Genomic DNA, 72089 nt, shown 5'->3' with positions numbered 1-72089 from the left:
CGGGTTTTCTCTACCTTTGCTCATTGTTGTAATTGAATTCTTATGTATTTTGATAATAAACATGATTAGCTAGATTGATTAAATCCATTGGGATTTCTTTACTATGTTGGTTTAGTATTATATTGTTGGATTGTCTGGATTTGTTTTGTATTCTTCTTGCTTTCAGTATTAATAAGATAATCATTATTCATGAGATGTTGTGAATTGTGTGTTTAGATTGCTTTGTGTGATTGAGAAGTCCATTTGGCATTTGGAATTTTGAATAGCAAGAACTGGTTAATAATCGCTTAGAGATAAGGATAATTAACTAGCCGGATTAAGAATTAACAAAGCTTAATAGAGGCGGATTAAAGCTTAATGCTAATTTAAGAATCAATCGTTAGGCAGAGATTCCAACTTTAGGTTATTAGATTTAGGAATTCGGTTATCTCGAGAGAGAAACCGGATTCGGTTAAGAATTCGTCCACGGGTAGCATAATTAGATTCAACAATCCTTTATCTTTTATTTGATTGCCAACTAGTTTAGGTTCCCTTTGGGTTTGCTCTCTTGCCTTAGTTATTTTAGTTATCAATTACTCTTGCATCTCCCTTAGAATTTAGATTGTAGCTATTAGTTAGTTTAGAAAGTATTCATCACTCATTTTAGGTTAATATAACAAAGAACAAAGGAGTAACTCTGGGCTTTCACTTTCCCGAGGAATACGACCTTCATACTCGCCATTAGTGCTAGACTGCATCGATAGGTACACTGCCTTAGATTGTAGCTAACACGAGTAGCACACATCAAGTTTTTGGCGCCGTTGCCAGGGAATTGTTTGGAAACTAGAGTGAAATTTGCTATTTGTTAATTTAGCCATTTTTTTCTTTCTTATTATTTTATGATTTTTATTTTTATTTGTTTATTTATTTTATTTTATTTGTACATATTTATTTAGTTTAAGTTTATGATTAAGATAGTGAATGATAAGGAGGTTCAATGCTAAATTCAAACTCTTTGTATGACGCATTGGAAAATGGGATTAGGATCCAAGAGAGTGCTAAAAATTAGGATACCCGTGCATCTTTAGAAGCTCGAGTGGAATCGTTTTGCAGGGCTACCGATCAACTCTCCACTCCTATCCTTTCATCTCAAGTTTTTTGTGAATTTTGTTGTGGTTTACATTTGAGTAATGATTGTCCGTTGTGCAGTGATTTTACTCCTTATTCTTATAACTGTGAACAAGTGAATTATACGGGCAATTGGCTAAATGACTCGTATGGAAGCACCTATAATCAAGAGTGGAGCACTCATTCACCCTATGGATGGAGCTTAGATGGCCCAGAACCACCAGAATCTCGGCAACCATATCAGTAGCCTAATCTTGCACCTTCAACTCAAGATGAAGAGTTAGTGTCGGAGGAGCTAATGATGAGGTTCATTACAAGTCTTGATGATAGATTCCAACAAACATAGAGGATACTTGAAGATCAACAAGCCTCGATTAACAACATAGAGCATCAAGTAGGCTTAATCTTCAAGTTACTAGCTGAAGAGCAATTGGGAACTCCATCAAACGCTACTGAATCTGATGAGCATTTGAGCACCATCACTTTGCGTTCAGGTGAGAATTTTTCTGGTTTATCTACTATATTTGACGATGATGCTTCTGTGCAGGACGATTTCTTGAACATGGAGATAGAACCAGAAAAGGAAGAGGCAAACATGATTCCTCTAAAAGACTATCAACACGAATGTACACTTGACGATGTTGAGTTGCAGTTAGAGGAATTGTTGGTAGATTTTCCACAAGTCCCTTCGATGATGGAAGATGAGCATGAGTTATCCAATGAAGAAGTCTTGGAGGAGCTCGAGTTTCTTCTAGCAAGTGAACCAAGCCAGGGACTGAAGAAAACCATCGACACTCCTGAAGAAATTGCCCAACCATTGATCCTTCCAATTTTTGAAACTCCAGCTTTCAAATTGGAAGAGCCCCTAGAGCATTATGACTATGTTCAATTATATGAGGAGTGAGTTTTGCCCATCATACTAGCAGCTTGCTTGACAGTCGGGAAGAGGAAGTCGACGATTATCCCTTTAAGCGGATACTTGACGCCATTTGCTTGGAAGAAAGATGAATGGCCATCAATCCCCACCGTTTGCTTTTCACCATGAGTCCAGCTAAGAAGACTCATCACATCAAAAAGAAGCGCTTTTGGGAGTCACCCCAAACTTTATCTTTAATCTCTAATATTTTAACCTTTTGTTTTGAAACATTTTATTAGTTTTAATTTTCATATTTTATTTAATTTTTGTTTCAATTTCGATTTTAATTCCTTATTTTATTATTTGCAGCCACTTCTCTACCATAGACTAGCCAGCGCCCTCATATCCCTAATGATGCACCACTTTTCACTCCGGAGCCATAATCAGGGCAGTATTAGTTTTTTTATTTCCTTTTTCATTTCATATATTTTGTACACTGAGGACAGTGTGTCCTTCAAGTGTGGGGTGGTGATATTAATATACACTTGCTTTCATGTTTTATTATTTTGTATATGAAATTCAGATCCTTTTCTAGTGTATATATCGCATTTCAATTATCCCATCTCAATTCTTTGTGCAATTTCTTGTAAAAGATTTGAAAATTTTTCACTTTGTTTCGATGCTTTTACTGTTGACTTGCTTTTGGAAATCCTGTTTATGTCCATGTGATCAGGTAAAACCGATAGTGTTTAGTCTTGCGGAAGAATGTAAGATAATTAGTTTGAGTTTTGTACTAAGTTGCTTTGGTTTATCTAATTCTGTTTTGATGATTTTTGTTCGGAACCCACTCAAAAGCACACTTGTGAGAAATTGAGCCTAAATTGTAAGCATACACTTTATATGCTTGTATTTATTTCTTGCTAAGAGTATCAATTATTGTCTTTACTTTTAGAACTTGCTCGGTAATGCTTATGAGGGCCACAAGGAGAGTTTAACACTTTGGTATGATAGAGACACTTAGGTTTTTCATTCTAGCCAAATAGCCTTCATTCGTTTATTGATTCTGTAGATAACCCTTTCTTTCACCATTTTTTATCATATTCCATTACCACTTAGTTTTATTCTGCTTTGGGTTATGATTTTGCACATGAGTTGTTTTTATTGGGAATTTTTGTCTTGGGAATAGCTTTGGAATCTTGTAGTAGCTTACTTCAATCCAAAAAGAAATTCACTCTATTATGTGAATGTTCTTCCCTTATGAAAAAAGAAAAAAAAAAGAAAGAAGAAAAAGAAGCTTTTAGGGAGCACGGCCATAGAGAGTAACACGGCCAGGAACACCAGACCGTGTTGGGTACATGGCCAGGAACACGGCCGTGTTGGCGGCGACAGGGGGAGTTAGTTAAAAGAAAAAAGAGAGGAAAAAAAGAGAGGAGGCTAGGGTTAGAACGTCCCAAACCCTAATATTTCTCTCTCTAAGGGTTTTCTGAGCTGAAACCAAGAGAAAAGGAGACTTGGATCAAGGTTTCAATCGAATTTCCTTCGAAGATTGAAGATTGGGCAAGGTTCGTCGATTGATTTTCAAATCGAGTAAGAGGAACAAAGATCGATTCAAGATTGAGCAAGAGGAATTAGGGCTGTTTACTCTCATCCAAGGGTGTAATCGGGTTTTCTCTACCTTTGCTCATTGTTGTAATTGAATTCTTGTGTATTTTGATAATAAACATGATTAGCTAGATTGATTAAATCCATTGGGATTTCTTTACTATGTTGGTTTAGTATTATATTGTTGGATTGTTTGGATTTGTTTTGTATTCTTCTTGCTTTTAGTATTAATAAGATAAGCATTATTCATGAGACGTTGTGAATTGTGTGTTTAGATTGCTTTGTGTGATGGAGAAGTCCATTTGGCATTTGGAATTTGGAATAGCAAGAACTGGTTAATAATCGCTTAGAGATAAGGATAATTAACTAACCGGATTAAGAATTAACAAAGCTTAATAGAGGCGGATTAAAGCTTAATGCTAATTTAAGAATCAATCGTTAGGAAAAGATTCCAACTTTAGGTTATTAGATTTAGGAATTCGGTTATCGAGAGAGAGAAACCGGATTCGGTTAAGAATTCGTCCACGGGTAGCATAATTAGATTCAACAATCCTTTATCTTTTGTTTGATTGCCAACTAGTTTAGGTTCCCTTTGGGTTTGCTCTCTTGCCTTAGTTATTTTAGTTATCAATTACTCTTGCATCTCCCTTAGAATTTAGATTGTAGCTATTAGTTAGTTTAGAAAGTATCCATCACTCATTTTAGGTTAATATAACAAAGAACAAAGGAGTAACTCTGGGCTTTCACTTTCCCGAGGAATACGACCTTGATACTCGCCATTAGTGCTAGACTGCATCGATAGGTACACTGCCTTAGATTGTAGCTAACACGAGTAGCACACATCAGTACGATCGATGATGAGCTTCACTGACTTACCCACTTCCTTGCGGGGATATGCCCTCCATACGACATTATACCTTTTGAACAGAGTCCCTTCCAAGTCTGTTCCTAAAACTCCATATGAGATATGGATTAGCAAGGAACCCAGTCTTAAACATGTTAAGATTTGGGACTATCTAGCTTTTGTTAAAAAGCTAAGAACAAAAAAACTGAAATCTCAATTTGTTAAAAGGAGATTTATTGGATATCCTAAAGAAACAAAAGGATATTATTTCTATCTTCCTATTGATATGACCATTATAATTACTAGAGATGCTATCTTTCTTGAAAAACAGTTTATTCAAGATAATGGGAGCAAAAGGAAGATAGAATTTGATAAAGTGTCATCTGAACAACGAATCAATTAAGAACCAATTAATGAACCATCGCCTATCAACCTTATCATTACATTACCTCGAAGATCTAGTAGAACTTCTCATCCACCAGAGAGATATGGCATGCTCCATAGGAATGTAAAAGAGTTATTCATTTATGGGGATGCAGATTATATAGATGATCCTACTAGTTACAAAGAAGCAATATCAGATATTGATTCTAGTAAATGGCATGAAACAATGAGATTAGAAATGGATTCTATGTATAAGGACGAAGTCTGGGATCTTGTAGACCCTCATGAAGCTATTGTACCTATAGAGAACAAATGGGTTTATAAGAGAAAGATTGGTTCTGATAGGAAGGTTGAAACCTTCAAAGCTATGCTAGTGGTAAAAGGGTATCGCCAAAGGCAAGGGATTCACTGTGAGGAAACTTTCTCGCCTATAGCCATGTTTAAATCCATTAGGATTTTATTAGCCATTACTGCACACTATGATTATGAGATTTGGAAGATGGATCTCAAAATAGCCTTCCTTAATGGATACATTGAGGACATCTACAAGGACCAACCTAAGGGCTTTGAATTCAAGGGCACTCATAATCAAGTATGCAAAATTAAGAGATCCATTTATGGTCTTAAGCAAGCTTTGAGGAGTTGGATCATCCATTTTGACGATGCAATCAAATCATTTAGTTTCATAAAAAATATGGATGAACCATGTATGTACAAGAAGGTTAATGGGAGTGCTATCACTTTTCTTGTACTTTATGTAGATGACATATTGTTGTTCGGAAATGATATAGGCATATTGACTTCCATAAAGTTATGGTTTGTTAGATTTTCTCTATAAAAGACTTAGGTGAAGCAACTTATATTTTAGGAATTTGTATCTGTAGAGATAGATTGAAAAGGAGTATAGGGCTTTCCCAAGGTCTTTACTTAGACAAGATTTGAATAAATTCAACATGCTTGATTCTAAGAGAGGATTGTTACCTTTTAGGCATGGTACTCATCTTTCAAGGAAAATGTCTTCAAAGACATCTAGTGAAAGAGAACAGATGGCTAGGATTCCATATGCTTCAGCAATTAGAAGTTTAATGTATGCTATATTGTGTACTAGGCCAGACATTGCCTATACTGTTAGTGTGACTAGCAGGTTTCAATCTAACCTAGGTGAGGAGCACTGGGTAGCGGTCAAGAATATCTTTAAGTACTTGCAAAAGACTAAAGATATATTCTTGACATTTGGTGGAGGAAAATTGAATTTACATGGTTATACAGATTCTGATTTTCAATCAGATGTGGATGATAGAAAGTCTCTCAAGGTTTGTATTTATATGCAATGAAGGAGCAGTAAGTTAGAAAAGTTCCAAACAGGATACTACTGTAGACTCCACTATAGAGGCCAAGTATGTTGCTGCATCTAATGCAGCAAAGGAAGTAGTTTGGATTAAAAATTTCATGACAGAACTTAGAGTGGTTCCAATTATCGAGTCAGCAGTACCTCTCTTCTATGACAACAATAGGGCTATTAGACAAGCCAAGGGACCTAGGTCTCTTCAGAAATCCAAACATATCGAAAGACGCTTCCATATCATATGTGAAATCATTAGTAGAGGTGATATAGCAATGCATAGAATAGAATCATAACATAATGTTGTGGATCCCTTTACCGAAGCTATGACGCAGATACAATTATATCAACATCTTGAGAAGATGGGTTTCAGATACTATCATGATTGGTTTGGTACAAGTGGGAGATTATTATATGTATGTCCTAAAAGCCAATTTGACTTTTTGCTTTTTGGTTCATACATTGTGATATTATTATGTAATGAATATCTTTTTATTTATGGCAGTTGTCTTTTATTCATTTTTGTAGTAATATAATTATTGAATGAGTCCAATAATATTTGTTAAAGACTCCATTCTTAAGAGTTGAGAATATGAGTGATGGATGCTCTTTAGAATAAATATTATTTAATAGTTCTTGGTAGTAGAATTTAATATTTGACATCTTTAATCCGGAAGACAAACATAATATGTTTAACCCTATGATTAGTATGAGATACTAATATATATAGGATGGTGAGTCTCATGCTATTTAGTATAAGTTACTAAGTTAATCATTATGGGTCACTTATGAGACAAGTTGACTGAACATGACTTGGAGGAATAATAAATCACAAGGATAATTTACTTAAGTCTTTGATTTATTATTAAGTTGTGATAGTATGACTAATCCTTAGACCTGAGATGACAAAGTCGTCTAATGAATATGTAATTGGAATTTGCTTCTGCTATAGGTATCTATTTATGAAAATTATTTAATTGTTCTCTTAATTGATTAAATTGGTTTAATTAATATTAAAGAATTTAATATTAAATTTCCATTACTAATTAATAATGAACCTAGAAAGTCACACACGTTAAGATTGACTCGAACAAAGCAAAGGACTTGACTTATACCTCAGGTAGGAATACTAGCATCTTGCGAAGTTAAAGTCTGTATTAATAATGTTAAATATATATTGCGGGTCTTTTATACACATCATCACAAAAGGTTTGCGATGACAAATATAAGTGGATAAATATGTTAATGATAAATTGTCATAAACATCAAGGACCAAAATGCAATTTTACATTATCAATATATCATATTCAAAATGGTTTTGGCATGTACTGGTAAACTAATTTTACATTATCAATATATCATATTCAAAATGGTTTTAGCATGTACTGGTAAACTAATTTTGCAATAGAAAAAAGGATACAGAGAAGAAGAAGAAGAAGCGGTCTTTTTTTTTCCTTCAAGGAATTCAAGCTTTGCCAAAGAGTCGATTGTGTGAGATAATCTAGAGGGTTTGCATTTGTAAATATCTATTTAGTTCTTTATTCGAATCAATACAAAAGTCAACAGAAGAAATATTTTCTTTAAGGTTTTAAGTTCTTCATTCTTAATCAAAAGGAAAAATTGTTTTTCTAACCTAAACCTCAATTTTAACTTGTAAACCTAATTTTCTAGTTATTATGAATCAATTTCTTGCTTCCCTGCCATATATATGTGATGTATAACAAGTGTTGCATGGATTTGCATCTGTGCCTAAATTAAATAAATCAATTTGTATGGAATTGATGTCAAACATGCACATGTCATGATTATCAAAATGCACACCACCATTAGGAAAAACATTGCACAAGTAAGCAAAATCGTTCATATCATTGATCTTAGAAATGAAAGAAACACCATCCTCATAAATGTCGGACATTATTACATCATCATAAAAGACATGAACAATATTATCTTCTATAAGAGTTCCTAAATCTTCTTGACTTATCTTTCCGGCAAGGCGGTGAACTCTTCCAGCTTCAGCTCCTCTATCTTGGTGTGACCTTCTCTTGGACTTCCTTAATACTCAGCTCGATCATCCTATTGATGATCAGGTTTTTGAAGATCTCAAACCTCGGTATCTTAGTCCTAGCTACAATGATAGGTTCAAGCTCCCTAGAGTAGAGCTTGTACTCCTAGACAAATACGTCTTTTAGAGTCTTACCCTTTGGTTTGCTATGGCCTTCCTCTTCATAATAACCCAATCCATGCCAAGTCTTCTAACTTTTGAACTCCGGCAGCTGCGCAATACCTTGCTGATTCTTTTCTAGCCCCATTCTAGGCATGAACTTCATCTCCTTGAACATTGATATGCTATTTGTGTAGCTAAAATCTAAGGCAGTGAACCTATCAATGCAGACTAGCACAGATGGTGAGTATCAAGGTTATATTCTCGGGAAAGGATGATCCTAGACCTACTGTAGCGTCTTATGTTATCTAACCTAAACAAAATCGATGAAGTATTATACTATGATTAAATATGAACAAACAATTAATTAAGTATCAAATAATCTAAAAGGATTTAGGAAAAACTCTGGAAGGAAAAAAGCAAACCCTAAGGGACCTAAGCTAGTTGGATTTTAGTGAAGATAGAGACTAAATTGATTATCAATTGCAATTACCCGCGGACGAATTCTTAACTGAATTCGGTTTCCCTCTCGAGATAACCGAATTCCTAAACTTAATAACCTAAAGTTGGAATCTCTTCCTAATGGTCGATTATTCGATTAGCATTAAGGTTTAACCTGCCTCTATTAACCTTGTTAATTCTTAATTCGGCTAGTCAATTATCCTTATCTCTAAGTGATTATTAACCAGCCCTTGCTATTCAAATTTCCAATTACTAAATGAATTTGTCAATTACATGAAGCAATCTAAGTACCACAACTCACAACGTCTCATGAATAAAGTGATTTTTCATTAATAATGAAAGCAAGAAGAAACAAGCATTGATAATCAAAATCTCATAAGCATTAAAATCAATCCAACAACATAGGAACCCCAAATGGGTTTGACAATTTAGTTACTCATACTAATAAGCAACACAAAATAAAGAATAGATTCAGAAAAGTAAATTGAAAGCATGTACACCCTTCTTCTTTAAGTTGGATGAGAAACCCTAAATTCCCAGTTCATAATAGTAAACCCTAATTTGCCTCTTAAATGCTCCCAAATGTTGTCTTGATCTTCAATTTGATGTTAAAACAGTTGTAATCCATCCTTCAATAGATGAAATGATCTTCTAAGGTCGAGTAGTGAAGTTTGGAAGAAGATGGTCTAAGCTTGTATAATGGAAATTAAGTCAGAAAATTGAACCCTAATTCAGCAAATCGTTTTTGCCTATATAATCCCTTCAGCACGGTCGTGGTCAAGCCGGTGCTGATCAGCACGGGTGGAGTCCAAGCCGTGCTGGACCTCCACATTCCGCAACTCGTAATTTCTTCCAGGCTGTGCCCTTGCTGGTGCTGAGCCACCACGGGCCGTGGTGGAGGCCGTGGTGGCTTCAGAAACCGTGCCAAAATGGCACTCTTGGAGGGCAACTAATTGATGGTTCAGCACGGCCGGAGTCTAGGCCGTGCTCAACCTTGGAATGCTAGTCCTTGCTCAATTTGATGGATTCTGGTCCGTAATTGCACATACTTCCCTCGATTATTGATAATGATCTGAAACGTGAAAGGAACTAAAAGACAGGTGATTCTAGCATAAAATGAGATAACTATGCATAAAAATATAAATAATTAGGCATGTAAATATGTATAATATGATGCATATCAAACATGCTGGCTAATTAGGATCCATGTAGTCCTCATAGAGAACAACGACTTGGAATCTAGTAGGGCCATCTAGCTCCTTAATAGCTTTTTGGATGGCTGGGACAATCTTACCACCTTCAACGTTGATAGTGATGATCTCGCCATCATGAGGGAACTTTACCTTTTGATGCATAGTGGAAGGAACTCCTCCTAGGGCATGAAACCATGGCCTTTCCATTAACAGTACAGAAGTTACTAAGATGTCCAGGATAATGAACTCCACCCAAGATTCGATAGGACCCGTCTTCACTAGTGCTAAAAATATTCCTTCCACATCTCTCTTTGTTTCATCGTGGGCTCTTTTAACTATATCTGATGGTTTCAGGTCTTTTGCAGTCATCCGTAGCTTATTGAGTATACGAGAAGGACACACGTGGATGGCTGACCCATCATCCACCATCACACATGAAGTTCTCTTCCTTTTGTCTTATACTGCTATGTAGAGAGCTTTGTTGTGGTCTCTTTTGTCAAGTGGTAGGTCTTCATCCGAGAAAGTGATCATCCTAGTGGTCTTGTCAATTACTGTTTTGATCATTTTCTCAAAGGTAGCTACTATGCTAATGCTTATACCATACAGGGCCTAGATTAGAGCCTTTTTATGATCCGATGAGTGCATCAATAGCTCCTAGACATCGGTTGTCTTCTTCTCTTTCTTCCATTGCTCTAATAACTTGGTATCCCTAAATTCAGTTGTTTGCTTATCTTTCTTCAGCTTTTGTACTCCGGCTTCCTTACCCTTACCTGCTGGCTTGGTTTCCTTATCAAAGTCGTTGTCTGCCCAGATGTCCTTGGCCTCAGTGTCTCAGACTTCACACTCATCCCTAGAGCTATACCAAATGTTAATAACCATGACCAACTTCTTTTCCCTTTCTTTCCAGACCTCCAAAAGACAAGGCTCACAAGCTGCTTGATCATCGTCTGACCCCAACAACTAAACACAATATCCTAAAATTCGAATGTCGGTAGAAAGAGGCTTTAAATATCGGACCTTGAATTCGAATTCCCCCGAAGGCTGCCCTAGCAGGTCTTCACACTCATATTGAGGAAGTTGCTCAACTTGCCATTTCCTACAGTCAATCAAGTCTTGAATCTCGTGCTTAAGACGATTGCACTGGTCTGTCACATGCCGAAAGCTTGGTTATACTCACAATATTGGCCATTATGAGGCTTAGGGCTATTTTTTGGCAATTGGGACTTGAGTTTTCTGCTCCATTTTAGATGTTGGAACACCACGAATAGTGGCGCTCCTAGCTCGGTGTTCTTTATATGTGGTTTGCTTCTGGTTCTGGCTCGGGTTGGGGTATATCTTTAAAAGAGTTCATGACCTCCTCTTTGCTGAAGTCATAATTAATGATGAACACCTGGTTTGTGGGTGGTGTGTTATTGTAGTTCGACAAGGAATTTCTTCTAGTGTTAGGTTGGTTAGGATCGGTTAGTTTTCTGGCATCAATAAGGTCTTGACTTTCATGTTTAAACTGGATATAGTTGTTAGTATGGTGGTCGGGTGCTTGTTGGAATTTTCAATAGGATTTATAACTGGGTGCGTTAGGGTTAGGTGGGTTCTTAAGGGTAGTAGGTTGGAGCATGCCATTTTGTATTAACCTTTCAAAGATTTTAGAGAGAGGTTACTTGAAGTTTGAGAACTTCCTATGTTATTGCATAATATTACATCTAGGTTCCTGCTCCCTCTAGCTTGGTAATTCAGCCTTCCACCAATTCTCACAGTCTTTCTTTTGTTATTTTCGATCTCTTCGACCTGTAGCCCATCCTCGTACAAATCCATGAAGGTCTTTGGGTTCATCATCTGCAACCTTTCAACCCATCCTAGAAAACATTCCAGACCATTATATGAACTTGGTCCTTTTAAGAGGACTTGTTCTTTATTAATCCAGTCTTATTCCTGCACCTGGTCAAGAAATCGGAGAAGGACTCATTTGGATTTTGCTTGGTGGACTCGAGATCCCTAATTGACACTTCTAAATCAGTATTATAATCGTATTTCTTGACAAAAGAATTATATAAATCATGCCATTCAGCTTTGGAGGATTTTTCCAGACCATGGTATCATTTTACAGCGCGTCATTCAAGGAACAGCATAAATAGCTTGACAATTTGGGTCATACTTAGTTGAGTAGTTCCATGATTGTTACTTACTGTTTCAAATGAACTTTCGGATCATCAGCCCCATTAAACTTATTCATCTCGAGCATTCTAGACTTCGTAGGCAGCTTGTCTTGGCCTATCAAAATCAGCTCTTCAAAATCATAGGTAAGGTCCAAACCTTTGATTTCTAACATGCCTTGTATCTTGTCAAGCCTAGTGCTCAAGCCACTTACAACTTCATGATATGCTTTTTATGTAGCTACAATCTAAGGCAGTGAATCTATCGATGTAGTCTAGCACTAATGGCGAGTATCAAGGTCGTATTCTCGGGAAAGTGAAAACCCATAGTTACTACTTCGTTCTTTGTTATCTAACCTAAAATATATGATATATCAATTCTAAATTTGCTAATAAGTAGAAATCGAGTTCTAAATGAGATGCAAGAATGAATAAATGAATAAAACAATCAAGACAAGAAATGCAAACCCAAAGGGAACCTAAACTAATTGGCAATCAAACAAAAGATAACAGATTGATGAATCCAATTATGCTACCCGTGGATTAATTCTTAACTGAATTCGGTCTCCCCCTCGAGATAACCGAATTCCTAAACTTAAGAACCTAAAGTTGGAATCTCTTCCTAACGATTGATTATTAAGTTAGCATTAAGCTTTAATCCGCCTCTATTAAGCTTTGTTAATTCTTAATCCGGCTAGCCAATTACCCTTATCTCTAAGTGGTCATTAACCAGTTCTTGCTATTCAAAATTCTAATTACTTAATGAATTTCTCAATTACATAAAGCAATCTAAGGAACACAATTCACAACGTGATATTTTATTAATACTGAAAGCAAGAAGAATACAAAAAGGAACTCAAACAATCCAACAATTTAGTACTAAGCTAACATAGTAAGGAAATCCTAATAGGCTTAATCGATCTAGCTACACATGTTCATGTCTAAAACAATTAGGAGTTCAATAACAATGAAAGAATAAAGAAAATGAAATAGATACACCCTTTTCCTTCGAATTGGATGAACAGCTCAAAATCTCCAAATTTGATTGATGAACCCTAAATTGCCTCTTGAATGCCTCCAAATCTCCTCTTGATCTTCAATTAGATGTTAAAACCAATGTAATCCTTCCGTCAATAGATGAAATAGTCTCCTAAAGTCGAGTATTGAAGTTTAGAAAAAGATGGCTTATTCATGTATATGTGAAATCAAGTTAGAAAATTGAACCACCCCCAAAAGAACTCAATTTTGCCTTATATAAATGTTTCAGCAAGGCTATGCTCAAGCACCTGGTCAAGACGGTGCCTAAGCTCGCGGCCGGTCAAGACTTTAGTGCTCAAGGGTGCTCAAGGTATCTTGATCCTCCGAGTCCCGAAAAAATCAGCCTCTTCTCCCTGACCGTGCCCTTGCCGATGCTGAGCCACCACGGGCCGTGCTGGAGGCCGTGATAGCCTCAGAAACCATGCCAAAACACCACATTTGAGGATCAAAGGCTAATGGGTTAAGCACGAGATCAGCATGGCCTTGACCTAGGCCGTGCTCAATGTTTGAAATGCGAGCCCTTATCCAATTTTGATTAATTCACGTCCGTTTTCACATGTATTAATCTAAAATTGCTCAAACACTGATGATGGACCTATAAATTCTCTTGAAATGCAAAAGAATACAAAACACGGGTGATCTTGGAATAAAAGCACAATAATTTATAAGAAAATACACAATAATATGCAAGCAAATATGTGTAAAACTATGCATATCACTTTACCAGTGGCAAGGGCGGTCTCTCATGTGCATAGTTTTACACATATTTGCTTGCATATTATTGTGTATTTTCTTAGCAATTATTATGCTTTTATTCCAAGATCACCCATGTTTTGTGTTCTTTTGCATTTCAGGAGAATTTATAGGTCCATTATTAGTGTTTGAGCAATTTTAGATCAATACATGCGAAAACGGACAGGAATTCATCAAAAATTGGACAAGGGATCGCATTTCAAACATTAAGCACGGCCTAGGTCAAGGCCGTCCTGATCAATCCAATCTCCCTAAGTAAGATTCGAACCTATAACCAGTCAGTATCCCCTTTCTTTTGGTGTCATTGACCTAAGAGATGTCGTTTCTAGTCCCTCTTGCGCTTAGTCTGGTGAAGCGATTGAATGTGGATTCCGTCTATCGCTCTCTTGAGTGTTCGAGTTTATTTATGGCATGAAACAACCCGAGGCATGGGTCTAGCTTATTGATACTTTTCAAAAAAATCCACTGGAATGCATTTGTTTTTTTATTTACCGATAAATTAGACTCTAGCTGCGGTCAACCATAAGCCTTTGATCCTCAATTATGGCATTTTGGCATGATTTTCGAGGTTATCACGGCCTCCAACACGGCCCGTGGTGGCTCAGCACCGGCGAGGGCACGGCCAAGAAGAAGACCTAATTTGTGAGATCTGAAGGTTCAGCATGGCTTGGACTCCAGCCGTGCTGGGACAATTATATAGGGAAAATGATTTCTTATGCTATCGAGGGGGCGAGGAGAAGAGAGAGTTTTGGCGGCTAGTTCGGTTTTTGCAGAGTACTGAGTTCGAGAGAGAGTGCAGAGAGGGAGAATCCCGGAATCACAAGTTTCAGAGTGCAAAATAGTAGTGGAGCAAATCGAGAGCCAATTAAGGAGATCAATTGTAGTGCTGATTCAGATTTGGAGCTGTTCATCCAATTCGAGAGAAAATGGTGTATATGTTTCATTTTTGTTATTCTTTCATTGTAATTTATTTTCTAGTTGTTTTAAACATGAACATGTTTAGCTAGATCGATTAAATCCATTGGGATTTCTTCACTATGTTGGCTTAGTATTAAATTGTTGGATTGTTTGAGCTTAGTTTTATATTCTTCTTGCTTTCAGTATTAATAAGATAATGCATTATTCATGAGACGTTATGAATTGTGGTGTTTAGATTGCTTTATGTGATTGAGAAGTTCATTTGGCAGTTGGAAATTTGAATAGCAAGAACTGGTTAATAATCACTTAGAGATAAGGATAATTAACTAGCCGGATTAAGAATTAACAAAGCTTAATAGAGGCGGATTAAAGCTTAATGCTAATTTAAGGATCAATCGTTAGGAAGAGATTCCAACTTTAGGTTTTTGAGTTTAGGAATTCAGTTATATCGAGGGGGAGACCGAATTCAGTTAAGAATCATCCATGGGTAGCATAATTAGACTCATCAATCTGTTATCTTTTGTTTGATTGCCAACTAGTTTAGGTTCCCTTTGGGTTTGCTTTCTTGTCTTGGTTGTTTCAATTATCCATTCATTCATGCATCTCACTTATAACTCAGCTTGTAATTATTAGTAAATTTAGAAATTATTCATCATTTATTTTAGGCTAATATAACAGAGAACAAAGTAGTAACTCTAGGCTTTCACTTTTCCGAGGGATACGATCTTGATACTCGCCATTAGTGCTAGACTGCATCGATAGGTTTATTGCCTTAGATTGTAGCTGCATAAATAGCATTTCAAGTTTTTGGTGCCATTGCCGAGGAGTGTTTGAAAACTAGCATTAATTCATCAAAGTCGCAAAATTTTGGAGCACTCCCCTCCTAGTTGGATCCCCAGCATTAACATTAGCAGTTGTAGTAGTTGCAGTAGTTACAGCAGCAACTACAACAGCAATAGGGAGATTAGCTGGTGCAATGGGATAGCCAATGGGGCTTGATTTGCAACCATCGCAGCCAAAAGTTGTTGGAGCTCTTCCCAAATCACACCCTTCAAATTGTCAATGACAGCATTCTTGAGGATCTCAACATCCTACTCATTAGCTCTTTCGATAGCCATTTCAAATGTAACTTTAGTAGCTTGGCGCCTTAGTCTTTCAAGATGTTCTAACACGACCCGGATTCTCAATGAAATGGGTACTCTTTCCAGCCTCCCACTATCTTGACTCTTCCAACCCACAAGATAATCTATATGGCTAAAAAACAAGGGTTAGTATGATGCATATGATATGTGAGATGCATGATGCATGTGATATCCATAAAGAAAGAAAAAGAAAAGGGTTAGCTTACACATTAATAAAAAATCCATCCTTCATTACAAAAAGTTTGTGATGACATATATAAGTGGATAAATATGTTAATGATAATTTTTCATTTGCATCAAGGACCAAAATGTAATATTACATTATCAATATGTTATATTCAAAGTGGTTTTGAATTTACTAGTAACCTAATTTTTGAAATAGATAAAGGTATACAGAGAAGAAGAAGAAGAAGCATTCTTTGTTCTTCTTCAAGGAATTCAAGCCTTCTAAAGAGACGATTGTGTGAGAAATTTAGAGGATTTGTATTTCTAAATCTCTATTTGATTCTCTAGCCGAATCAACATCAAAAATTAAGAAAAGAAATATGTTCTTCAAGGTTTTATGTTCTTCATTTCTTCATTAAAAGAAAATTATGGTTCGTGGTGAGTCTTTCTTCCTAGAATTTTAAGTTTGGCACTTTTGATCAATAGGGGATAGTAGGCCCGACGCTTAAACCATCAGCTTTTAAAACAAACAAGGCAAAGTTTCCCTTTTGGCCAACACATACTCGTCAAAATCCTATAAATTTCGAGGCACTCCCCTTCTAGTAGGGTCTTCGGCATCGGCATTAGCAGCAGCAGTAGTGGCGGCAGCGATTGCAGCCATAGTTTAAGTTACGATTACCACAGGGTCAATAGCAATGATGTGCGTAAAATACACACATCTAAATGGGGTTTTTAAGATTGATTTTATGGACATTTGGATGTAAATTAGTCCCAACACTCACCCTATGCGTCTGTTTGTGTGCATTATGTCCAAAAGAAGTCAAAGGATGATAAAGGGAAGAATTGGAGCATAATTGGACGCCGAAGCTGTCGAAACAAGCTAACTACGAGCAAGAGGAAGCTAAACATGGCTGTGTTGGTTTCAACACTGGCCGTGTTCTCAACACGTTCACCAACACAGCCGTGTTGGTGCATCAAACATCAAAGAAACATAAGTTTTAGGGAGCACGACCACAAAGAGTAACATGGGCATCAACACCAGCCCATGTTTGGAACACGGCCACCAACACGGTCGTGTTGGTGGCGACAGGGGGAATTAGTTAAAAGAAAGAAGAGAAGGAAAAAAAAAGGAGAGCGGAGGGAGAACGTCCCAAACCCTAATTTTTCTTTCTCAAAGGGTTTTCAGAGCCGAAACCAAGGGAAAAGGAGACTTGGATCAAGGTTTCAATCGGATTCTCTTCGAGGAATGAAGATTAGGCGAGGTTCGTTGATTGGTTTTCAAATCGAGCAAGAGGAACAAGAATCGATTCAATTCGAGCAAGAGGAATTGGGGCTGTTTACTCTCATCCAAGGGTATAATCGGGTTTCTATACCTTTTTACTCATTGTTGTAATTGAATTCTTATGGATTTTGATAATGAACATGATTAGCTAGATTGATTTAATCCATTGGGATTTCTTTACTATATTGGCTTGATATTATATTATTGGATTGTTTGGGTTAATTTTGTATTCTTCTTGTTTTCAGTATTAATAAGTTAATCATTATTCATGAGACGTTGTGAATTGTGTGTTTAGATTGCTTTGTATGATTGAGAAGTCCATTTGGTATTTGGAATTTTGAATAGCAAGAACTGGTTAATAATCGCTTAGAGATAAGGATAATTAACTAGCCGGATTAAGAATTAACAAAGCTTAATAAAGGCGGATTAAAGCTTAATGCTAATTTAAGAATCAATAATTAGGAAGAGATTCCAACTTTAGGTTATTAGATTTAGGAATTCGGTTATCGAGAGAGAGAAACCGAATTCGGTTAAGAATTCATCCACGGGTACCATAATTAGACTCACCAATCCTTTATCTTTTGTTTGATTGCCAACTAGTTTAGGTTCCTTTTGGGTTTGCTTTCTTGTCTTGGTTATTTTAGTTATCAATTACTCCTGCATCTCCCTTAGAACTTAGATTGTAGCTATTAGTTAGTTTAGAAAGTATTCATCACTCATTTCAGGTTAATATAACAAAGAACAAAGGAGTAACTCTAGGCTTTCACTTTCCTGAGGAATACGACCTTGATACTCGCCATTAGTGCTAGACTGCATCGATAGGTAGACTGCCTTAGATTATAGCTAACACGATTTAGCAACCATCAAGTTTTTGGCACCGTTGCCGGGGAATGTTTGAAAACTAGAATGAACTTTGCTATTTGTTAATTTAGCCATTTTTTATTTTTATTTATATTTATTTCTATTTTGTTTGTACATGTGTATTTAATTTAAGTTTATGATTCAGATAGTGAATGATAAGGAGGTTCAATGCTAAACTCTTTGTATGACACGTTGGAAAATGGGATTAGGAACCAAGAGAGTGCTAAAAATTGGGATACCTGTGCATCTTTAGAAGCTTGAGTGGAATCGTTTTGCAGGGCTACCGATCAACTCTCCACTCCTATCCTTTCATCTCAAGTTTTTTATGAATTTTATTGTAGTTTACATTTGAGTAATGATTGTCCATTATATAGTGATGTTGCTCATTGTTCTTATAATTATGAACAGGTGAATTATACGGGAAGTTAGCCAAATGACTCGTATGGAAGCACCTACAATCAAGAATGGAGCACTCATTCACCCTTTGGATGGAGCTTAGATGGCCAAGAACCACCAGAATTTCAGCAACCTAATCTTGGACCATTAACTCAAGGTGAAGAGTTAGTGTCAGAGGAGCTGATGATGAGGTTTATTGCAAGTCTTGAGGATAGATTCCAACAAACAGAGAGGATACTTGAAGAACAACAAGCCTTGATTAAGAACATAGAGCATCAAGTAGGCTTAATCTTCAAGTTACTAGCTGAAGAGCAGTTGGGAACTCCATCAAATGCTACGGAATCCGAGGAACACTTGAGCGACGTCACTTTGCATTCAGTTGAGAATTTTTCTGGTTTATCTACTATGTTTGACGATGATGCTTCTGTGCAGGACGATTTCTTGAACATGGAGATGGAACTAGAAAAGGAAGAGGCGAACATGATTCCTTTGAAAGACTATCAACAAGAACGTACAGTTGATGATACTGAGTTGCAGTTAAAGGAATTTTTGGTGGATTTTCCACAAGTCCCTTCGATGATGGAAGATGAGCATGAGTTATCCAATGAAGAAGTCTTGGAGGAGCTCGAGTTTCTTCTAGCAAGTGAACCAAGCTAAGGACTAGAGAAAACCATCAACGTTCCTGAAGAAATTGCCCAACCGTCGATCCTTCCAATTGGTGAAACTTCAGCTTTCAAATTGGAAGAGCCCCTAGAGCATCATGACTATGTGTAATTATACGAGGAGCGAGTCTTGCCCATCATACTGGCAACTTGCTTGATAGTCGGGAAGAGGACATTGACGATTATCCCTCTAAGCGGATACTTGAAGCCATTTTCTTGGAAGAAGGATGGATGGTCGTCGATTACACCTGTTTGCTTTTCACCATGAGTCCAGCTAAGAAGACTCATCACATCAAAAAGAAGCGCTTTTGGGAGGCACCCCAATTTTTATCTTTAATCTCTAATTTTTTAACCTTTTGTTTTGAAACATTTTATTAGTTTTAGTTTTCATATTTTATTTAATTATTATTTCAGTTTCAATTTTAATTCTTTATTTTATTATTTGCAGCCACTCCTCTACCACAGACTAGCCAGCATACGATATACTGGCGATGCACCTCTTTTCACTCCGGGAAGCTATAGTCGGGGGAGATAGTTCTTTTCCTTTTCATTTCTTATATTTTGTATACTGAGGACAGTGTGTCCTTCAAGTGTGGGGTGGGTGATATTTATCCCATCTTAATTATTTGTTTATTCTTTCTGCAATTTTTTGTAAAATTTTGAAAATTTTTCACTTTGTTTCGATGCTTTTACTGTTGACTTGCTTTTGGAAATTCTGTTTATGTCCATGTGATCGGGTAAAATAGATAGTGTTGAGTCTTGCGGAAGAATGTAAGATAATTAGTTTGAGTTTTGCACTAAGTTGCTTTGGTTTATTTAATTCTGTTTTGATGATTTTTGTTTGGAACCTACTCAAAAGCACACTTGTGAGAAATTGAGCCTAAATTGTAAGCATACACTTTATATGCTTGTATTTATTTCTTGTTGAGAGTGCCAATTACTGTCTTTACTTTTAGAACTTGCTCGGGAATGCTTATGAGCGCCACAAGGAGAGTTTAACACTTTGGTATGATAGAGGCACTTAGGTTTTTTATTCTAGCCAAATAGCCTTCATTCATTTATTGATTCTGTAGATAACCCCCTCTTTCACCATTTTCTATCATATTTCATTACCACTTAGTTTTATTCTGCTTTGGGTTATGATTTTGCATATGAGTTTTTTTTATTGGGAATTTTTGTCTTGGGAATAGTGTGGAATCTTATAACAGCTTTCTTCAATCCAAAAAAAATTCACTCTATTATGTGAATGTTCTTCCCTTATGAAAAAAAGAAAAAAAAAAGAAGAAAAATATATAAAAAGAAGAATAAGAGGGAAAGGGTGATGAAAAGAAAGGAAGTAAGTGAGCTAATTGTTTAATTGCTTTTCGGAGTTTACAGTTTGACTTGATTCCTATTTCCTACCTTAGACTACTATCCATTGTTTACCCCTTGTGATTATTATGACTTGTGTGCAGGTCATGTATTTCATTGCAGAACACCATAGGTTCAACTCTGACCAAATTTACCTACCCTTACCTAATCCCCATTACAACCCTTATAAAGACCTCTTGACATGGCTGTTGACTCTCCATAAGTGGTAGGAGTAGGATTTAAAAGCAAGCATATAGTAAGTAAGGCAGTAGTTGATGCATTAAGCGATTAAACACTACCCTTTAAACACTTTGAGTGACTTAGAGTGAATCTGGTGAGGAGTTGGTTCTGAATAATTTTGTTGAGATAGTATTTTGCAAATTATTGGCATCTTGGTTGTGAAACTTGAATTGATTGCTTCGTTTCTTTTTGTTTGACTTACGCTTGTTAAGGATATGTGCAGGAGCTCTCTAGCTTGTCGGTCAGTTTAAGTATTGTTCCTTAGTGGTTTATTTTCCTTATTTTACTTTTGATTGCTTGAGGACAAGCAATGAGCTAAGTGTGGGGTTATTTGATGTGCGTAAAATACACACATCTAAATGGGGTTTTTAAGATTGATTTTATGGACATTTGGATGTAAATTGGTCCCAACACTCACCCTATGCGTCTGTTTGTGTGCATTAGGTCCAAAAGAAGTCAAAGGATGATAAAGGGAAGAATTAGAGCATAATTGGACGCCGAAGCTGCCGAAACAAGCTAAGTACGAGCAAGAGGAAGCTAAACATGGCCGTGTTGGTTTCAACACTGGCCGTGTTCTCAACACGTTCACCGACACGGCCGCGTTGGTGCATCAAACATCAAAGAAACATAAGTTTTAGGGAGCACGGCCACAGAGAGTAACACGGGCATCAACACCAGCCGGTGTTTGGAACACGGCCGTGTTGGTGGCGACAGGGGGAATTAGTTAAAAGAAAGAAGAGAAGGAAAAAAAAGGAGAGCGGAGGGAGAACGTCCCAAACCCTAATTTTTCTTTCTCAAAGGGTTTTTAGAGCCGAAACCAAGGGAAAAGGAGACTTGGATCAAGGTTTCAATCGGATTCTCTTCGAGGATTGAAGATTAGGCGAGGTTCGTTGATTGGTTTTCAAATCGAGCAAGAGGAACAAGAATCGATTCAATTCGAGCAAGAGGAATTGGGGCTGTTTACTCTCATCCAAGGGTATAATCGGGTTTCTATACCTTTTTACTCATTGTTGTAATTGAATTCTTGTGGATTTTAATAATGAACATGATTAGCTAGATTGATTTAATCCATTGGGATTTCTTTACTATATTGGCTTGATATTATATTGTTGGATTGTTTGGGTTAATTTTGTATTCTTCTTATTTTCAGTATTAATAAGATAATCATAATTCATGAGACGTTGTGAATTGTGTGTTTAGATTGCTTTGTGTGATTGAGAAGTCCATTTAGCATTTGGAATTTTGAATAGCAAGAACTGGTTAATAATCGCTTAGAGATAAGGATAATTAACTAGCCGGATTAAGAATTAACAAAGCTTAATAAAGGCGGATTAAAGCTTAATGCTAATTTAAGAATCAATCGTTAGGAAGAGATTCCAACTTTAGTTATTAGATTTAGAAATTCGGTTATTTTGAGAGAGAAACAGAATTCGGTTAGGAATTCATCCACGGGTACCATAATTAGACTCACCAATCCTTTATCTTTTGTTTGATTGCCAACTAGTTTAGGTTCCCTTTGGGTTTGCTTTCTTGTCTTGGTTATTTTAGTTATCAATTACTCCTGCATCTCCCTTAGAACTTAGATTGTAGCTATTAGTTAGTTTAGAAAGCATTCATCACTCATTTTAGGTTAATATAACAAAGAACAAAGGAGTAACTCTAGGCTTTCACTTTCCTGAGGAATACGACCTTGATACTCACCATTAGTGCTAGACTGCATCGATCGATAGACTGCCTTAGATTGTAGCTAACACGATTTAGCAACCATCAAGTTTTTAGCGCCGTTGCCAGGGAATGTTTGAAAACTAGAATGAAATTTGCTATTTGTTAATTTAGCCATTTTTTTATTTTTATTTATATTTATTTCTATTTTGTTTGTACATGTGTATTTAATTTAAGTTTATGATTCAGATAGTGAATGATAAGGAGGTTCAATGCTAAACTCTTTGTATGACACGTTGGAAAATGGGATTAGGAACCAAGAGAGTGCTAAAAATTGAGATACTCGTGCATCTTTAGAAGCTCGAGTGGAATCGTTTTGCAGGGCTACCGATCAACTCTCCACTCCTATCCTTTATTCTCAAGTTTTTTATGAATTTTGTTATGGTTTACATTTGAGTAATGATTGTCCATTGTATAGTGATGTTGCTCATTGTTCTTATAACTATGAACAGGTGAATTATACGGGAAGTTGGCCAAATGACTCGTATGGAAGAACCTACAATCAAGAGTGGAGCACTCATTCACCCTATGGATGGAGCTTAGATGGCCCAAAACCACTAGAAATTATGCACTGTCGATCGGCTCAATTCAAAGCCGAATGGGCTCTAAGAGGTTTTGGATGGCTTTATACAGTTTTCTTTGACTCCCCGCGCCTAGGACCGATTTTCACATGCACAAAGGGTAAAAAGTCAGTTAGAATATGTAAAATCAATAAAATAATGGAAATCTAGTTTCATTATATCTACTATTAACTAATCAAATTTAAAACCGATCAAATCAGGTTCAAAATCCTAAGTGTTCTTATTATGAGATTCAAAATCCAATAAAATCATGTTCAATAGAAAGAAATTCTAGTCTAATAATGTGAATTATGAGGAACTAACATTAACAAATATTCCTAATATTTTTCTATAAAATATATATATATAAGAAGCAATTGGAGAAGAGATGTTCATGATGTAGATGTAGATGTAGGGGAACCCTCAGATTGTCACTGTTGGTTGTCGTTCTGCGAGTCTCAGGAGATGAGGAAGCTGCTGAATCAAAGAGTGGTTGGAAATCCAGTTCTACTTTTGGGACTTTAGAAAAGCTTATATCGTTCTTCAATGGGTTTTCTAATTTGGGGGCTCTTTCTTAGTGGCTTGCTAAGGGTTAACTCTTTGTATATGTCGATGTAGCTAGAAAATCTTAGGAATTCTTACTCTAGTAATTCACCAGTGTAGCTAGCCCTAAACCTAGGCCATATTATTCTATTTATAGGAGTAGGGTTAAGAAACCCTAGGAGATACTCATAATTATTCAATCATTAAAAAACTATAATTCTCCCTCCCTTTTATCAAATTAATATCAAATAAAAGGGATTAAATCCTTCATTTTCAAATAATTATCATAAATAATACTTTAAATCCCAATAATTATCGTAAATACCTTCTAGAAACTTATTTTTATCAATTTTTTGGCATTTTAGGTTGAAAATATACATAAAACGGCATTAGATTCGGAAAACAGCCAATCAACACTATGTAGAGCCAATCGTGTCTGCACAGAGTCGATTTGCCTCTATGCTAAGCCAAGCGGCTCTATATAGAGCCGATTCGGCTATATGCATTGAAATTGTAGTAATTTTTACTGACATAGCAGTCAGAAGTTTATCTAAGCATGACACTAATTAACAATAGGTATTATTAATTCAAATATAAATAATAAATATGGTACTAAAAAGAGACAAAATGAAGAATTGGTACTATTTAGATATAAGTGAAAAAGATTTGATACCCAACAAGGCAATTTACCCAAAGTCAAGTATGACGTGGACGATGAGTAGAATGCTGATGTGGAGCTCCGCCCTCCATGTCATCAAAAATTGAACGAATTCCCAATCGGTACCGTTGTGTGTAATAAAAATTAAGATTTTGGTACTAAAAAGAAAAAATATTAAAATATTGGTATCAATTGGAAACACATGCCATAATTTTGGTACCAACGGAGCTATTTATCTAAAATATTTGCAATTTAGTCCCTAAACATGTGAAAATTGCCACCTTACCCCTTAAATTTTATTTTTTCTGTCAATTGGGTACAAATTGATTCTAAATTAGTAATTTTAAGTCCAATTATTCCTATCCTTCTCATATTCCCCCCTTCTCAATCTCTGAGACTCGAGAAAGGCAGTAACTTTCACCCTCGAGTTTTCCGTAATTCCCTCAATTTCTAGATCTGAAAAATGGATGTTGACAAATATGCTTTAGGGTCTCACACACACATTTTGAGCTCAATTGAAATGCTATACTTGAATTGGATAATTGTTTCCACTTTTCTTGCTCAATTATTAGTTAGCAATTAGGAGATTGTTATTATCGAAATTTAATTAGAAAAAGATTTTTGAGTAATGTTGAAGTCAATTTTAGTTTCCTTTTGCTTGAGGACAAGCAAATACTCAAGTGTGGGGGTAGTTGTAAATAATTGTTTATTTTAAGTCTTTTTGTTGGTTTTTATGTCTAATTTATGTTTTAGGTGAGCGAGGTAAAAGAGTATCATGAAGGTGACACAAGTACTTAAAGAGCTCAAAATTGGCATTTTAGAACTTCATTAGGAGGTCTAACCAGTGCTCCAACCGGTGGTTTAAATTAGGGAAATAACGGGTTAGAAGGCCAATTAGAAATGCATAATTAACAAAGTAACAGTCCCTAACCGGTAGTTTCCACAAAAAGGAAAAAAGGTCGGTTAGAAGGACCGATTAGACATCGGGTAACCACATTGGACTCCAACTTAAATCCTATGAGTTTTAGGGTTTTAGGGGCTATAAAACATATAAGTTTAGAAGTTGTAAATGGTTTCTAGAGATTAAAAAGTGGCTAGAGGCAAGATTTGGAGGAGACACTCAAGATCAAGATTGAAAAAATTTCATCAAGATTCAAGAGTTCTTTTTCCCTTCTTGTTGTTTAATTTAATGAATTCAATTACTTTGGCTATTTTTACTCATATTATGAGTAGCTAAATTTATTTTCTAGGATTGGGTGGAAACCTATTAACTTAATTTATGATTTGATTTGATATTATTCCTTTGATCTTTCTTTCAATTATCTTGACTTATTACTTTTGTGCTTCATATTATTGTGAGTATTAGGATCCAATATTGGCAATATATCTAGGTATGAAGCGAATTAATATAAGTTGAAGTTTAATATTAGTTCAAAAAATATTAAGCAAGGGCTATTAAAACTTACACATAAAGTTTAGGTTCTTGAGATTTGATTTCAATTTGCCATAGCACTTAATGAATTTAGATTAAGACTTTTGATCACGAAAGTAAGCAAGGAATTAATCTGAATATGGTGGATATGACTTGAAAGAGTATATTTGCTAGAATAGGATTATTTTCAAGATTAATTGAGCTAGATTAAAGGAATAGTTTATTGAATTATAGAAAAGTTAGTGTGGTGGAAAATTAATTCTAGAGTCTTTATTAATTTGATTTCTTTATTACAATTATCTAGTTTTGGTTTTAATTATTTTCAAACTCATATTCAGTCGTTGTAATTTAGTTAGTATAAAGCTATAATATATTTTAGTGTTAAGTACTACAAATCCTTATAGGACGATAATCTGGATTCATTCTTATATTACTACTGTGGCAACTATACACTTGCAGGAATTATCATAATAGTATATGAATGTGGTCATTGCTTAACTACACCTCAACACAGTTTGGTTGATACTTTCTTTCAACTAGTTATGTAAAAATGCTAAAGTAAATCTTAGTTCGTACTTCTTCATTAGCTTTTATCTTACTACTCGGGCTTGTGAGCATTACTTTCTGTATCTCTAGGCCCGAGTAGGTTATAAAATTTTTAACGGGCTTATTTCCTCTGTTCATAGCATGACCGTTTTATTTTGGTCACCTATCCTAATGAGTTTTCTAATCTCTCAAGGAGGTGGCATGGTTCCCTTTTAGGAAACCTTCTAAACTTACTCTGAGGATAGACATATTAGATAGAGAAACTATATTAAAATCTCATAAGAGCTAGCCTACTCTAGTCTTTCCTTTATTAAATCAACATTTAGGCAAGCTGGACACTTCCGAACAAGAAACTGAGATAAGGGTCAGCTCGATAGGTAAACCTACTCGGCCTCTCTTGTTTAGTGTGTTCTTGTTATTTTCTTTTATTGTGTATTTCTAAGTGTTGTTCTCTTTTCTTATTGTAGTTATTGATTTGGAGCAGCTGAACCAAACTAAAGCCAATAAAGGCAAAAAAGTTGCACATGCTCTAACTCGTACTACCCTGAGCTTACTTTACAAGGAATGAAGTACTCTAAGCACTTGGACAATTAAGAATGGATGTATTGCCTTATTTCACTTAATTACTCTTTTCTCATTGGATATCATTCTCATGTATCAATCTTTCAATTGCAAAGTGACTAAATTGAAACACAAATAAAGTTAAATGTTTGAAAGGAAACAAATCAAAATTTCTAACCAAAATGAAATTGAATGCAAAGTTAAGTAACTAAGTTAACTTAAACTTCACTATAAATCTCGAGGGTCAAATTGAATATTATTTCAAATATGCGACTATATAAGCATTTTATCTCTTATAGACTAAAGGTGTAGTAAATCTTAGAGCAGCTTTGAACTTCATTATGATAAAGCTATTGTAATTCAGAGCTAACAAAACTCATTAATTTCCTTTCAGTTACCGTTTCATTATTAAAAGAAAAAACAAAACAAATGAATTGTGAATTATTTTATTTTCAAATATTAAATTCAAAGAATCATGTTGTAGAGAATTTCATTCCAAGTATCAGGAACGCCAGTAAGACACCAATGGCTGCAATCCATTCTAGTTGGCCTGCCCAGCCCATATATTGAAGGATGTCCATCTTTACGAAGCAGGGATAGGAGTGTTATGTCAAGAAATTTGACAGGCTTTGTGATATTTCTCAATATGCTCTTGAGAACATCTACAGCTAGAGGTATTCCTCCTGGAAATATTGAGCCCGACACTGGCTGTTGTTGCCTCACACAGCTTTTTGCTCTTGGCTCATTCCATTGCGTGCCACTGATCGATCACCAATTAAATCATAAGTATATATGATGCTCAATCTGAAGAATATAAATAAAACTACTATATATATATATATATATATATATTAAATCAAAAAGTCCAAGTCTTTGGGGAAGTTTGCTATTTTAGGGGTAAAAAGCATAAATGATACCATAACTATGTCACTTATATCTATTTGGTACCTCAACTCAATAATCATAAAAAATGGTACTCTAAGTCAGTATTAATAAATCAGGCAAGAGTAATTGATGTGGCAACTAGATTCTTTCTCTAGCTTCCATGTTACCACTCATATGTACATGATTAATCCTAGTAAGCCTAAGAACCTTAATCTCCTAAACACAACTGCAAGGTATGAGTTCAAATTAGAGGAGTTGAAAGAATGTTTAACATCTAACTAGGATTAGTTGTGTCCAAATAAAAATTGATGTGGTAGTTAGTCAAAAAATTTGGTTGCCACATCATTTCATAATGACTGAAAAGTGTAAACTGATTTATTATTGGTCAGTTGGGGTATTATTTTTTATGATTATTGAGTTAAGGTATCAAATGGATATAGTAGCTATAGTTATAGAACCATTTATGTATTTTACCCATATTTTGGCGAATTCTTAAAAAAAATTAATTTAGCCATGATTTAGCCAATTGAGTACTATTTTGGCCAAATTGAATTGCTAGTAAAAATTATACAACGTGTATAGCAATGTGGACGCCATTTAGAAAATGAAAGGTGGCGCTAGGACCCATTAATTTGGATTTTCGAGTTCCTAATTGACATCCATATCACTGCTCATATTGCTTAATTTTAACAAACAACCCAATTGGGCCAAAACTACACTCAATTAACTAAATCATGGCTAAATTTACAATATTTAAAGAATTGGCCAATATTTAACAATATTGAAAATAATAACAAATATCAAATTTATAAATACTTTATTGAATAATCCAAAGTAAGTCCCAGTCTAACTGTGAATCTGTTGGTTTAGCTATAGATTGTAAGAAAATTTTATTTCAAATCAAAAAGCTTTTAAAAACATAAATATTATATTTTGTAGGATCACTTTATTTTCAAACTTGTTTATTACGTGATCCGAATCTAAAAGGATAATCAATAGAAAAGAATTATTATTGAGATATTTAATAAATCAATTGATAATTGAGGAATTTTAAATTTAATAACTTATTTAATATTTCATTTTATTTTTTTATTTTTTATCATAAAAATTTAAAATTCATTTATTTTATATTTTTTCTGACTATTCTTCTTCTGAAAAATTGAAATTACTATTTTAATTTAATTATTATTCTATCACTACTAAAAGTATTATATTATAAAATTCAAAATTTGAAGAAAAAGTATTAAACTAAAACATTGAGCTTTTTCTATAGTTCTTTATTTATCGAGATGTTGATTTTATTTCAATATTTTTTATTAAATATAATTATCTTAAGAAAATATATAAATATAATTACTGACATAAAATAAAATATTTCACATATTTTATATAATCTTAATAAATATATAATTAGATACCATAAACATATAAAACTTAAAATTGGCAAATAGTCATTAAATCAAGTCCAAAAGCAATTTTTAGTATTTAATTTTAAAGTGCATTTAGATTTGTTTGAGGTTAAATTATTGATCAGGCTTGTAAATTATATGATAACATATGAGCTCCTACTAAACAATTAAGAAAATATTTATAAAATAGTTAAATGTGTTTCATAAATATTTTATTATATACTAACTTATCGAATACTTTTATTCATTGCTTTTATAATAATTATTTACTCACGTAATGTATGTGACAAGTATAACCTATATATATATTCTCTAGTATTAAAGCATGGGAGGGATAGGTTATACAGATATTTGATTTAAATTTATATAGTGATTATTTCTAGGATTATAAGGCAAATGATTTGAGTTAGTGTGGTCTCCGTCGTAAGTCTTAAGATAAATAGTAATTCATATAATATCACTTTCATAACTTGCATTTTTAATCATAGAAATAATCACTGTTTAATCTGAAGAACGGTTATTTTGGAAACTCTTTTCATTAATTTGATTACTCCCTTTAAAGTAACTACAGATGGTATCATTTTAAAAGCTAAAAATTTAAAAACTTTTTTTTCTCTTTTTTAAAATCTAAGAAAAGAAATCTCAATCTTATAAAGGCTCACTCGATTTATGATTTTGAGATAAATGCTTAATTAAAGGAAAGCAAACCCAGCTACTCTATTTGAAGCAAGATATGAGTTTACAAAAAATTCAAAACCAATTACAAACTAATTTTATTCAAAAAAAGATTTCTAATTTTTAAAGAAAAATTGAAAAAGAAGTTTGTTCAGATCTTCCAAATGCTTTCTAGAAAAGAAGACAACATATGGTAGATTTACTATATGAAAAAAAATTGAGTTAAGACAAATCCCTACTAAAGCGAGGCCCATTCAAATGAACGAGGCCTTAGAAAACCATTATAGGATAGAAATCCAAGACTTACAGAAAAAAGTTTAATTATCAAATCATGATCCCCCTAGTCTTGTGCAGCTTTCTATGTCAATAAAATAGTGAAATAGGAAGAGGTACCCCTAGGTTAGTAATTAACTATAAGCCTTTAAACAAAGCTCTTAAGTGGATTAGATATCCTATACCAAACAAAGAAGATCTTCTTCAAAAGCTTCATTCTGCTTTCGTTTTTTCAAAGTTTGATAATGAAGTTAGGATTTTGGTAAATCCATATTCATCCCAGAGACCATTACAAAACTGCATTTACAGTTCCATTTGGCCAGTATGAATGGAATGTAATGCCATTTGGTTTAAAAAATGCCCCTTCTAAATTTTAAAGAATTATGAATGACATTTGTAATCCCTATTCAAAGTTCTGCATTGTGTACATTGATGATGTACTGATTTTTTTCAATTTCTCTTGAACAACATCTTAAACATTTAGAGACGTTTTTCTATGTTGTCAAGAAAAATGGCTTAGTTTTTTCAAAATTCAAAATCTCTTTGATGAAGATGATTCTATGCAAATTTATTGATTGTTTATCAGTTGTTTATTCGTGTATTTAAGTCATATTTATTCTTGTTTGATCGCACTTTGGTATGTTTATGAGTTTTTCAGGATTTCAGACTCATTGATGGGAAATTGATTGATTTTCGGGCAGAAACCAAGCAATATGGATGATTTACGCATATTAGATGTTTGTTGGAGTCAATTCCTTGATAAGCGCGCAATTCGAGGCCTTTGCACGGGCAATTACATGGCCATGCACATTTGCATGGCCTCCCTTGCCCGTCGCACGGGCCATTGTACGAGCCGTGCATATTAACACGGGCCATGGCACGGGCTAGGGCACTTCTGCCTGTAAGTAGGCGCACGTAAAATGAGACAGGGTTCCACTTTTGATTTCTAGACTTCTCTACGCACGCGACCCCTCACTTCCGCACCTCTGTTCTTGACATTTTGGGAGACCAACGTCAGTTCAAAGGATTGATTTGGAGGATTCAAGCAAAGATTGAAGTTTCTAGACGATTGGCCGAGACATCCGAGATCCATACTTGAGGCTGGTTTCAGAATTGGCACTTGCGACATTCCCACTCCGATTCAATAGAAGAGCGGTTATATGTTCCATTTTCTTTTCTGTTATTTATTTTCTTTTGTATTTGTTTCTTTCATTATGAGTAGCTAGGACTGCCGAACCCATTGGGGTTCACCTTTGTTTATGGATTGTGTTTAATTATTGGATTTTTATCTGCCATTTTTGTAATCTTCTTACTGTTTAGTAATAAAATTTGATTCAATTAATTTGAGACGTTAAATTAATTGTCTTTTGGGTTGTTTCTTGACATTGAGAAATACTTTTTACAACTGGAAATTAAATGGTAAGAACTGGTAGTTAACACTTAGAGATAAGGTTAATTCACTCACTGGATTAAGAATTAACAACTCTTAATAGTTCTAAATCATGCTTAATGCTAATCTGTAATAATCTGATAGGAAGAGATTCCATTAGGTTAGTACAGATTTAGGAACTCAGTGAGCTTGAGAGAGGAGCGGAGTTCGATTTAGGATTTAGGCACGGGTAGCAAGATTGGCAGTTTATAAAATCAACCTTAGAATTCCATCACTTAGGTCCCCTTTGGGTTTGCTTCTTTGTTACGGTTGTCTTTCAATTGTCAGTTGCTGTTGTTCCTTTATTTGCATTCATAAGCCTTAGTTAATTAATTTAGACTTCTCACACCTTATTTCAGACTAAATAACATAACGAACAGTAGTAACTTTAGGTTTACCCAATCTCCAGGGATACGACCTTTATACTCACTAGTGCTAGACCACATCGATAGGTTCACTGCCTTAGGTGTAGGTTGCATAAGTAGCCCATCAAGTTTTTGGCGCCGTTACCGAGGAATTTAACGGTGAACTAGAGTGAATTATTTTTATGTTAATTTAGTCATTATTTATTTATTCTTTATTTTTTATTTTATTATTTTTTGTTGATTGGTGGTTGTTTGGTTGGGAGTTTCAGGTAGTTTATGACCAGGAGCTCTAACCCTGATCCCATAGCACCCTTATCTGACCCGGAGTGCTCTCTCAGATTATTGAGATGATGTTTGTAGGTAGTTGAGGAGGACGGAGTTACAGTTCAGGTTCAAGGAGCAGACGCGATGGAGAACCTCAACCCCCAGGCCGATGACGATCAGAGGACGATGTACGAGTTTGCTCGACCATCTTTGGATGGAACGAAAACTAGTATAGTCAGACCTGCTGTAGCGGCCAACAATTTTGAAATAAAAGCCAACGTTATCCAGATGATCCAGTAGAGCGTGCAGTTTGGAGGATTGCTCAACGAGGATCCCAATACACATATCTCTAATTTTTTGGAGATTTGTGACACATTCAAGATAAATGGAACAACCGACAACGCGATTCGACTGAGATTGTTTCCATTTTCCTTGAGGGACAGAGCTAAGAGATGGTTGCAATCCCATCCACAGCAAATGATTACTACTTGGAAGGCGTTGGCTAAAAGATTTTTATATAAGTATTTTCCTCCCGCTAAAACTGCTAAACTTAGAAATGACATATCTTCTTTTATGCAGTTTGATGATGAAAGCATGTACGATGCATGGGAGAGGTTTAAAGACTTTTGAGATGCTGCCCACATCATGGATTGCCAGTATGGATGCAGGTTCAAACCTTCTATAGCGGGTTGAACCTTACGACGAGGTAGATGGTGGATGTTGCAGCAGGTAGGGTGCTAAACAGTAAGATGCCCGAGCAGGCTCAGAATTTGATATAGGAAATGGCCATGAACAATTATCAGTGGTAATCCTCTAGGAGCCGATCAAGAAGACAAGGAATGGTTAACCAAATAGATTCTACAGCAGCCTTGGCAGCTCAGGTGGAGCTTCTGACCAAGAAGATTAACCAACTCCAGATGACGATTCATGCAGCGAACATTGGCTGCGAGTTTTGTGGTGGCCCGCACTACAGCGTGAACTGTATTGCGGGAGGTATGTTTGCTTCATCTTCATCTACTTTTCCATCTGTTTCTACTGTGTCTTCTGATGTTGAGCAGGTTGACTATATGGGGAATGCCCCAAGGCAGCAGAACGATCCTTACAACAATACATACAACCCTGGGTGGCGCAATCATCCTAACTTCAGTTGGAGGAACAATAATGCTTAGGGTCCATTTAGTTTTCAGAGACTTCATCAACAGCCATAGCAACAGCCAACTAGGCCTGCACAAGCTCCTCCTCCACCAAAAAAGAAATCAAATTTAGAGGAGCTTATGATGAAGTTTGTAACATCTAGGAGATAAGGTTCCAGCAAACTGATAGTGCACTTAGGAACCAGCAGGCCTTGATTCAGAACTTGGAGACCCAGATTGGTCAAATCTCTAAGATGTTGTCTGAGAGGCAGCAAGGAGTGCTCCCTAGCACCACTGAGTCTAACCCAATGGAGCACGTGAACGCCATCATTTTGCGTTTAGGTAAGTTAGTTTCAGCTCCTTCTAAGCCTATTTTTTACGACTCCACTATTGATGTGCAGTAAGGTTAGGAACCTGAGGGACAAAAGGTGAAATCAATTCCAGTCAGGGAATATCAACCTAAGATTCCTTATCCTGCTAGAATCAAACAAGCAGAGGCAAAAGAGCAGTTCAGTAAGTTTTTAGATATTTTTAGACAATTGCATATTAACTTGCCTTTTATTGATGCATTGGAGCAGATGCCGAAGTATGCCAAGTTCTTAAAGGACATACTTAGCAAAAGAAGGAAGTTGGAGGAGGTAGCCTATGTTCAGCTTAACGAGGAGTGCTCAGCGGTGTTTCAGAGCATGTTGCCAGAGAAACGTCATGATCCAAGGAGTTTCACTATTCCTTGCACTTTAGGTAATTTGTGTGTTGATGGTGCATTAGCTGATTTGGGGGCTAGCATAAATGTCATGCCTACTAGTTTGTTTAATAAGCTAGGTTTGGGGAGGCAAAATCCACTAGGATGTGCATTCAATTAGCTGACCGTTCTGTTAAGCTTCCTAGGGGAATTGTGGAGAATGTGCTAGTCAAGGTAGATAAGTTCATATTTCCTGTGGACTTTATGGTTATGGATATGGATAATGAGCATGGTGTACCATTGATTTTGGGGAGACATTTCCTTGCCACAGCTAGAGCTAAAATAGACGTATTTGAGGGGAAGTTAGAACTTAATATAGGGGATGACTGTGTTACTTTTAGTTTACTCCCATTTGACAGTTCTTCCACCGACCATGTTCATGCCATTTGTAGTATTGATGAAATTGGTCCTGCATGTAATAAACAACCACAGGATGTACAAATGGATGATGCTATACATGTTTCTTTCCCTGTTAATATGTGTTATTCATCTGAAGAAAACAACTCGTATCCATTTGAGACTTTGTGCTATGATAGACCAAAGAAGGGTAGTTGGAAGTTTGTTTTTTACAAGTCACTTAGCCGGAATTCGAAGTGGATGAATGGACATCCCAAATCGGTACAGAGAACACCTCCTTGGTCATCTACCGTACACATCGGACCTTCTCATTGCGCTTATATGCCTCGAGCCCCAACTTACTTTGAGCCCACCTTCTCAATTTGCTCGCGATGCAGGAATGCTGCTGCAGAGTCCAGCTAGACGACTCGAACAAAAAGAAGCTCCTTCGGGAGGCATTCCTGAATCTATTTATGCTTTTTGAATTTTTGGACATCTTTTTATTTATATAGTTATTTATTTTTAGTTAGATACTTCAGTCTGTTTTTAGTGTGTTTTATTTTGAGGAGACTCTATTTTATTGAACCTTTTACTAGATGTTGCTTGGGATGTGTTTATTCTTGAGTTCTACAGGAGTTAGCCTACTCGATGCTCGTACGTAATTTTAAGGACTAACATATTTTGGAGTGTTAAAGCACACATCAAGGGCAGTATCCAGTAGACTTTCTAGTTTTTATCTCTTTCTGTTGTCTTGTTTTCCTTTTAGTTTTTCAGTTTCTTTTGTGGACTCCCATAATTTGCTTCTTTGTGCGTATTTTATTTCTTTTTGGAGTGCCTACCTTGTTCACACTGAGGATAGTGTTTTTCTCAAGTGTGGGGTAAGTACCTTATTTTTGTGCAGGTACCAATTTTGTTTCTGCTGTTTTTATCCTGCTTTCATTTCCCTTATTGATTGAGTCCATTCATTCTTACTGTCTTTATCTTGAGTTTTATTTTAATCCAGTAGTTGATAATTTTTTCTCTTTTGAATGGATACCCGTATAGTTTTTTATTGAATCTTGTTGAAAGAAGGCAATGAACGAATCTCTTAGTTTCAATCTAGCCAGGTAAAACTGGTGTTTTTTCTTAATTTTTTCATTTTACTTTATCTTGGATATAGAACACTGTTAATATTGATGCTTATTAGATTGTTTGATTGTTTAAACTTTGATTTGAGAATTCATGCAATTTTATCCCACTCAAATGGTGAGGCTTTTATGCTCCTTCTGTTTTTGATTAGTGAGCATGGTGCAGAATTTTTGCTTCTAGAACTTCCTTTGTGATGACTTTTGAGATTACATGAATTTTTTTTTAACCATGAGATGATTTGGGCACTTAGGAATTACACAATTTGGCCAAAAGCCTAACCCTGTTTTTCCTTTAGTGAAACCATTTTGAGCCTTAACCTTTTTCTTTCATTGTAATTCACCTCTGACACTCATTTTATCATTTCTATCCATTCTACCATTCTTTCTACCATTATTGCTGGAAATTATGTACATTTATGCTGCATTTCATTTTGGATCAATTTGCATATATTCACTAAGTTACTAAATTTTTGGTAGATGCTCCCTTCAATCCAAATGGTAAATATCATTTTACTACTCTGATTAAGCATTGTATTACTTCATCTTGCGTTATCTATTGTTGCAGGAGTTTAAAAAAAATAAAAAATAAAAATAAAAATAGAAAAATAAAAAATAATTAAATAATTAAATAATTAAAAATAATTAAAATTTATTTTCGAGCATCATCTTATTATTAGAGCAACTTAGTGTTCAATTTTGGTACAGCATCTGATCCTTGGCTATATTCTTGCATTACCTGCATAATTTTCGAGCAACTTTCACTTTTCATATTTCTCCGTACCCTACCTTAACCCCATTACAACTTGGCTCAAGATCCTTTGATCATGTTTATTGATTATTTCATAGTAGTGGAGATCGGATCTATAAGCAAGCTTATGGTAAGCACCTTTTTCTGTACTTTTGCATTGAGGGCTGGGCGATATTCTTTTCACCTATATACACTTGTGTGTTTTGAGTGACATCTTGTAAGGCATGCTTCTCGAAATCTCAGTTTGGATGGTTTATCATTTTAATTGTAGCATCTTTATTAACTTTGTTCTCCGTCTTAAGGATTTAGTGATTTAGGGATTTTAAGGAAATTCGTCACGGAGTTTTGAGACTTGTTTTGAGCTAACCTCCTGCAAAGTATTTGATTGAGTTATTTGGTATCTATTTGAGGAGCGAGTTGTTGATTGCTTGAGGACAAGCAAACGCTTAAGTGTGGGGTAGTTTGATGAAGATGATTCTATGCATATTTATTGATTGTTTATCAGTCGTTTATTCATGTATTTAAGTCATATTTATTCCTGTTTGATCGCACTTGGGTATGTTTATGAGTTTTTCAGGATTTCGGACTCATTAATGTGAAATTGATTGATTTTCGGGCAGAAACCAAGCTATATGAATGATTTACGCATATTAGATGTTTGTCAGAGTCGATTCCTTGATAAGCGCGCAATTCGAGGCCTTCGCACGGGCAATTGCACGGCCATGCACATTTGCACAGCCCGTTGCACGGGCCGTGGCACAGGCTAGGGCACTTCTGCCTATAAGTAGGAGCACGTAAAATGAGACAGGGTTCCGCTTCTTATTTCTAGACTTCTCTACGCGCGCGACCCCTTACTTCTGCACCTCTGTTCTTGACATTTTGGGAGACCAACGTCAGTTCAAAGGATTGATTTGGAGGATTCAAGCAAAGATTGAAGTTTCTAGATGATTGGCCGAGACATCCGAGATCCATACTTGAAATTTGGTTTGATTGGCACTTGCGACATTCCCACTCCGATTCGATAGAAGAGCGGTTATATGTTCCATTTTCTTTTCTGTTATTTATTTCCTTTTGTATTTGTTTCTTTCATTATGAGTAGCTAGGACTGCCGAACCCATTGGGGTTCACCTTTGTTTATGGATTGTGTTTAATTATTGGATTTTTATCTGCCATTTTTGTAATCTTCTTACTGTTTAGTAATAAAATTTGATTCAATTAATTTGAGACGTTAAATTAATTGTCTTTTGGGTTGTTTCTTGACATTGAGAAATACTTTTTACAACTGGAAATTAAATGGTAAGAACTGGTAGTTAACACTTAGAGATAAGGTTAATTCACTAGCCGGATTAGGAATTAAAACTCTTAATAGTTCTAAATCACGCTTAATGCTAATCTGTAATAATCTGATAGGAAGAGATTCCATTAGGTTAGTGCAGATTTAGGAACTCAGTGAGCTCGAGAGAGGAGCGGAGTTCGATTCAGGATTTAGGCACGGGTAGCAAGATTGGTAGTTTATAAAATCAACCTTAGAATTCCATCACTTAGGTCCCCTTTAGGTTTGCTTCTTTGTTACGGTTGTCTTTCGATTGTCAGTTGCTGTTGTTCCTTTATTTGCATTTATAAGCATTAGTTAATTAATTTAGACTTCTCACACCTTATTTCAGACTAAATAACATAACGAATAGTAGTAACTTTAGGTTTACTCGATCTTTAGAGATACGAACTTGATACTCACTAGTGCTAGACCGCATCGATAGGTTCACTGCCTTAGGTGTAGGTTGCATAAGTAGCCCATCACTCTTTATTCCAAACAAAGATCAAATTTCTTAGGCAATACATCGCTCGAAGAATTATTACCCCAATTGAAAGATCTCTAGCCTTTACTTCAAAGTTTCCTAATAAAATTTTAGAAAAAACTCAATTATAAAGATTCTTTGCAGTTTAAATTAAGTCATGGACTTGTATCCAAATTTAAACTGTTTGGAAAAGCCTCTCTATGATAGGTTGAAGAAAAATCCCCCTGCATGGTTTGATGAGCATACAAAGATTGTTCAAAGCATCAAAAAGCAAGTATCTGGAATTCCATGTTTGCATCTCGCTAATCCATATGCATTCAAAATAGTTGAAACTGATGCATCAGATTTAGTTTATAGTAGAATTCTAAAACAAGTTCAAAGCAATAAAGAATGCATTGTCCAGTTTACTTCTGCACACTGGAATGACACTCAAAAAATTATTCAACCATTAAATAAGAAATTCTTTCAATAGTCCTACGCATTTCAAAGTTTCAAAGTGATCTTTTAAATCAAAAATTTCTTTTAAGAATTGATTGTAAATCTGCAAAAGAAGTATTACAAAAAAATGTCCAAACATAGGTTCAAAGTAAACTTTTATCAGACGGCAAGCTATTCTTTCTATTTTTTATTTTGAAATTGAATACATATGAGGAGATTCAAATTTAATATCAGACTTTCTAACCAGAGAGTTCCTTCAAATATAGGAGTGACAATGCCTCGAAAAACAAAAGTAAAGTATAAAGAAGAAAAGCTAAGAGAAAGTTCAAAAACAATACAAAGCCCAAAGAAGGAGATAATTCCCTCCTCTTCAAAGCCAATAAGAACCCGGACAGAAATCATCCAGGAAAAAATAATTTCTTATAAAGAAGATCCTGCTCACAAGCAATTTCAAATACAGGAATGGCTTGCACAACAACTTCTTGAATTTTTTGAAATAGTCCATAAATATTCAAAGACAAAGCTTGTGGCTAACCTTCAGCCGGAAATCTCTCCAAAGTCATCCTCTTCCTCAACTAAAGGTAAAGGTATACTCCATATCCCTCTTTCAAAGCTTGAGATAGTAGTTTTCTCATAAAAACTATCTCACGATTCTTAAAGCATTTCAAAACCAAATTCTCAAGAAATTATTTTATCCCAAATAAAACTTTTTAAGCAATTAAATATGTAGAAAAATAAAATTTTCAAAGAATTTTAACTGTTGAAGAAAGATTCTGTATCGAAAGCCCTTCAAAGTTAGTTTCAAAATTTTTTCCTCCAGGATGGTATTTTTAACCCCTGGAAGAAGGCTAAACATCAGTCTTATTACCAGTCTATCTTAGAGGTGATTGCTTCTGCAAAATTCAAACATCTCAAAAAATATAAAGACAATAAAGACCCAGCATATTCTACTCGTACTATTCAAAAAAATCCTTCAACCTTCAGATTAGGGAATGGAATTGCATTATTCAAGATCTCTCCCAACGACCCTTGAAAACACTTATCCCTCAAGTCTCAGTACCACATTCTATTACTAGGATTACCAAGCCTGGTTCAATGCCTTTCTCTTACAAAATGAAGGACAAAGCCATTTCTGGCTCTTTTACTTCGATACTAGCACTATCCAGCCCTTAAAGATCTCTTACTGGTTTAAATAATGGTGGAACTATAATGGTAATGTTCCAGAAACTATAATACTAGAAATCCTCTCCATTTTTAACCTCTTCAAAGCTCATTATAAACTAAACAAAATAGAAAGACAATTTTCACCCTTGCTTCTATTCTATTCAAACTTCTTCCTCCCTTGGGTATGCATGTGGTATTTTCATTTTAATCAAGTAGTAGTTGGAGAATTCATTCTTACCCACAGATTTAAAGTAAAGTGGTGGGACAAATTCAACCACCAAAAAAAAATTATCTATAAATATGGTTCAAAATTTCCTTACAAAGCACAGTTTCTTGCCAGTACCTAAAGACCAAACTACCTTCCTGGCACAGAAGTCTTTCATACTTTCAAAATTCACGGTGGCCTAAATAAAAGATGACTTCCTACAACTTATCAGACAATTTTCAGAAACCGCCTCCTCTCTAGAAAAGTCTAAAGCCTCATCATCTTCTTCAAGCACCAGCTCTACAGCCATTCACTTAGATGGTGACTCTAATGAAGATGATTGTTTTGAAATATTCAAGAATATAAAATAAAATGTTGTAAAGCTTTATAAAGCCCTTGGATTGAAAACTAGAAATGGCAGCCCACGATGACATTTTGTAACAGGCCAAAAGCCCGAATGAAAAAAAAAAGTATCTTCAAAGGAAAAAGAAAAAGATTCTCTTATCTTGCTCCATTATTTCAAAGCATGGTAGACAACTTCTGATCCATCTCAAAAAAAGAAAGAAGCCTCCTGCCCCATTATCAAAAGCATCTAAAGAATAAATTACTGAAGCTGAAGGCTCAAAACCTATATAAATAGAGGAGGTTTCATAAAAGAAGGCAGAATGGAAAACTAGAAGAAAATATTGTATTCTTCAAGTTCTCTGTAATCAATAGGAATATAGGAAGATAAGAGTGTTGGGAGTAAGAGAGGTCCATTTCTTCTTGTATTCTACAACTCTACTCTTATAAGTTGTATTTCTTTCCAAAACTTTTATTTTAAAGATTGTATATTTTTTTAATAAATAAACACTTGCTTTCTTTTCTTTACTCTTTGTGCAGAATTAGATAACAAGTGTATGCTCTGTGCTTGCCTCATCTGAGGATCCTGCACATCAAAAACTTGTTATTTATCTGTTTACATCAAAAACTTACTCTTTTCTCAAATATTATGTTATTTACCTGTTTACATTAGAAACTTGCTCTTTTCTCAAATATTGTGTTATTTATCCTGATGTAAACAGATAAATAACACAATATTTGAGAAAAGAGTAAGTTTCTGATGTGCAGGATCCTCAGATGAAGCAAGCACAAAGCATACACTTGTTATCTAATTATGCACAACGAGTAAAGAAAAGAAAGTGTTTATTTATTAAACAAATATTCAATCTTTAAAATAAAAGCTTTGGAAAAAATATAACTTACAAGAGTAGAATTGTAAAATACAAGAGGAAAGGGATCTCTCTTAATCTCAACACTCTTATCTTCCTATATTTCTATTGATTATAGAGAACTTGAAGAATACAATATTTTCTTCTAGTTTTCCATTTTGCCTTCTTCTTTGAAACCTCGTCTATTTGTAAAGGTCTTGAGCCTTCGGCTTCAATAATTCGTTCTTTAGATACTTTTGATAATGGGGCAGGAGGCTTCTTTCTTTTTCTGAGATGGAGCATAAGTTGTCTGCCATGCTTTGAAATAATGGAGCAGGATAAGAGAGTCTTTTTCTTTTTCCTTTGAAAAAATTTTACTTTTCATTTGGGCTTTGGTCCGTAACAGAATGTCACCGTGGGCCGCCATTTCTGGTTTTTAACCCAAGGACTTTACAAAGCTTTACAACATTTTATTTTATGAGCTTAAATATTTCAAAACAATCATCTTCATTGGAGTCACCATCTAAGTGAATGGTTGTAGAGCTAGGCTTGAAGAAGATGATGAGGCTTTAGACTTTCCTTTAGAGGAGGTGGTTTCTGACAATTGTCTGATTAGTTGGGCCGCCGCTAATTTTGAAAGTATGAAAGACTTATGGGCTAGGAAAATTGTTTGCTATTTAGGTGCTGGCAAGAAACTGTTCTTTGTAAGGAAATTTTGAACCATCTTTATAAATAGTTATTCTTTGTGGTTGAATTTGTCCCACTATTTTACTTTAAATTTGCGGGTAAGAATAACTTATCCATCTGCTACTTAATTAAAATAAAAATATCACACACATACCCAAGGGAGGAAGAAGTTTGAACATAATAGAAGCAATGTTTGAAATTGTCTTTCTATTTTGTTTGGTTTATAATGAGCTTTGAAGAGGTTAAAAATAGGGAGTACTTCGGGTATTATAATTTCTGAAATATTACCATAATAGTTCCACCATTGTTTAAACCAGTAAAGGATCTTTGAGGTCTAGATAGTGTTAGTATCGAAGTAAAAAAGCTAGGAATGACTTTGTCCTTCATTTTGTAAGAGAAAAGCATTGAACCAAGCTTGTTGGTAATCCCAGTAATTGAAGGTAGTATTGAAACTTGAGAAATAGGTGTTTTGAAGGGTCATTGGGAAAGATCTTGTAGAATAAAATTCCATTCCCCAATCTTTGTGGTCTTTATATTTTTTGAAATGTTTAAACTTTGCAGAAGCAGTCACCTCTAAGATAGACTGGTAATAAGACTAATGTTTAGCCTTATTTCAGGGTTTAGAATACCATCATGGATGGAAAACTTTTGAAACTAATTTTGAGGGGCTTTCTGTACATAATCCTTCTTCAATAGTTAAAATTCTTTGGAAATTTTATTTTTCTACATATTTATTTGCTTTAAAAAGTTTTATTTGAGACAAAACAATTTCTTAAGAATTTGGTTTTGAAATACTTTGAGAATCGTGAGGTAGTTTTGGGGAGAAAACTACTATCTCAGGCTTTGAAAGAGGGATATGATGTTCATCTTTACCATTAGTTGAAGAAGAGGATGACTTTGGAGAGGTTTCCGACTGAAGGTCAGCCACAAGCTTTTTCTTTGAATATTTCTGTACTATTTCCAAAAATTCAGGAGGTTGTTGTGGAAGCTATTTCTATATTTTAAATTGCTTGTGAGTAGAATCTTCTTTGTAAGAAGTTGTTTCTTCCTCGATAATTTATGTCCAGGTTTTGATTAACTTTGAAGAGGAAGGAATTATCTCCTTCTTTGGGCTTTGTATTATTTTTGAACTTTCTTTTAGCTTTTCTTCTTTATCATTTGCTTTTGTTTCTTTGAGACATTATCACTCCTATTTTTAAAGGAACTCTCTGGTTAGAAAGTCTGGTATTGAATTTGAATCTCCTTGTATGTATTCAATTTCAAAATCAAAAACAAAAAGAATAGTTTGCCATCTGGCAAAAATTTACTTTGAAGCTATGTTTTGGACATTTTTTTGTAATACTTCTTTTGTAGATTTACAATCAATCCTTAAAAGAAATTTTTGATTTAAAATATCACTTTGAAACTTTAAAATGCATAGGACTATTGAAAGAATTTCTTTTTTGATGGTTGAATAATTTTTTTGAGTGTCATTCAAGTGTGCAGAAGTAAACTGGACAATGCATTCTTTATTGCTTTGAATTTGTTTTAGAATTCCGCCATAACTTAAATCTGATGCATCAGTTTCAACTATTTTAAATGCATATGGATTAGCAAGATGCAAACATGGAACTTCAGAAACTTATTTTTTTATGCTTTCAACAATCTTTGTATGCTCATCAGACCATGCAGGGGGATTTTTCTTTAACCTATCATGGAGAGGCTTTGCCAAACAGTTTTAATTTGGATAAAAGTCCATGACATAATATAAACTGCCAAGAAATCTTTGTAATTGAGTTTTTTCCAAAATTTTATCAGAAAACTTTGAAGTAAAGGCTAGAGATCGGGGTAATAGTTCCCCGAGAGATGTGATGCCCAAGACATCTGATCTTTGTTTGGAATAAAGAGATTTTGAATTTTGAAACAACTAAGCCATTTTTCTTGACAATATAGAAAATCATCTCTAAATGTTTAAAATGTTGTTCAAGAGAATTTTAAAAAATCAGTACATCATCAATGTGCATAATGCAGAACTTTGAATAGGGATTAAAAATGTCATTCATAATTTTTTAATTTTCAGATGGGGTATTTTTTAAACCAAATGGCATTACATTCTATTCATACTGGCCAAATGGTATTGTAAATGTAGTTTTATAATGGTCTTTGGGATGAATTTGGATTTGCCAAAATCCTGACTTCATATCAAACTTTGAAAAAACAAAAGCAGAATGAAGCTTTTGAAGAAGATCTTTTTTATTTGGAATAGAGATATCTAATCTACTTAAGAGCTTTATTTAAAGGTTTATAGTTAATCACTAACCTAGGGGTACCACTTTCTATTTCACTATTTTTATTGACATAGAAAGCTGCACAAAACCAGGAGGATCGTGATTTGGTAATTAAACCTTTTTTCTCAAAGTCTTGGATTTCTATCCTACAATGGTTTTCTAAGGCCTTGTTCATTTGAATGGGCCTGACTTTGGTAAGAATTTATCTTTTACTAAATTCTTTTTCATATGGTAAATCTACCATATATTGTTTTCTTTTTCAGAAAGAATTTGGAAGATCTTAACAAACTTCTCTTTCAATTTTTATTTTTAAATCAGAAATCTTTTTTTAAATAAAATCACTTTGTAATTAGCTTTGAATTCTTTGTAAACCCATATCTTGCTTCGAATGGAGTAGCTAGGTTTGCTTTCCATTAATTGAAGCATTTATCTCAAAATTATAAATCGAGTGAGCCTTTATAAGATTGAGATTTCTTTTCTTAGATTTTTCTAAAAAAAGAAAAATAACTTTTAAATTCTTAGCTTTGAAAATGATACCATCCATAGTTACTTTGAATGGAGTAATCAAATTAATGAAAGGAGTCCCCAAAATAACCGTTTGATGTAAATCCTTTGTAAGAATGAAAATATTTTTTAAAGCAACGTCTTTGCTTAAAATTGCAACTTCAGTTTTTCCTGCAATTTTAATCTTTGAATTATTGGCAGAAGTGAGTTTTTTATTTGTCTCTTGATGATACCTTCTAGGAACTAACTCATAATTGATACAATTAAGGTCTGCTCCAGTATCAAACAAGGCTATAGTTTCTATTTGAAAATCACAAGAGAAAATAAATTTTATCTGAATTAGAGATTTTCTTGAGGTTATTTCTTTTAGAACATTTATGAAATTTTCTGGAACATTCTCAGAAACCTCAAGATTTTGAAAATCATTTTCTTCATCAGAATCTGATTCACTATTTTCTTTTAAAATTAAGCTTTAGAGTAAAACGGAATCATTTTGTTGCTTTTTTTAAATTCTTTAAGTTTTGTTTTAATAGCTTTAATTTCTTTTTGGAGTTCTTGGACAGTAGGAAGGAGATGCTTTTACTTTTTTCCCTTTTTTAAAATCGTAGTAAGATCTTAGGTGTTCCTACTAGATGAATAGATAAGGGTTTCAATTTTTAAAATTTCTTTCAAAACTTATTTTTGAATTTGGGGGTCATTAATATGCTTGACAGCTTCAAGAAGAGTTTTTTGTTGCCTAGTGAGCATATTAATGGCCTTTGAAACTTTGTCAGAATCCGATTCAGAGTATTCAAATGAGGTTTTAATTTCATTAATTTAGAAATCTTCTTCGATATTAGAGGGATTAGAAAACTCTGATTCAAAGGTTTCAACTGGAAGAGCAGAAATTTTGTTTAAAACTTCTTCTTCTATTTGAAGCTCTTGAAACATTTTAGAAAATTTACAATACTTTGAATTATGGCCTTTCTTGCCATACTTGTAGTAAGTAGTTTTGCTAAAATCTTTTTTGGGCTTCTATTTTGAATATTTTTTTAAAGAAGATGGATTTTTGTAAAAACTTTCTTTTTTATTTGGGACCTTCCTGCTTTTGTGAAAATATTTTTTCTTATAAGATTTTAAAGAGTTTTTCTCACATTTTTCTTTGCAGGCAGGGGATGGCTCTGTGGGATTATACTCAAACTGGTTACAAAAACTACTTATTTCTTACTTAGTTTTCTTCATTTTCCATTTGAGTTGTCTTTGAAGCTTAAAATCACGGTAAATTTTAAGTCCTTCCTTCTGAGTAGGGCTAACTAATTCACCATAAGTATAGAGATCATAAGGGATTTGGCCATTACGGGCTTCTCTGATAACATTCCTAACTCTCTCACCTAGTATTTTAGGTAAACCGGCTAAGAATTTCTCTTTCCAGAATGGCTGGTTAGAGTCTTCCCTAAGCATAACTATGGTTAGGAAAGTGTATTTGTAGGCTTGGAAATTACTAAGCTTTTTACAGGTCAGGTTGATGAGAAGTTCAACATTCTTATTTTTAAGGTGAGATGGATCTCCTATGAAGTGAAAGGAAATCGAAAGGATAAGGGTTGATACAACATCCACAACTAGATTTTATAATTCTTCTAGGATAGGGGTTCCTTCTACTGTAGTTTGGATAACACCTAAGATTTATAGCTGTTGGGTTTGAGTGAGATGGTAATCCCACCATCCTTTAAGCTGGCTTGAAAAACTGGCTATAAGGAGTTCAACTATGGCTCTATCAGAGGTACCACTTTGGGTTTTGTAGGCATTTACCACCATGATCATCTGTTGTAAGAGACCAAGAATGTTATACTCAGACATTCCATCTATATTCCATTCATAGATGGAAGAGGCATTGAATCTAGACTGGGTAAGGATATTATTCATGTTTTCTATGCCCAGGTCAGGGGCAGTAGTTCTAGGAGTATGCCAGGTCAATCTAGGAGCTTGCCATCCCAATCTATTGATTTGATGGGCTTCTTCAGTAACATTTTCTGGTCATGAATTATTAGATTCACTGCTTTGGGCTTGCTCTATAGCACTAATATTCCTGCTGCATTGAGGAGTATTTGGTACTACAGTCTTTGAAGACTCGAAAGTGGCTAACTTACTGAGTTGTTCTTTAACTGCTCTAGCAAACTCAGTTTGCTTTTGAAATTGGTCTTGACTAGGCTTTGAAATCTCATAGGGTTTGAAGACAGTATTTTAAGTTTTTCTGTTTGACTCTTTTCTTTTGGATGACCAGTATTAGAGACTACAGAGGCCAAGACTGTAGCAGGTCTTTGAATTTGGCTTTCTATCCTAACCAGCTGCTTTCCTATCTTGTTAAGATAGGTATTTGAAAAATTATTCTGGTGAACAATATTTTTGACATTCCTTTCAAAATTCTTACCTAGTAGCTTGTAAGGTGTGGCTGCAATTTATTTTTCTCCATAAGAAATGGTTATCTTTCTAAGAGGAGGATATTCAGACTAGATGGTTTGGTTCTCTCTGACCTTCCACTCTGGGGCTTTGTTTCTAATGGTAACAGAACTAATGACCTTATCTTTGAAAGGGTATAAAATACTATTTTCTTTGTAATAAATTTGAAACTAATCAAAAAAGTGATTTGGACTTTGTTTTGTAAACAAAATTCATAGTATTTTTCTTTGATACTTTTTCTTTTAAATTTTTTTAAAAAAAAATAGAGTTTTTTGGAATGGTTTTTCTTTGAATAGAAATCTTCATGTAAAAGCTTTTTATTGATTTGAAAATCTTTTGAAATCATATTGATCTCTACTTCTAGATTTTGGGTTATTGCTGATAGTGATGGTGAAGAAAGGGTAAAGATAGTCATCTTTTTTTTTTGGCTTTCATTATAAACAGGTCTTGGGACATTGCTTTAGTAATCAATATTTTGTAATGTGGTGTTTGAGCTTGGCAAATCTGATGTTGAAAATCTTGGCAAGCTTTGTGTTGGAACAGGTTCTTTGTAAGGGGCATAGATGACAGAGGGTATGTTTGAGACCCTCCCAGTATCTATAGTTGAAGTGGAAGAAGTATCATTAGAAAATCTAGAGGAAGTTAATCTTCTGTTGAATATGAGCTTTACTTTCCCATCTGGAAACTGGGTTATGTTTCTGAGGTTAGTGTTTGGCTCTGTCTGCTTTGGAGATTCAGGTTGGGTTGCTCCTTCGAGTGTCCATTCTTCTGGAAGTGTGATGTCTTTCCATTGAATGGTCTTTGGAATAGTTGCGTTGGCTTTAGAGGTCTATTTGGAGGAATAAGGTTTCTCCTTTTGGTGAATGAAGCTTGTGTTTGGAACCAAAAGCAGAAATCATGGCTTTGTAATGGATTTTAAAAATCAAAAGCTATCGAAATAAATCCTTCAAGCATTTTATAATTATGCATTTTAATCTGAAGAACAATACTCTTTAAAATATTTTTATCATTTAAAGAGATTGTAATATTTGGAAAACAATTGAAACTGATAGGCCCTTTGTTAAGACTCAATTCAACAATGCCTAATAAGAAATCATAGAAATTTGTAAACCTAGCATCCCTAAGGATTGCTAAGATAGAAGTATCTAATCCTTCTCTGGTCAATTGTGTCCTTTTTAAAATGTTTTGAAAGATAAGAGTGACTTTAATCATATATTTTTGCTAGAAGTTACTTGTTTTAAGATAAAAGAATCTTCTAGAATTGACTCAATATTTTTAATATTTTGGTTTTCTTAGCTTTCTTCTTCTTCGTTATCCAAAATATCAGAAGTTTCAACCTGTTTTATGAGAATAAGTTATATAATCTTGTTATTTTCTTTATAATTTTATCTTATTTATTTTATTTCACCTTTTGTTTCTTTAATTCCTCTTGTAATTTTTGAATAGTCATCATTGAGTTTTCTATCTTTTTCTCAAGGATTTTATTGAGATGTTTAATTTTAGTCTAGGATATTTTAGAGGTAGTTGTCTTATCTTCAGATTTACTTTCCAAATTTTTTTAAAAGTTGATCGAAATATACCTTTTGGTCTTTGGTTAACAAATTAATTTTTTTTGAAACTGCTCTGTCTGCTACTAGAAACCTGATTATCGTTTTTAATTTCTTTATCAGAAAATTCTAATAGATTGAAGAAGAAGAGCTTCTATTTTTGCTAAATTCGCTTCTTTATATTTAGCTCTTGTACTTGTCTTTAACCCTACAATATTTCGTATAATGTCATTTTTTACCGCATTTAAAACAGATAGTATCTTACAACTTTGATTTAGTAGTATTTGCAAAGGATTTTACTTATTTTGTTTTCATTTATGATGGTTTGTTGTACTAAAGTTAATTTTTTTATTAGACTAATATTTCACCTTTCTATATTTTATAAAGTTTTTTTTTATCTTTTCCACTATAGTTTTCAGAGCATTTGCTATTGGTTGTTTTAACATTTATATCAAATTGTTAATAGAACATTTCAAGTTCTTTTTAAGTCTTTTTAATTTTTCATTTAAATATTCTTGAAGTTTTCAATCTTGACATATTTTAAGACCTTGTTTTTGGATAAGACTTACAAATTCTCCTTATGTCAAGTTGTTACAGTATATTACATGGGTTCCAAAAGTCTCTTTGATTTTATTCCTAACTTGTTCTCCTAGAAGGATAGAAGACCTGCTACAAATTTTTCTTTTCTGAAAAGGCTGGTTTTATTTTTCTCTAAGCATGACTCTAGTTAGAAAGGTAGTTTATACAATTGAAAATTGTCTAATTTTTTACATCTTAAAATTTTGATAATAATTATGCATTTTTTATTCTAAGATGTGAAGGATCTCCAATAAAATGAAAAGAAATAAAATGATTCAGGATACTTATAGCATCTCGAACAATTGTCTAACTTATTAGGACTATACCTGATTCGTCTACTTGTACTGCATTCAAAATATCTAAATGGGTCTCTAGGGGTAAGATAGTAATTCTTTCAATCTTTAAGCTGTCATAAAGATCTTGAAATAAATAATTCTTTGTCCTTTTTAAACCGAAATTTATGTTTTGTAGCAAAAGCAGATGCCATTGCCTTATAATGAATATTATATATCAAAGCCACTGGGATTAATCCTTCTAACATTTTATAATTGTATGTTATAACCTATAATATTAGGAATTGCAAGATATTTTTATCATTTAAGAGATTATTATATTCAGATATCAGTCAAAAGAAATTAGTCCACTACAAAAACTAGAACATACATAACTAATTAAGTAGAGGGTCTTGAAAGTTTATGAATCTGCTATCCCTAAGGACCTCTAAATGAATATATTTAAATCTCTTTTGTTATGGTTTAATTCCAGCTTAAACTAATTATATATAAATATATTTAAAGTGTTTGTCTTTGTGGTTTTGCAAAAATTTTGAAGAAAGAAATTTATTGTTTTAAATGATTTTGAGAATTGTATATTTCTATTTCTTCTTTTAATTGTAAAATCAATTGTTTTAAAAAAATTAAATCTTGTGGTTTTATAAATCTATTCTTTTTCAATTTTTAAAATTTTTAATGATCAATATGTTTTTTAAGATTTTCAACTATATATTTCTCATAATTTACAATCTTATTATTCTTAAAACTGGTAGAAGAGTTTGAAAAAAAATATAGGTCGACAAAATAACTAATCCATCATTCTAGACAATAATTATTTTAGAATTAAAAAGTGATAATTACGAAGACGATATTATGTGGATTAGTGCATATTGCGGTACTTAATGTAGAGACCCCAAGCCATCTATTATTTGACCTAAAACAGTTACTGTTAAGTTCAAATCAATTATTTCCCTAACCATATTTCTCCCTCAAACTCTCATACCATAGTGGAAATAAGAACGCTAAACAATAAATAGGACCTTACTTATAGTGAGACGGAGAAATTCCCTGAAAGAAAACCAGCGTTTTTGTAGGATCAATATTTGACTCCACCCAGCTACCCCATGTTGTGAGTGCTTCCTTGAAAGCAAGAATACGATCCATGTCCTTTCTTATCTCATTTCCTACTTTGATATAATCCCATCTGCAAAACATTATCAATTATATACCCTTGTTTAGTAATGATAAAAATATCCGATTTTATTTTATTAAGGATTATATGTGGCATTGTTCAAGAGGTTTTGTTCGTACGGTTGAGCCGGTCCTCTACGGTTCCACCAATGCCAGGTGTTAAAGATAAGCATGTCAATGCCTTTCCAGAGCTTGCCAGCCTCTATTGAATCAAGTTTCAGGACCCTGCCAATCTTTTCACGTACTACGTCCACTAGGTAGACATTCCGATCCAACATCACTTTAATTCCATAATCCTGCCAATTTAAAAGAAAAAAAAAATTCTTTAGACTTTCTTTTCTCTAAATCAAATATAATTTCTCTTTTTTATCAGAATTGTCAGTTAAGCAAAAAAGTAAAATATATTTTTGAATCTTTTATTTCTTTTTAATTTAATTTAATTTATTTTTACTTTTAATTTTATTTTATTTTACCTTTATACTATAACTTTTGTTAAAATTAAGCACCCAATAATTTTTAATAAAAGTAAAAGATAAACTATAAAATAGATCTTCTTTCTTATGATCCAACTGCGGTATGGATTCTATATTGAGATTATTAAATAATTTATATTTTTATATTAAATACTTTTAAATAGTGAAAAAATATAATAAATTAAATTCTAGAAGAATCAAATAGCAAATCACAAAAAGTCAGATTTCTCGTAATCAATTACATATTACTCCTGAAATAATTTGAAAAGATAAAAAATATTTAGGAAATTCTTATCTAGGTATATACACTAGAACTAAAGAAAGAATAAGTATTTTATATTTTGGTGTTGGATGATTGAAATATATTCTATTATTTAATATTAATAAATATGTGTCAATTATCTATCGATTTAGTGTATAGATGAGGACAATATGCTATGCATAGACAAAATTTTTTTAATATATTTTGCATATAGATTAACTATTTTGGTTAAACTACTAATAATATGTATTATGTGTGTGAAGAGGCATACCGTGAATGAAAATGTGGAGACGTCTCCTTCTCTTGCAATGGTGTATTTGGCAGTGGGCATTGAAGAGTGAAGCATGCACGTCAACGATTGCCACTGATTCCGACTTAGAGAATCCCCAACAAACATGATGCTTTTGTTCCTAAATCTTTCCAAGAAATTCACACCACTGAACCTACAACAACAAAATTGCTAAATATATATATAAAAAAATTTAAACTTGGTTTAATTTAATATATATCTTAAACTTTTATAAACACCATCATTTAAAATATATATATATATATATATATATATATATATATATATATATTAATAAAGTTATATACTAGGAAAAATTAAGTATTATGAAAAGAACTAAAACATTTATCAAATTGTTTTAAAATTTAGATTTTACTTAGCCAACAAATACCAATTGTTATCTCTTTAAATTATTTGACTTTTATATTGAGTTTTAAAATTTATTACGTTTTAGAAAATATTTAACTTATTATATTTATCAATATTAAAGATTTTTTGATATCTCTCTTAAAATGAATAATGATACAATTATTAGTTTTATATGAATGAATAAATAAAAAAAATTAAGTTTAACAAAAACAATATAATTAAAAATCCTTTACAGAATAAAAAAATGCCTAATGATATTAAAAATCTAAATACTTATTTTTTTTTTGTGAATTTTGGTCTTTTTTTAAATTTTTATTTAAATGACCCGATTTGACTAATTAATTGCAATTATAATTAAATTAAAGTTTCAATCAAAATTAGATGCTACTCCCGTAACTTTAGATACTAATCTGTTTCTATTTTATCAATATTATTTGCCTTTTAAAAAAAATATAAAATCACTATAAAAATGAGGAAAAAAATGAATTGACCCTTAATTTTTTTTCTTGATTCATGATTTTTACTTGTCATTCACTTTTCTATTGTGATGGGTAAATATATATGGCAATGATGTGTAAATTGTTGATAATAACACGTCACCCTATTTTGACTGAGATTTTATTTGGCTATAATTGTAATTAATTAGTCAAATCAGACCATTTAAATAAAAATTAAAAAAATAAACTAAATTCACAATTGAATATAAATGTTTAAAATTTTGATATTATTAAATCTAAAAAAAATATTTATAACATAAGTCTTTCTTAGAAATGCTATTCAATCTATCTATTTTTGTTTAAACTCTTGCTTACTGGATATAGTATATAATACTCTATAAAATTATTTTTAATCTCAAAATATCAAGAGATAAAAAAAAATATAGACAAAAGTTGAAATAAAAATAAATTAAATATCTAACATTTACGTTTTTTTGCCAAAAGATGATCCAATCTAGAAGTTCATAAAATCCAATATGGTATTTTCAGAAAAAGGAAATATTTGTTTTCTAAATGAAAAAATGGGGGTAAAGACATCCCACCGCAGAACCCGTGATCTTGACAAGGACAGACATTTTTGAAGGGTTTATATTCCCACATGGTAGAAGAGAATCTATTCGTCCCCACCACCCCTGAGGTAAATAGCTAAAGAAAGCTCAATGGGAAAAAAAAATGGAGAAAGTGCTGTGACAAAAAGCACTTTGCAGTGCGTGCATTATGCATACTCACAGCATAGCCGGACAATACAAAAACCTTTCTTGTACACTTCAATTCTTGTTAACAAAATCATTGCAATACCCTCTTTTATTCCTATATGGGTCCTACTCTTTGCTACTGTTATTAATTCTGCTCATTGGATTCTATGTGAAATTAAAACTGAGAATTATTGACTATAAGGATTTGTTCATGCTCTTTCTTTTTGTGTGTGCATGAAATTAATAACTTTCAAAAATAGTTGTAAAGTAAAAAAAATTAGATTAAATAATTTTTCATTTATTAAACACAAAATCGTCTGTTCTATAGATTTTTAATACGGCCGAAACTTCTTTATAAATTTTATAAATTTTGTTTATGTTTTTCAAGAAAATAATGAATTTTAATAAAATTTATGAATTCTGTGAGATTTTCTAAAAAATTTAATTTTAGATGAGGTATAAAAATTCAAATACATAATTAGAAAAGATTATGATCTTTTTATTTTTCTTCCAAATCAAAATCAATAAGAAAGAATTTTCAAGGATAACAAATGAAATGCCAAATTAGGAGTAACAGAGAACAAATTATACTTTTTTTCTTGAACCAGAAACAAACAATATATATTACACATTATTCTTTTAAAAGTTGTGGTCGGTGGGGGTTAATAAGAATATTATGAGAACTTTGGTGGCTTTTCCTCACTCCAACGATGCCATAGCTGTTCCAGGCTAGCCAAAACTATCGATGTCTAGAGTCCAGAAAATTAGGAACATTTAGCTTGGCTAAATTGCTTAATTACGAAATTAGAGAGAGAGAGAGAGAGAGAGAGAGTTAGCGAGTTACCTTTGTAAATCACAGGCTGATGGTTTCCATCTGTACTTGGTGTACAGAAAATCCGGACGGCCGTTCTTCTGGCAGCTGAACTCTCTCTCAATGAAGGAACACGCAGCCGAGGCGTTGTAGAGGGGGTAGCTGTCATCAATGACCCAACTCCCACTAAAGAAATCGCAGTCACTTCTTGCGTTTCCTTTGTACGCGATAACCATAAGAAGCGTATTGATAACAGTGAAAACGTAATAACCCCAGAAGCCCATAGCTTAATCTTCTTATCACACCCAACAAAAATAGATGCTATGGCTATGGCATGGAAAATGGTTAAAATAAAATGGTACTGGCAACCTCTTTCTCCATCCTTTTTTATCAGAGAGAGAAAAAGAGAGAGTGGTCCGCGAAAGGTTTTGGTGGTTGCTAGTATTTCACTGTCTTATGCAAGCGGATGGTAAGATATACTCATCTATGAATCATGGTGCATAATTTAAATATTTAGTTGATGATAACTGTATGGAAGCATACAACTTTTTCCTAGTGAAGGCTAATTTTGGAACGAATGTTACATAATCCATCAATATTTATTTTAATCATTAGCTACTTGGTGGAATATACAATACATTTATGAAATTATATTTAAATGTATAAAGATTAAAAGACAGTCTTATAAATGTATTATATATTAAATCTTGCGAGTAAAAGTTGTCACAAATATTGATGAGATGTTTAACATTTTTCAATTTTTTCTAAAATTGAGATAATGAAAAAAAACGTAACTGTTTTTTTAAGATCATATTTTTTTAAATCATTTTACATTATTATTAAATTTATAAAAATTAATATATAAAATTTAACTATTTAATTATTAAAAAGAATTTGTATCTCACAAGAAACATATTAGGAACTAGTTAGGCAGCCCGCGTTTTACTGCAGGCTGCATACAATTACATTAATTTATATAAGAATATTATTTATTAATTTTAAAATACTGATGTTAATATAGTTTTTAATTATATAAGTACACAACATATTGTAATACGACATTATTAACGTAGTATGTAATTAAATGAAAATAGTTTTAATTTAAACATAATATCCAGAAAATGTAATAATTTTTAAGTTACTTAGCAATTATACCGTCTACAACAGATAATTAAAGAGTATACATATACTTAATAAACTTAAAAGTTGGAAAAGTTAAGACATGGAAATATAACTGAAATTATATTATCCATGGGCATTATAATTTTAGCGATATATTTAAATCATCTGTTTCAAAATTAAAATGCATATTATTAATTTTATTTGCAAGATTAATAAGAATAATTTGGTATTGTTATTTTACCAATACCTTTTGAAGGTTCATTTAATTGCGGGATAAAGTTGCAGTAGAAGGCTTGGAAAAACACAAATTTATAAAATAATGTCATTAGTATGAATATTATTTCAAGTATTAGTAATTTTATTTTTTTACTTGATGCAAATTCTTTTAGCCGGCGACTGTTCATGCATTAAGTTAGTATTTAACTTATCAGCAGCAAATGATGCAATAGGCACAACTGTAATTACAGACTTTGAGAAGTCTTCAGAACGCCTTCCAACTGTATCAGAATGCATATTACTAACCGAAACTGATATCGCTGGAGCTTCAGTTGTAGTAGAAGACTCTGGAATTTCATTTGAATTGCTTTCACCTGCATTAGAAATATCTAAACACCTTCTAACATTCTTCTCCGTATTCAAAGTTAATGATATTTGAAGGAGCGTTGAGCTTCTTGGAGTAATCAAAATTAATGATATTCGAAGGAGCGTTGAGCTTCTTGGAGTAGTTGTCATGACAGAGGGGAAAGTTGGTCTTGCACAATCATTGTTTTCAAGAATATAAGTCACTTTGAACGATATAATTATATGGATCGTCTATCCAAGTATCGAGAACAATTTGGAGTAATTTTTGCATCCCAACAATTATGCTCATAAACAGAGACATTGAGAGTTGATCCTTGCACCCTTAAGCTAGGTTGCTAGTTGGCAAACTAATTAAATCAGTTGCTGCCCACCAAAAATGAGAAAAGTTGTAGATCCAGTATCATTTTCAACAATGATATTCAACTTGTACCTAATATTTTTTTGACAATAAAATTAATTCAGAAAACATATTTAATAAAAATACCAACAGGTAGGAGGACCTCTTAGCAATCCGTAATTATTGCACTAAACCTGATCACTATACTTTTAGACACAGCTTTTGCGTTGTGGACATGCTCAGTTGATATATCAATATCATTAGTCGTTGCTTTGCATGTAAATTTTATGTCTTTTGAAAAAACATGGTAATAAATTAACAACCGCCATTTACATATTAACTCAAATAAAGTATATCTTGTCATTATGAATATCCAAAGTCAACAACTCTAGAATGGACTCTTGTCTATTCTTTTCCATTTCAATATCACGAATTGGACGAATCTCATTTTGGAGTCATATATTCTTTTTAGCAAGTCTAACAAGCCTGTATTAATATAATGAGATCATCATTCATATAATTCTTTTTAATAATTAAAATGTTAATTTTTTAACCATAATGTACATGTGAATTTGCAATTATGCAAAAATAAGTGAATTGATGAATTTACCTTTGTTCAAGAGAATGCACTTCTGGAATTTGAAAATTGACAAGAATTCTAGTGGCAGAAGAGATATTAACCGATACACCATCTATATTAAATTAAAAATCAATGAAGTACAATTTATTTGATATCAATTAATAAGTTAAATAAATTTTAAATATATAATTTACTATTAATTTTTTTGCAATATAATAATAACATCAATAGTTTCCTCCTGTAAAAAGTCATCCTCATAAAATTATGTAGCAATTTTATCCCATAAAGTAACATCTATAATTTCACTACTGCAACGGAATTTGTAGACTTAGATATTTTAAAAAGAATGAATTTAGTTTGTGATGCAAAGTTATACCTGTAGTTTTGAATCTGAAAGCGTCTCTTTTTGAACAATGTGACCCATGATATATATATGCTTCTTCAATATCTCCAAATGAAATCACCTATTCTCACAACATGAAAATCTATAAAATCAAATCTATCAAATAGTATTAGTGGATCATCTTCTTCGAGAATCTTAACAAAAGTATTTCGTAGTATTTTCATTCAAAAGAGATGATGGCTTATATTATAATTTGTTTGCACCAGTATGATTATAAAGCTAGATTGGTAAATCTTCCCTTCTATCAGTTTTTGTTGGAAATAGTCAGCAAATTGCTTAGGTATGGTGCCTTGCACTGTCTCACCTTGTAGCAATAAAAATACTATATTAAAAAAATAACCAATAGAATATATATATGTAAAAAATTGAAATTAATAATTATTTCATTTATTCTTTTGACCTTCTCATCCAACATAAGGAACTCCATAATAAATAATTCTTCACGGTTTAAGATATTGAGAAATTCCTATACTCTTATAACACGAACCTTCAATCGAATATTTTTTTACTCATTCGATCAACTTGAGACAATAATGTGTATGCCATTTTCCTAAATTTTATGTTACATTGAACAAATAAATATCAAATTAGTAAATAATTAACAAATCAAGAATTAATACATTAAATAGTTCTAGATAAATCATCAAAAATTTCAGTATATATAATATTTTTAGTTGTGTCTATACACTTATCACAAACTTCAGTTGACTGCCTATTTATTATTATGCATAAGAGTTTATGCAAAGTAATCCGAGATAATCCAACATACAATTGTCTGTGACAAACAACATGATCATATAAGTATAAACCAACTTGTTTTAATGTCTGTCATTGACTTTTATATAGTCATACAATAACATATTCTAATTGGAAACTATCGTCTTTTTAATATGAAAGAAAATTTATTTTCACTATACGAAAAAATAATCCGAGGTATATACACTTTCTCTTCGAAATGTGAGCTAGTTATTATTACAACTTTAATAATTTTGGTTCTTAAATTTGACGCTATTGTAAACATGCAAAACCCTAAGACTATGGATCATGTAAACATGCAAAACCCTAAAACGGAGATTGTATTATATTTTTTTTTGATTACAAGATACAAGTATATATATTAGAGTTCTATATTTAGTTAGCTACTTAACAACTCAACTATATCAGATATATAATTCTATTCAAAGTTAAGTTAGTTAAACCTATTCAAACTTAACTTCTATTCAAACTTATCTTTCAACAACCATATCTACAACTGATTCTTCAGATTTCCACACTCCCCCTCAAGTTGGAGCATAAGATTCTGACATGCCTAACTTGCCAATAAGATTTCAAAACACTTTGCCAGTAATAGCCTTGGTAAGAGCATCAGCAAGTTGATTTTCGGACTTAACAAACAACAACTAGATTACCTGTTGATCAATTTTTTCTTTGATAAAGTGCCGATCAATCTCCACATGTTTAGTACGATCATGTTGGACAGGATTTCTTGCTATCTCAATGGCAGCCCTATTATCACAAAATAGTTTCATTGGCTTCTGACATTCAATCTTCAAGTCTTTAAGAACCCGTGAAATCCATATTAATTCACACATCCCATGAGCTATTCCTCGAAATTCAGCTTCCACACTTGATCTTGCGACTACTTTCTGCTTTTTACTTCTCCAAGTTACCAAGTTTCCTTCAATATAAGTAAGATACGCAGAAGTTGACCTTCGAGTTGTCTGATCTCCAGCCCAATCCGAGTCAGTGTAACCTTCGACTTTTGAACCGTCATTCTTAGAAAAATATAAACCCTTTCCCGGAGTTCCCTTTAGGTACCTTAGAATTCTATAGACTGCTTCCATGTTTTCAACGCTTGGTTGATGCATAAATTGGCTCACCACACTCACTGAATAAGCGATATCAGGTTTGGTATGTGACAAATAAATCAGTCTCCCAACCAGTCGTTGATACCTTCCAATGTCAGTAGGTACTCGATTTGGATAAATTCTGAGCTTGTGATTGAACTCCATAGGTGTTGCCGCAGGTTTACATGCAAGCATTCCAGTTTCTGTTAGTAAATCAATCACATATTTTCTTTGGGAAAGAGAAATACCTGCTTCAGTTCGTGAAACTTCTATTTCTAGAAAATATTTTAGACATCCAAGGTCTTTCATCTCGAATTCAGTTGCCAGACACTCCTGAAGTGATCTCATTTCTTCATTATCATCTCCCGTAACAATCATATCATCAACATACACAATGAGGACAGTAATCTTCCCATCTTTGTGTTTAATAAACAATGTATGGTCAGCATTACTTTGTGTGTATCCGAATGTCTTCATGGCAACTGTGAGTCTACCAAACCAAGCCCTAGAAGATTGTTTCAGTCCATATAAAGCCTTCCTCAGTCTATAAACCTCATTTTTCTTGGACATTTCAAACTTAACACCTGGTGGAATATCTATATAAACTTCTTCTTCGAGGTCACCATTGAGGAATGCGTTTTTAACATCAAATTGTTTCAAATCCCAGCCTCTATTCACTGCCAAGGAGATCAGTATCCGAATGGTATTCAGTTTTGCAACTGGTGCAAATGTTTCTTGGTAATCAATACCATATCTCTGAGTGTAACCCTTCGCGACCAATCTTGCGTTATATCTATCCACACTCCCATCCATATTAAACTTCACAGTGAACACCCATTTGCACCCAATGGTCTTCTTCTCATCAGGTAATGGAACTACCTCCCAGGTCTGATTCTTCTGTAATGCCCTCATCTCCTCATTCATTGCTGCCTTCCACTTGGGATCTTTTAAAGCATCCTGTACAGTATTAGGAATAGGAATGTGCTCTAACTGATTTACCACAAGAGCATATGGACCTGACACAGCTTAATTTTGATTAGAAATATAGTTAGTGATAGGATATTTCACATTGGAGTGTAAGTTTGGCTCATCTTATTTCTTTGCTATGCCCTTAGTTGATCTTTGGGATTGTCTAATAACAGGAATAATAGACTCATCAGATTCAATAGGTAATAGAGCACTTACCTGAGTGATGTTTTCAGATTGGATATCCTGCCTTGGAGCTTCAGTATATGGTGTTATCAAAGGTTGATTCATCTCGCCAGAAGTGCTGTCACCTCCAAGAAATCTCATTTCTTCACTTAGCAAACAATCATCACCTGTTAAGTAACTAATCTGTTCAGAGATTACCTCATTATCTCCACACATTCTCTCCCCCTAACCAGGAGAATTCAAACCCGTCTTGAGGTAATAGGGTTCAGTTTCCCTGAAAGATACATCCATACTCACCACTAGTTTCTTTTCCGAGGGATCATAACACCTATATCCCTTTTGAGAGTCTGCATACCCTAAAAAAACACATCTTTTCGCACATGGATCAAGCTTAGTTCGCAAATGCTTAGGAACATGCACAAACATGACACAGCCAAACACTCGTGGTTCTAGATTAGGCACATGATGAGTCTTACACAAAGAATTCAATTTTTGTTGAGGAGTATCAAAACCTAGGATGCAAGAAGGCATTCTATTCATCAAATAGACAGTAGATTTCACAGCTTCTCCCCAATAATACCTCGGCATATTCATTCCAAACAAGGAGGCACGAACAATCTCTAAAATTTGCCTATTCCTTCTTTCCGCCAAGCCATTTTGTTGGGGAGTATACGTACATGATGTTTGATGCCTGATTCCCTTCTGAGACAAATATTTTCCAAGAGTTGAATCCATGAACTCCATTGCATTATCTGTTTGCCATACAAGAATTGGTTTCTGATATTGAGTATTCACCATGCTACAAAAATCATAGAAAGCTGTACCTACATTGTTCTTATTACATAATAAGGCAATCCATGTCATGCGAGTACACTCATCAATAAAAGTAACAAAATACTTGGCATTCGAAAGCGTAGAAATCTTTGAAGGTCCCCATACATCCGAGTGAATGACTGAAAAAGGTTCACTACTCTTATTCAAACTAGGAAAATATGGAACTCGATGACTTTTTGCTAATTCGCAAACATCACATTTAAAATCTGATTCATCAAAACTTGAAAATAAATGAGGTTTTAATTTCCTAAGGTAACTAAAAGACAAATGGCCAAGTTTACAATGCTATAACCATACATCTTCTCGTCTCTTAGTTTCATTATTCATCAAACACATCTGCCCTACTTGTTGTCCTTCAGCTTGCCTTAACTCCAAGTAGTAAAGCTGTCCTCTTCTAACACCATAACCAATTATCCTCCGAGTCAGAGTATCCTGAAAAATACAGTAACAAGACCAAAAAGTTACTGTACAATTTAAAGAGGAAGTAATTTTGCTAACAGAAAGGAGATTACACTCGAGAGATGGGACAACAAGAACTGAATCAAGAGTAAGACACTCAGACAGCTTAATAGAACCTTCACCAATGACTTGGCATTGACTCCCATTAGCTGTGGAAACAAAGCTTTGAGAAGGTGATTTTAGTGTTTGTATCCTATTCGAATTTCCAACCATATGGTCAGAAGCTCCTGTGTCAATTATCCAAGCATCATTTTCAGTGAAAATTGATAATGCCTTACCCTTACCACCACCTGAGTGAGCTACATGAGCAGTTGGAATGTCAGACTTTGATTCTGAAAAAAAGTTATCCACAGCAGCAGCAATCTGGTTACTCTTCTTGCGTGGCTTCTTTGAGAAATCCCACCAGTCTGGATATCCAATCAGCTCATAGCAACGCTGCTTGGAATGTCTAGACTCACCACAATGATCACATACATAGTTAGGTTTTCCTCCTGACTGATTCCTTCGATTCCTGGATGATCCCTTTTGATTTGTCGCTAGTGCTACACTTTCAGATACAGGAGAAGAAGATCCTCCCATGGTCTTCCTTTGCTGAAATTCACGTCGGACATATGCATAGGAACTATCCAAGTCAAGTTTGGGGTCCTTCCTAAGAATTTCCCCACGCACTTGATCGAATTCATGGTCCAATCCACTGAGAAAGATATGAACCCTAAGCGTAGACATAGCCGAATTCAACTCCACAACTCCACAACTCCACAACTCCATCTTGCTTAATGGTGAATGATTTCTGATTTAACTCAAACAGCCGAGTTTCATCAGAACCATCATAAAATGTCTTCGATACTGCCTCCCAAACCTCCTTTGCTGTTCCGAGACGGATGAATCTTTGCATAAGAGATGGAATCATGGAATTAATGAGCCAGCTTTTCACCTTCTGATTGTCAGTAACCCAGCCTGCAAGCTTCGCATCATTTTCATCAGGCTTTTTTTCACTCCCGGTTAGAAAACCAGCCTTATTTCGTGCCCCTATCCTCATCTCCATCAACTGAGACCATAAAGGATAGTTAGTTTCATCGAGAATGACACTATTAGGAAAGGATGCATTCTCTTATTGTATGATGATTGGTGTAGGTGTTTCAAAGCTCATAGTTACTATAAGTTTTTCGAAGATCTGAATGATTTACAATCTGCCTTAGGTATGCTCTGATACCATGTAAACATGCAAAACCCTAAGACTATGGATCATGTAAACATGCAAAACCCTAAAACGGAGATTGTATTATATTTTTTTTTTATTACAAGATACAAGTATATATATTAGAGTTCTATATTTAGTTAGCTACTTAACAACTCAACTATATCAGATATACAATTCTATTCAAAGTTAAGTTAGTTAAACCTATTCAAACTTAACTTCTATTCAAACTTATCTTTCAACAACCATATCTACAACTGATTCTTCAGATTTCCACAGCTATTAATCTCGTACCATTACACAAATCGATACTAGGATAAATATTTCTTAATCACATAATAGGTACATTTTTCTTTATTTTCAATTCGTGTTGTGGGAATCTGTCAATACTGTTTGATATCCTACACATAACTATAATATATTTTTTCTTCTTCATGTATTACATTCATAATTTCTTTATTATCCATATTAACAATTTCATTAATAGGTGTTATAATTACTCTATCTTTATTATATATTTGATTTGCATAGTTTTGTTTAATATCAGGATAGATCATTTCAATTATTTTATTTATTAAGTCAGTATAATTTTTAAATAACAAGTGGTAAGGTATTTTATTTAAATCACTTGCTTCGTTGTTATCCATATATTTTATTATAGGTGTTGTTTCGACTCCAACAGATAAAGTCTATTTTGAAAACTCATTTAATTCTTATTATCATTGCAAACTCTAGTTAGACGCATATTAGTAGTTAATGTGTACACTATAAAATATTTCATAAATAAGATTCGTAATTGATGCATTTATAATATTTTCTTTATTACCATTAACTACAATAGGTAAAATTATCTAAAATTTCTACCTAATAAAAGAATCTTTCCACTATCTCTTCTGATTTATACAAAATATCTCTAAATAATCCATCTAATACTTCAAAATAGTGTTTGTGACTCATAAGAGCCTCATCTCAAATTATGAATCGAGTTTCTTCTACTAATCTTGTTAGTTGGGCCCCTATTTTAATCTAATACGTAGAGTGTTCAGTTAAATTAATAGGTATTTTAAATTTAAAATAGGTTGTTCGGCCTCCGGGTAATAGCAATGCAACAATATGAGACGAAGCGACAACCAAACAATTTTCCTTCGCACCTAAGTCTAGATATAATAATTTTTTATAAATATGTTTTACGAGTTCTAACATAACCATAGAAAAAGTAATGCTCCTTCATTGCATTGTACTATGGATATAACATCATACTATACTTTACATTATTTAACATTTAGAGATTGAATTGAAGTATATTATAGTTCAATTAGAAATATTTCCGCATAGTAATATATTTTTTAGAAATATATACTCTTCGACTGTTAGAAATATATTCAATATCAACTCTATAGCCATCTTCGCTGTAAGAAAATAACAAAGGGTATTGGATTGCAATAAGACTTGGGTGTAAGATACTAATTCGTTTGAAACTACTTCATTTGTGCTTAACAACTATATCCCTTTCTTTATCAACTATGCCAAAATCACCAACTATCAAATCAACTATTTCAGAATATGATGTAAGATTATATTGTAAACTATCTTGAGCCCTCCTTCCAATCAATTTTTGCTTCAAAGCAATAAATTATCATTTTTGAATTTATCACGAACCATTCAAAAAGATTTAGCAATTTCACTGCACTGATTTAACATTTGAGTAAGTCCATTGACAATCGTTTCATTTATGGATTTATTGATTTCAGAATTGAGAAAAACAAATATTCTATTTCGCATCTCAATTTTTGTGTCATATATATATATAATTGAGCAAATTTATACTTATCTTCATCAACAAGTAATAACGAATAAAATAAATGATGATTTTGACCACATACTTTAAAAATATAAGGACCTGTTTTTTTGTTTATTTCCCTATCAGCTTTACTACCAATCAATGAAAAAGTAGATATTGAATTGTAGACTCTTATGTTTTTTAGAAATTTGATGAGAAAGATCCATTATTATAACTTAACGGTGTATCAAAAAATGCAGGAGTCTTTGGCAATGGAGGCAATTTTATTATACTATCTCCACAACATAATTTAAATTTTGTCTCTTCAAACTGACTTATTTCAGTAACACGTTCAGCCAATCAATGCAATGCACCATAGTACTTGCATTATTTATCTGGCATGCCTAAATCCAATTTTTGCATATATGATCCTAATACAATATTATCAAAAGTTAGAGTCAAAACACACAAATGCGTATATATAGATATATACTTAGTAAATTAAAGAAATAAGATTTTTTGTTATCAATAAATGCGAAGTTCCATGAATAAAACACAACAATTATTTTAAAGAGCTATGTAATACGTACTAGTTCTTTTAATAAGTGTCCTTATGCATAAAACTGTAACAGTTTCTTGGATGGAGCTGCAATTTTTTTTCAAAAAAATGAATTATTAATGAGATAATTGGAAAAAAGTAGTAATCAATTATGATGGTTAAAAAATAATGATTAAAATCATAGACAAAGTTGTTTTACATACAATTAAACCTGTTCAAACTTCATGCCGAGCCAGGCTTGAAGTTTTCAAGCCTAGGTCCTGACCACGCCTGGCCTGGCTATACAGGGCTAAACCTTTGACCAAGTTCAACCCGTTATAAAAAATATACAATATTTTTTCTTATAATTTTCAGGCCGATCTGGGCTTTTTGGGCGGGCTTCAAGAAAATTACTGTCCTAAGCCCGCCCAAAAAATAAGCGGGCTTTTGCAAGTTCGGGCTTAACATAAAAGATAGGTGTCCAAGTTCAAAAATTTTCGAGTGAGCTTGAGTGGGCCGGAAGAGTACCCAAGTCCATGAATATGTCCACTAGGGCTGAGCATGGATCGGTCCAATTCGTTACCTATAAATCACCAGTACCATACCAAACCTTGGTTCTTTTAAAATTGAAGGTACCAGTACCGTACCAAACATAAAAGGATCTATACTGTATTGTACCAATTTTTATGGTTAAATACAGTTCGGTTCGGTGCTATTTTCGGTTCTAAAAAATTTTAAAAATAAAACTTTAATCTCATCTTTAATCAAATACATTTAAAGAAAATATGATTACCAACCTAAAGAAAGTAGCATGAAAATCTGAATTAGAATTGCAATCACATTCCTGAAAAACCTATTTTGCAATTCAGTCACTTGCAAAATAATAATTCATTCAATGTTCAAATATAAACCATTAAAATATATGTTACTACTAGCATAAAAATATTTTGCAGATGGCAATCATTAAAATAAATAAATTTACAAACTTTATGTAGCACTAAAATATAAGTCCAAAATATTATAAGAGCTCTAAAGAGTACAAATTGTAATTTAGAACAACAATATAACAACTCCAAATCCAAAAAGAAAACATCAGCTCCACAAGAGAAGAACATCGACAACACAAGTACTCACCCCAACAACTGTAAAAAAAAGAAGAAGCTAATCAACTAATAAAATGAACTATAGTTTTTTTATAACTTAATTTGAACCAAAATTAAATTAACATACTATATAACTATACACAAAATTAGCAAAGGAATGTTATTACCTCTCCTCAAAATTAGCACTCCACATTTTATCTTAGCATAAGGGACTCACCAATCTCAAGATTCTGAATAATTTCTGCAATAAAAGCAAAAAATTACATTAATAAAACTTAACAGCATCAACAATAAGAATACATATGTAATAGGTAAATAAATGTTACCTGACTCTATGCTTTCAATCTCCTCTAGTGATTCTTCTAGTTGGATAGGTTTATTTGAACTTCTAAGCCAATCTTGACAACAAATGAGAACTTCTATTGTTTTAGGAAGTAAAGGACTTCTATATTGATCTAGAGTTTGTCCTTCAGTACTAAATGCAGATTTAGAGGCTACTATTGAAGCTTGGATAGCCAATACATCGCGTACAACCTTGGACAAGATAGGATACCTTACTGAATTCACCTTCCACCATACTGAATTCACCTTCCACCATACTGAGATATCAAAATCAATGGTGAATTCTTCTACAAATTCTTCGAAGTAAATATCTAACTCAGATTTCTTAAACAAATTCTGCTGCGCTTCTTCCTCTAGAAAGAACTCATCAATCTCTTCTTCTGTTTCCGCATCACTTGACCCACTATCATATGTAGATTTCTCTAAGCTCCTTACAACCCCACCCATATATAATTGATCCTCAATTATCTTGTATTCATTCACCATCAACTCTAAAGCTATTTTCACCCTTATTTTCAAATTTTTTGCCTCATCTTCACCATAATGAATGGTATACTTAGCTTTCAAGTACTTTAGTTTGCACCTAGGATCCAAAATAATAGCCACAAATAACATATTTATCTAAAGAAGCTCAATATTTATCAAGTTTAGCTCACATTTCAATGGTCATTTCACTTAGCTCACTATCCTTGCTAATTTTAGAAGCATCGAGTTCTTTTAAAATCTTTATCACCTCCGAAAAATAAAGATTTGAAGTAGAGTACAATGTACCAGATAGTTTGCAAGTAGCAGTAGAATTTTTTAAGAAACTTTATTAGCACCTTAGCTTTAGTCCAATCTACTTCACTAGGCAAATCATCACCAAAATTAGCCAGGAATTTGGAGTCTATGTCCTCCAACATATCAAAAGCCTTTTGATAGCCCAAAGCACAATCTAATATCAAATAAGTTGAATTCCACCTAGTTAGGTAATCTAACTGTAAAAAGGACTTATTCTTTAAATTTGCTAACTCGCAAGCCTTCTTAAATATATCCGTTCTTTAAGGACTACTTCTAATATACTTCACATCATCTCTAATTTTTTTAATAGAAACTTGAGATATTTGAAGTCCATCTTTCACAATTAATTGAAGGACATGGAGCAAAACACCTCATATGAAATGCATCTCCACCCAAAATAAATGCATTTTTTCTTTAATAGTCTATTCTTTAATTGTTGAATAGCAGTGTTATTACTAGATGCATTATCAACACTTATGCACATGACCTTTTTTAGACCCCACTCCTCCATACAAGCATCTATTACATTACCTATAGTTATACAACACAAAAATTCAATATCCTCTTATGCATATTCCAATCAGCATCTATAAAATGAGCAGCCAAACAAAGATAGCTTAAATTTTGCACACTTGTCCAAGTATCAGTGGTCAAAAAGACTCTTTGACATTGTGTTGCAATGATGGCTTTTAATTTTTTTTCTTTTTAGCAAACAAAGTGAAACAATCCCTCACAATGGTAAATCTAAAAGGAATTATAAAATCAGGTACAACAACTTGAATAAATTCTCTAAACCATTCCCTTTTCATGAATCTAAAGGGTAATTCATCTTTAATTATCATTCAAACTAATACTTTCCTACAAGCTTCTTGATCAAAATACCAAGCTCCAATCTTAGGACTTTCTATATTTATGGACCTTAAGAATGTTAGGATCTTTTGCGATTTGTCCTTCTTATTTTCTACATCAATCAACTGTTGTTTATGAGAAAATTTTTTACAGGTTACTCGTAAGTGTTTCTAAGACCCGAAGTTCCCATGGCACTACCACCTTGGTAATTCTTACCACACCATAAACACCTAACTCTACTCGTCTCTTTACCATCAGAGTACTTAATTTTCTCAAAATGCAACCAAACAAATGACCTAGTTTTACTAGGAGGGAAAGTTGGTGGATTATAGGTGTTAGTACCTTCATTAGTAGTGTCAATAATCTGCATTTCTTTTTTTGTTGGTGGTGGATACAAATGTTTACTTGAATAGGCAGCGGTACTGTTATTGCCAGTAGATGAAACATTATTTTCCAATGGAGGTGGAATTGAAGCTAAGCACAAGCCATCACTGTCTGAAGAAGTAGGATCAGTTATTTTCCTCTTCTTAGTGCTGGATAGTTGGCTAACTTCATGTTTTACCATCTTTATAAATTGAGAAATATAAGATAAAGTTAAGTTAAAACTTAATTGCTATATTCATGTCATGTAATGCAAGGTTAATAGGACTGTATCTCCTTATGCAACATGCTTCTTTCTATTTGCATGTGTTCAAAAAATGCATATCTGTTGTCACTGTAATTACGTGAGGGATGAGTTGATATACTGAAATTAATCTTTTCTTTTCACCTTTTACTGAAAATGTAACAGGAGGATGAGTAAATCAAGGCAGCAGATGAATATTCTAAAGCATAAGTTCTAATTTGCATGAATCTCTAAATTTGACATGACACTTTTAAGTCTAGGTGACAAAGTGTAGTTTTTGTTCTCAGTTTTTTATGACTGTGAATAGGTTTCCATTTCATAATACACTCTTTAAGGTTTGTCAATTTTTAATATGTTAATAGTTAATAGCTTCTACAGTCTTTGCCAACAATAAATGACAGTACTATCTCAGTGGTGAATGATGTCTAGTCCCTGTATGAACCCTGTAGAACTAAAAGGAACATACTCTTATATGACCAGGAATAATATTTATGATTGAAATTTCCTGAACAGGAGGAAGAGGTAAAGGCAGAGGCAGCTACTCAATGGATGCTCCAAGGGGTCGATTTGGAGGTTGAGGTTTTGCCAGGGGCGGTGTCTATGATGGAGGTGACAAAGACTATAACAGATCAATAGGGAATGGTTACTATGGGCCAAGCCCCCGCCAAGATAGAGGGTTCACAGGTTACCAAGTATCAAGGACTGGACAAAACCAATCAGAGTAGACAACAGTTTAGCTAAAGGGAGAGAACAAAGTTTTGGGTCTAGCTATTGCAACTCACCATATTCACCATTATTAGATTCAAGAATGATATAGTTATATTTTACAAGTTAGACTGGACAAAACCAATCAGAGTAGACAACAGTTTAGCTAAAGGAAGAGAACAAATTTTTGGGTCCAGCTATTGCAACTCACCATATTCACCATTATTAGATTCAAGAATGATATAGTTATATTTTACAAGTTAGATTGATTTAGATGTTGCCAGAATTAATCACACTTATTTTAAGGATTTCTCTATATTTAAATGCTAATGCATATTGAAAATAAAATATTTTTCACAGTTGCAGCCAACAATCTATCCAGCAAAACTAAAAGTAAAAAAGTAAAAAAGAAAAGAAAAATACCAGGCAGCAGATGAGCAATGGCGACACAGACTGTGAAGAGAGAGCATTAAAGAGGAAGATGTCTACGCTTTTAATTTTCTGTCCAGAAATTTGCCTTAGTGGTTAAAGACTTCAAACCAGATAATCCTTTACCACTCAAAATCGAAGCTATTGGTGTCTCTTCTAGTTCGTCGGATATAGAGTCAGCAACAGCGTTAAAAGCGCTATTAGAGTGTGCTCGACTTGCGCGAGTCAGAACCTAAAAGAGCAGTGAAAATCGCTGATTAAGCTAAGGGAATTAGTATGTGAAGATGGAATCAGTATATGTTCTAAAGAGGAAGTGAGAGGCGATGATGTGTTGTATTGTAGGCTTGTAGTATGTGTGGTAAGTGAAAAAGGTATTAGGGTTAGTTAGTAGATAGTAAATTATAAAGTTAGTATTATAGTATGTATACTAGATTACTAGTATCAGTATACTATATGATATGTTAATATTCATTTTATAGAGTATAAAGTACATTATAATATTATAATTATTTTTAATATATATTATTTTTTCTTATTTCGATAATAATTGCTTGAATTATATAAAATGATAAATATAAAATAATTTTTTTATAGAGTATAAAGTATTTTATAATATTATAGTTGTTTTTAATATGTATTATTTATATAATATAAATAATTATTGATAAACATATGTAAAAAATTCGGTTCTACGGTTTGGTCCGGATCAGTACAAGACGGATCGGCTGTGGTACGGTTATGGTACAATTTTTACTAAAGAACCAGTACCATACCGTAATAGTAAAAAAATTCGGATCAGTTCAATTAGGATATAAAAACTTTCAATTATTTCATTTATGGTATTTTTCGGTACGGTTATTCGGTTAGGACGGAAATCACCGAGATCCATGAGCAGCTCTAATGTCTACATACAATATATGGTAGTAAAAATAAATTAAACATTTCAAATAAAACCATAAATTTTTTAAAAATGAAAAATGTTATAAAAAATAATTTTTTTATAATAAGTTTGTCATATACCAAATAAACAGTTTCAATATCATAATTTAATTAATCGAGATGCACTATACTAATTATATCATACGCATACAATCATTTATATTATTCAATTAGTGGGTTATTCTAATTTATCATTTACATTGGCAACTTATTGTAACTCCTTCACAACTACACTATTATACATGTAATTATCTTAAATATTTATTTAATTAAGTACTGAAAAGATAACTTATATATGTGCTAACTCCTTTTACTGTCGTTGTAACTAAAAGAGGCAGTCTCATTGGATCCAATGAGAGTGAGAAAGTTGAACACAAATAACTCACATGTATTGGTATCTAATTCTACTAGTGCCTTACGATATACATATAATTTTATTTCTTGATATACATATAACTTTATTTCTTCCAACAATAGTGAAATGGAAAGGAAAATAAATTTTTATTACATAAACACATAAAGCATAAGTTATATTACAAACATAGCTACTGTTGTTTAAATTGCAGAAGTAAAGTAAAAATATAACAAAGTTGCTAGTTAGGAGATATAAATATATATGTGGACTTAGGGAGAGGTAAAAAAAAAAAAGAAAGACAATAAAACAAGTAATAAACCCCTAACAAAAAGTGGCCACCTGCATCTGTATGTACAACATTACACCATATGAAGCTCTCAAACCAATACAACAGGAAACTAAAGCATTCAGAATAGGTAGCTAAATCTAGCAATTGTAGCCTTGACCTTTTCAATCACCCTGCAGACTTTGTGATACTTTCTTATAAGTTTCTCATATTCAGCCGCCAACATGCTATCCACTTGACATATTTGCAAACTCTTCCCTCTCAAACTGTCCACGACTCATTTTATAAAAAAGCATACTCCTAAAATTGTAATCAATAATATCCAAGGCATAAACATCACTGAGGTGGTCTAATGCACAAAGTGCAGCCCCATTCCTAGCATCCTTAGGACATTCAAGACATATTCCAACCTTACAAAAAATATATCTATTCCTTGCACTATCATAATGAGATTAATACAATTTGCAGGTAAATATATTATCGGATTCCTACATTTCAAGTCTTGCAAGACACATTGCAAGTAATACAAAATAAACGAGAGCCATACAAATAAGTTATATTCTTAAAAATTTACTCTCATTCTATCAAGATGAGAAATATTTTGAAGGACATTACAACATCAACCATTAATCCCTAACACAATTATTTAGCATTAGACCATTAACTTTTTCTAATTTCTTAATGTTCGAACAGACAACATATATTTCCACCTTCCTAATTTCTTTTGACACAGTATCAATCAACAACAAAAAAATTCTAAAACCAAAACATAGTTATAATGGCATGGTAAACCAAACAACCCATATTAGAACAATTCTGCCTTGTTCAAGCCAAATGCAGTATGGAAGGCATG

The 72089-nt window shown here is 33.4% G+C and overlaps 1 protein-coding gene and 1 non-coding gene across 4 annotated transcripts; both read right to left on the bottom strand.

Annotated features, from left to right (window-relative positions):
• Nucleotides 1-27240: 27240 nt before the first annotated feature.
• Nucleotides 27241-54529, bottom strand: LOC8278631 (protein trichome birefringence-like 41). Of its 3 annotated transcripts, none has more exons than XM_015717133.3 (5): nucleotides 54025-54529; nucleotides 51602-51767; nucleotides 50716-50891; nucleotides 50450-50608; nucleotides 27241-27693 (listed from the first exon to the last, which is right to left on the bottom strand). In XM_015717133.3, the coding sequence occupies exons 1-5, from the start codon at nucleotides 54273-54275 to the stop codon at nucleotides 27399-27401; spliced, it is 1047 nt and encodes a 348-aa protein (XP_015572619.2). In that variant the 5' UTR covers nucleotides 54276-54529; the 3' UTR covers nucleotides 27241-27398. The 3 variants fall into 3 exon arrangements, with proteins under 3 accessions (XP_015572619.2, XP_002515611.3, XP_015572620.2); XM_002515565.4 differs by having other exon boundaries at nucleotides 51602-51773; nucleotides 54025-54520; XM_015717134.3 differs by lacking the exon at nucleotides 27241-27693 and adding an exon at nucleotides 41280-41430 and having other exon boundaries at nucleotides 51602-51773; nucleotides 54025-54523.
• LOC112534168 lies at nucleotides 32780-32885 on the bottom strand. Its single transcript, XR_003078474.2, has one exon. It is a non-coding gene; the product is annotated as a small nucleolar RNA R71 (small nucleolar RNA).
• Nucleotides 54530-72089: the final 17560 nt, after the last annotated feature.

The sequence above is a fragment of the Ricinus communis genome, chromosome 1 (genome assembly GCF_019578655.1).
Source record: "Ricinus communis isolate WT05 ecotype wild-type chromosome 1, ASM1957865v1, whole genome shotgun sequence".
Classification (NCBI taxonomy): Eukaryota; Viridiplantae; Streptophyta; class Magnoliopsida; order Malpighiales; family Euphorbiaceae; genus Ricinus; species Ricinus communis.
This window is presented reverse-complemented; position numbering and strand designations above follow the sequence as displayed.

Excerpts from the sequence above, each read along its gene's own strand:
- LOC8278631 (XM_002515565.4), bottom strand. The coding sequence starts at position 54,275 with ATGGGCTTCTGGGGTTATTACGTTTTCACTGTTATCAATACGCTTCTT. Across the intron at positions 51,774-54,024 it reads TCAGCCTGTGATTTACAAAG|GTTCAGTGGTGTGAATTTCT; the intron begins GTAACTCGCTAA and ends TTGTTGTTGTAG. Across the intron at positions 50,892-51,601 it reads TCTCCACATTTTCATTCACG|GATTATGGAATTAAAGTGAT; the intron begins GTATGCCTCTTC and ends TTAAATTGGCAG.